Source organism: Gossypium raimondii, chromosome 12, assembly GCF_025698545.1.
Source record: "Gossypium raimondii isolate GPD5lz chromosome 12, ASM2569854v1, whole genome shotgun sequence".
Classification (NCBI taxonomy): Eukaryota; Viridiplantae; Streptophyta; class Magnoliopsida; order Malvales; family Malvaceae; genus Gossypium; species Gossypium raimondii.
Window position 1 is genome coordinate 2509838 of NC_068576.1, and position 72089 is coordinate 2581926.

General features: G+C 33.5%; 5 protein-coding genes across 8 annotated transcripts; all 5 read right to left on the reverse strand.

Annotated features, from left to right (window-relative positions):
• Positions 1 to 3753: 3753 nt before the first annotated feature.
• Positions 3754 to 6444, reverse strand: LOC105762789 (uncharacterized). 4 transcript variants are annotated; one of them, XR_001124030.2, is made up of 4 exons: positions 6088 to 6444; positions 5351 to 5511; positions 5051 to 5119; positions 3754 to 4055 (listed from the first exon to the last, which is right to left on the reverse strand). XR_001124030.2 is itself a non-coding variant. In XM_012580690.2 (4 exons), exons 1-3 carry the CDS (start codon positions 6240 to 6242, stop codon positions 5097 to 5099), a joined length of 297 nt encoding a protein of 98 aa, XP_012436144.1. In that variant the 5' UTR covers positions 6243 to 6439; the 3' UTR covers positions 3754 to 4055; positions 5051 to 5096. The 4 variants fall into 4 exon arrangements, 3 of the variants coding, with proteins under 3 accessions (XP_012436144.1, XP_012436143.1, XP_052481406.1); XM_012580690.2 differs by having other exon boundaries at positions 5393 to 5511; positions 6088 to 6439; XM_012580689.2 differs by lacking the exon at positions 5051 to 5119 and having other exon boundaries at positions 6088 to 6443.
• Positions 6445 to 6742: 298 nt separating this feature from the next.
• LOC105762788 (alpha-L-fucosidase 2) lies at positions 6743 to 11746 on the reverse strand. The gene is made up of 10 exons (XM_012580687.2): positions 11134 to 11746; positions 10803 to 10948; positions 9746 to 10602; positions 9470 to 9602; positions 8960 to 9118; positions 8435 to 8659; positions 8259 to 8360; positions 8011 to 8146; positions 7297 to 7492; positions 6743 to 7133 (listed from the first exon to the last, which is right to left on the reverse strand). The coding sequence occupies exons 1-10, from the start codon at positions 11336 to 11338 to the stop codon at positions 6821 to 6823; spliced, it is 2472 nt and encodes an 823-aa protein (XP_012436141.1). The 5' UTR covers positions 11339 to 11746; the 3' UTR covers positions 6743 to 6820.
• A 3079-nt stretch (positions 11747 to 14825) lies between these two features.
• LOC105762790 (alpha-L-fucosidase 2) lies at positions 14826 to 20596 on the reverse strand. The gene is made up of 10 exons (XM_012580692.2): positions 20233 to 20596; positions 19851 to 19996; positions 18621 to 19522; positions 18212 to 18344; positions 17703 to 17861; positions 17303 to 17527; positions 17107 to 17208; positions 16880 to 17015; positions 16282 to 16477; positions 14826 to 15590 (listed from the first exon to the last, which is right to left on the reverse strand). The coding sequence occupies exons 1-10, from the start codon at positions 20441 to 20443 to the stop codon at positions 15269 to 15271; spliced, it is 2532 nt and encodes an 843-aa protein (XP_012436146.1). The 5' UTR covers positions 20444 to 20596; the 3' UTR covers positions 14826 to 15268.
• A 27471-nt stretch (positions 20597 to 48067) lies between these two features.
• On the reverse strand, positions 48068 to 51925 carry LOC105762792 (methylthioribose kinase). Its single transcript, XM_052624955.1, is given in 7 exon segments — positions 48068 to 48489; positions 49012 to 49138; positions 49141 to 49225; positions 49796 to 49997; positions 50081 to 50255; positions 51037 to 51346; positions 51460 to 51925. Coding segments are annotated over 7 exon segments (1257 nt in total). The 5' UTR covers positions 51646 to 51925; the 3' UTR covers positions 48068 to 48317.
• A 15250-nt stretch (positions 51926 to 67175) lies between these two features.
• Positions 67176 to 71109, reverse strand: LOC105762791 (methylthioribose kinase). The gene is made up of 6 exons (XM_012580693.2): positions 70666 to 71109; positions 70250 to 70559; positions 69261 to 69435; positions 68976 to 69177; positions 68191 to 68405; positions 67176 to 67667 (listed from the first exon to the last, which is right to left on the reverse strand). Exons 1-6 carry the CDS (start codon positions 70849 to 70851, stop codon positions 67496 to 67498), a joined length of 1260 nt encoding a protein of 419 aa, XP_012436147.1. The 5' UTR covers positions 70852 to 71109; the 3' UTR covers positions 67176 to 67495.
• Between the last annotated feature and the right edge of the window lie 980 nt (positions 71110 to 72089).

Here is a 72089-nt window from a genome sequence, read left to right on the forward strand (position 1 = left end):
AGATAGGTACCATTCTCCTTTCAAATTGGTCATGTCTTCAAGTGGGGTACTTGATGTTCCTACTTTCATAAAAATAGAAGGTTTATTTTGCAAAGATGATTACTAATAATTCTCAAACCTATATTCTTTAACTTCCTTTTTAAGTGTAGCTAAGACTTCATCAAGTTTTTCACTTATTGTCAAAAGCTTCTTGAGATCTCTTTAGCAACATCAAGTTTAGTTTTGTTTTTGTTCAATTGAACTTCCTTTTCTTACACAAGCTAGGTAAGCTTACAATTTTTCTCCTTGAGACTTGAAACCTCACCACTGAGCTTCTCATTCACATTACACAACAAATCCCATTTGTCTGGTATGACTTTATAGGATTAATCTAATTGTGTATCTGCATCATTATCATCATTGTCACTATTATCAGTACCTTTGAACTTAAATGAAAATATAACATAATTACTTATATGATCATATTCACTTTTAAAGTCATCGCTCCATGTGATATTGAAATACTTTTTCTTTTCTTTTTTAGTGTGTTTGCACATTTTGCCTGGATATGACCATACCCCTCACATTCATGGCACTAGATGTCTTTTCCTTTCTTTGTGGATTTTTATTAGCAAAATAAAGTTTCTTCTTTCCCTTATTCTCACTAGACTTTTTCTTTTTAGAGTACCTTTTGAAGACCTTGTTTAAGTTCTTAGTCAACAAGGCTAATTCTTTTTTCAAATCTTCAACAACTACAGAAGTTTCATCAATTATGTTTGTAAATGTGTTCACTTTTTTTTATACAAAGAAAGCATAGTTTTTTTTTCTTTTATTCTTTTCATGTCTAGACTCTTCAAGATTCATTTCAAAAGTTTGTAAATACCTAATAAACTCACCTAGTCTCATTTTGTTGATATCTTTGGTTTCCTCAATGGTAACAACTTTTATGCCAAACTTTTCTGGTGGTGATATTCGCACTTCACAAACTTGTTTTTATTTAGAATATATCTCACCCAAAGCATAAGCCTTATTAACAATATCACATAGTCTAGAATAACAATAAAAGATAGATTTAGATTTAGACATGCGTAAAGTTTTAAAGCTAGTCGTGAGCATATGGAGTTTTGACATATTCACTCTTGAAATTCATTCATGTGCATCTCTAAGATATTTCATGCTTCTCTTGCTGATACACATCTTGAAATCCTTTAAAATTCTTATAGATCCACCCCGTTAAAGATAGTATACAAGGCTTTGGAACTGTAGTTTGTTGCCTTATTTTCTTTAGTAGTCCGAGTAACTTCAGGCTTAAGAATCTTCTCAACTGTTTGTGAAGGTTATCGCAACTTTCCATGCCTTTTCATCAATAGATTTGATAAAGACTTTCATTTTAGCTTTCCAACATGAGTAGTTTGATCTATCTAGGAGTGGCGGTCAAGTTATCGGTCATCATTTTTACATGGCTTCTATGTGAACCGGCCAAATGTAGGGTTTAGAGTCACCAAATGATTGTATACTTGGCTAGGTTGTGGTAAGAGTTGTGGTCCCAACTAGTAGAACAACTATAAGAAAATTAATCACACAAGAAATGTTTATGCAGTTCGAACTTAACCTAAATTTGTGGAGTGTTGCTTAGAGAATCAATCTACTAAAATTCATATAGTACAATTAACTTGATGATTTAAGCCTAACCCATTCACTCAAGTTGCAACCTCATCTTTGTACATCTTAGTTTGATTCTCACACTTACTATCTTAATTACCAAATGAATGTTTTCTAACTAATCATTCAAAATGATGAACTCTCTTCACACAATAGTTCCTCGATGAACATATTTTACACTCTAAAATTTCCTCTCAAAACTTTGTTTGGAAGTGGAGTTATTCTATGTTTAATATAGACTTTTTTTTAGATCAATGTTATCCCTTATCACCAATTCAAAGGTGTGGTTCATTTCTCATTCAAAACATTGTTCTATCTACCTTATCTTCATTTTGAGATATCAGTCGAGACTTCAAACATCATAAGACTTATTTTCTTTAGCCTTTATAGTCTTTGATCGAGACACAACTCTCTTGTATTGTACTTGAGGAATCTTCACACAATCCTATACCTAAATTTTGCTATGTTTTACAAGATAAAATAATTTGAAATATAATATCTAAAACTGCCAATTAAAAATTTCATATTATGCCAGACGATCATGGTTTTTATGTTGACACAAGTCTAGCCACATCAGCTTCACAACATGTATAGTAACAAATTGATTTTATATGAATGTAATTTACAATTGTGAACTAAAATATTGTTCATCATTCAATTAAAGGTACAAAAGAGAGATTGTAACATGGTCGCAAATTTTCATTAGAAAAGATATGGTATGAATGAATAGTAGGTTAAACTATTTTCGACAATTATATGAGAGAATAATTGTCAAAAAGTAGGGAAAAATAAACTTGATTATTTGCCACAAAATTTTCGTCAAAAGAATAATTCATATTACTTTGTTGAAAATAATTTCGCCGCAAAAAATGGGATTAGCTTTGCTATTGAGATTTGCAAAAGGTAAATGAAAAGGGGGTAAAGAATTTAAAGACTTGGTGTGGGTTAATTAACTGTCAACGTCCGCCATGCATTGCTTTTCAATGGATTCTCTAAACTAGAATACGACAGAATAAGAACAATGGTGCTGACGGAGTGGGATAAGAGATGATTGATTACTCATCCATAACCTTGATGATAATGACTCCTACTGAAATCGAAGGTGGTCTTCAGAATGATGTTCATAACTTTTTAACCACTTCTCTATAGTTCTAGAAAAAGCACTTTATTATTTTTGCTTTCTGCACCACCTCAGAATCTCCATTGCCAACCCAACTGGTTGGCTGCTTTTCTGATTGTGACGCCACAGAATTTGAACCCATCCACCCTTCTCATTTATTACTTTCATTTGATTAATTAATTACTAATTAACAAATCTTGACCTAATTTAACAGTATTTTGGAATTTACGACTTGTTTAAATTTGTATGAATTTTATTTTAGTGTCTATCAAAAAGGGAAGAGCAAGTCTTTATTGCACCAACGACTGTTGATTAACGAGTCAGTGGGGATATAGAAGGCAAGTACGCATGTTTCATTTTCTTTGGATCCAGGGATCAGTTATCCACAAAGAGTCGTCCCCCACAATGCGGGCACTCAACAGCTCGCATGTGGGCGCAGCAACCAACTCTCCTATATACACATAAACTCAAAACCACCTTTTTTAAATATAGATCAGCACATCCCACCCCGAATCTTGATGAATGTTTTGAGAACTCAATTTAGTTGAACAATCCATTCAATTTTATGTAGATGGAACAAGAAACTATGATTCATAACCAAAAACCTCAAAAACAGGAACATCAGACTTGGCTTAGTTATGCAGCCTGGTCTACATTTTGACTTTCAAATGTTGTTTTGACCAGAATAAAAAGGTTAAGGAGGAAGGTGAAGTTAGTGGAAATAGGAAAGCAAGGGATTGATGCACATGGACCATCACCCACTAGAACACCAACAGTTTTGGCCTTTGGACAATCCACCAAACCTCAAAGATGGAGCTATAATTGCTCCACAAACATGTCGCTCAAGTGGGTCATGCTGCATGAATTGACAGCAAGAGCTGCTTCTGCTCATTACAGGCACCCCATGTGCAAACATAAGTGCTGGCCAAAACTCAACAGGCACAATATACTCCATAACATGTCCGCTAATTCATGCAATCACAGTGGATCTCTTATGTGCAAAATCATATATTGAAAATTACTAAACAACAGTTTCGTTAAGCTACCAATACCATGCATCACAAAAATGAAGTTATTGATCAATAAGAGCAACTAAAGTACCTACAGGTCGATCATACAAGAAAATTAAAAATTACAGGTTTTTCCTGGCAGTAGCATAAAACATAAACTTTTTTTTTTTGGATAATTTATGGTAAGAGTACCTAGCCTCTGACCCCCACAGGACAAACTAATATTGGACTCCCTCAATTCGCTTGATACACTCAGCAGTGCTAATCCATGGCCTTTCAAGTACCTGCAATGGAGGCACAAATAATTATCACATAAGGTTCAACACTTCCGATAGCAGTTCACCTCAAGTCCTATCAAATTTATTTCTTGTCTACCAAATGTTGTTCAACCAACAAACTATTATCGATATCAATTTTTCTTCAAGCAACTAGTCAATGACAGAAGTCTTCAACAAGAACCAAAAGCACAAGATTCCCCAGTCACTGTGACAAGTTAGCAAAGTGATTTGAGTGATCACCAAAAGTAAACGTGAGGAACATTTTTCCACCCTAACTTGTCACTGTTTTAACTAGAGAACAATTTAGCTTGAAGTATAGCGAAATCTAGGAGTGCAAGCATTTCAATGCTCTTTGAATGTCTAATACTAGTGGTTGGCAGTTACTGTAAATACCAATGACAATTGTAAGATAAACATGAGATTCAGTAGAGAAACCTTCCTACCCTTCCAATAGGGTGCGAAGCACTAAATCAGCAAAACAATGTTCAACAAACTGCTAAGGATCACATATTTTAACAGCTAAAGTTAAACAGGTAAAGACATATCCTTCTTTTCTAATATTATTATGGTTTTAACACACCGAAAAAAAGAAGAGGTGCAACAGTTAAAAATCTAACACTCATAAGGACGAAAAAACATGAATCGAAGTATAGTCCTGCAAAAAAAGTATTAAAAGGGTAGAGACCATATCAAGATCATTGCTCCTATGTTGCTGCACCATAATTAGGTAATAGCATTTTGTACGGACTGAACAAGGAAACGTTAGGCCTTTTGACCCTTTCTTTTATCAAATTGCCTTTGATAGTGTCAACACCCAATGACCAACATTTAAAAGAGGTAGATCACTTAAAAGCATTTATTTAAAACAAGACGAGAGAAAAAAGGTTAAATTTTATCTGTTTACTTTAAAACTGTTGATTAAGGTACATTTCTTTATACTTTCACAGTAAGGGTAAAATAATAATGATAATAATAAAAGGTTTATAATAAAAGAAACCTACAAGGTGGAATCATTCTCTCCTTTAGCTGATCGAAAGTCCACGTGCATCACCCATCTTTTCCATTCCTCCCTATCAATCCCAATCCCAATTCCTTCTCATTAACCAAATTTATGAAATTTACCTAGTTTACGTCTTTTTCGTAAATATAGCACAATAATCATAAAGCAATTATAAAAAACCAAGTATCTACTTTGCATAGTTGAAAGTCATAAAAGACTCAAGAGAAGTGAATTAAAGAAATCAGAAAAACTCCGTTCCATCAATTCTTTTTCCATGTATCCTAGATATAGTAAGACTCACAAAGAGACTACTAGCGATCCTGACAAGAACGACAGAAGGTACCATGAGACAGCTCACAACAAGCCCGCACGCTAACAGTAAGATGCGAAGTAAGACAAGCCATGGGAACCAAGTTATGTAGAGGCAAGAACGACTGGACACATCCCAATTCTCCCAAATTCCTGAAACAAGCATAAGAAACCCCAAAATGTCTTTAGCCATTTCATTTTGTCAATAGAAAATGTCAGCAAATTGGATTTCATTTTCATAAAAAAAAAGGCCCTTATTAACTTGTATGAATCCCAATAAACTTACATGGCCTTAGAAATTTAACAACCCTACTTGAAACAGGAGAAACTAAAATCATTTAATTGATAGAAAACAACGAGACTTGGAATTTGGACTATAAACTAAACATTTAGGTTAAATTTTGAAAACTTGGATTCTTTTAAAAAAATGCAATTAAGGATTTATGGGAAACTCAAATTTTCAAATTCATGTTCAAACATACCATAATTTTACTGCTATATTTTCCAACCAATAAACGGGGCAATAGAAATTTAGCAAATAAACTCAAACCAATACGGTACTCGGATTTGAATTACTTTCGCAGGAAATAATTTTCCACCAAGAGTTATTTCTAGTAATTTTACAATAAAAATCAATGTTAACTGAAAATTAGCAACTTTTAAGCCGCTTTGCTTCTATTCCCGACTTCCATGTAATGCAGAGCCAAAAGAGGAGGTTAAAGAAAAGACCTGGAAGGGGCGAAGGAGAGACGGCGTGACTGAAGGCGGGGAGCTGAGGAAGTAGGGGGACGGACGCGAGGCATAGGCGGAGGGGTGCGGAGCGACGGAGCTCTGGCGGCAGACATGACGGAGCGAGAGAGGGATCCTGCACCACGCCAAGCCATTTTCCCACTGAAGCTTTTTGGACGGAACGGTAATTACGGAGAGTGATAAGACACGACAGAAGCCGGATGTAGTAATTCAGAAAGGTTTTGGTTAGGGTTTAAGGGGATGGGTGTGTTGTGTCTCCCTTTTGCCAATTCTAGTAGGCTGAACATTTGAAGCCTTTTTGGGCCTTTCGAATGCTTCTAGTTGATCCAGACTGCCTAGGCCTTTGAAACACATTTTTCTTCACTTATAAACCTTACCAAAAATAAAAACCATCAATGCAATGCAATGAAAGAACACAGCAAAAGGAAAACGCAGCATGTCCATAGCTATTCCATGCGCCTGTAATGGAGGAGGCCGATCCAATTGAGCTAAATATCTGGTGGTTTACAATCAATCTCTGTTTTGGTGCACCGTCTTTGATATTTTATGTAGTTAAACTCTAAACAACGAGATTGCTAGCATTTGGCCTAGAATATCAGATAACAGTCAAAGAAAGGAGACATAGGGCAACAACTGAAGCAGAAAGGAGGAGCCAAAGTTCCTCAATTTTATTGAACATAAACACCAAAAGGATCCATATTCCATCTTTTTATTACAGTAAAGAGTAAGTATTCACACAGTCTAACCGTCCATTGTATGTGTACATTGTTTCACATGATAGGTTTACAGATACCATAGTTTCTCTGTAGTGTAATCTGAATCTTCTCCAAGATTTCCGGTTTTTCAACCAAAGACCTAGTCGGTGGAGATTTCCTTCTTTCCAGCAAATGTTGACTGTCACTCCTCCACGTGCCACCAATCCTTCCACACACCCATTTCCCCATTTATCCCGGGGAAGAGCAGGAAGCAAGTATAGGTCTTCCAAGGTACTTTGAACTAGCATTTCTGCAACTGCTGCAGTAAAACTGACACCCAAATTCACAAAACATAACACCTTACTCAGTTTCATATGTTTTGAATGTTTGAAACCAGAAGTAGCTAAAACCAAATTGGTTCAAAAAGTCAACTGAATACTGTTTCTTTAGTGATCATATCTAATTGATGAAGAAAACAGACGGTGTAGCTTACCCAAAGTTGGCATCTATCTGGAAAGGAGGGTGTGCTGCAAATAAGTTACTGTATATTCCACCTTTGAAAGCTTTCTCATGTTCTGGATCCACAAAGTATATTAAATGTTTCACCATCCGATATGAGTGCTCACTGTCATGAAGACGTGCCCACAAAGCAGCTTTCCACATGGTGGACCATCCTGGTCCTTCCTCTCCTGGTAAAATGATGAAGATATAAGAGAAAAGCCTACCCGACTATTACAAAAGTAGTCAGCTTGAACTCTAAAATTTAATCTAATGGAATGCACGAAAACAGTTGATGCAATAAAAAAATTGAACTTATAAGCTATATTCTATACAAGATAGGATCCAAAGTTGTACAAACTAAGCCTTTAAGCAAAGAAATTAAGCCTTTAAGCAAAGAAGTTGATTCTGGGACATTCCTTCATGACATTGTACAAACAATCTTTCACATGCAATAAATTATATAATCTCATATTTTGACAAATAATATTGACATACATTCATTATTTTTATGTTTTACATTGTCTTAGGCAAGGTTGCCCTACTCTTGAGGATCAAGTATAAACTATCACCATAGAGAAGCAACATGTTGAAAACCAAAAAAGCAAAGGACACTAACTGCAGAGTGTAGACTGGATGCAATAGACCAATATTGTAGAGGAGGGCAGAAACACTAAATAAACAATCCAGATAGCAAACAAAGACGAACCTCGTTTATGAAGTGTATTCTCTGCAGCTTTGCAAAGGTCTGGCATGCTTTCAATTGTCATTGTGTGTCCAGGAAAAAGCCCAAACAAGTGTGAAAGATGTCGGTGATGCACATCAGGGTCCTGAAAATCTTGTGCCTGCCTATCAAACAGGTAAGTTCTTAACCGGAAAATATCAACAGTTTTGGTACACTGACTTATGACTCAAAATCAAGGTCTTGAAAAGTTGCTTGTGGAGTTACTGACATACCCATTCCATGATGGAACCATCTTTAGCAACTTTGGTTGGGTAAAGCCTCGATTGAGCCTTACGCACTCTTTTTACTAAATCATCCTCATTTTTATCCAAAACCTGTACCAACATAAAGAGTTTATTGAAATGGAGAACTCGGATTCTTCTTGTTAAGTTTAGAATAAGGGATTCACCTCAGCAGCTGAAACAATCACAGAGAAGACTTCTTTTATGATTGCCATGTCCATTGTTGATGAATAGCTCACACTAGCACGGTTACCATCTGGAGCGATAAAGTCATGTTCAGGAGATGTTGATGGGTTAGTTTCAAGATAACCTCCTTTCCCTTCGATCAACCAATCTAACAGAAATATCCCGCACCCTTTCAACAAAGGGTATGCCTTGTCTTTAAGAAAATCCTAAAAACATAGGACATATTTAATAGCTAAAAGTCATTTCATAATGTATTGTGTGTTAAGAACATGATAGTATCAGCATTATAATGCTGCAAGATAAAATTAGTAAATTCTTCTCATTTGATAAAAGAATCATAAACTTGTAGTTTTGGCTATGAAGGCACTTCATATTGTGCACTTAACAGCAGCAAGAAAAACAACTCTGAGATAACAGAAATAGCATTCCTCTAACGAGGAACTAGTTTTTATGGTGATGTTTTACCAGGAAAAGGGAAATATGTTACAAAAATATCAGGATCTCACAATGTCCATGGTGTATGTGTAGTGCTCCCACAGATGAACACAAAGCCAAGCTCCACCCATGGGCCATAATGCCCAATCAACATCACCAGCATCTGCTGATGATTTTGCCCATATGTCAGATTTATGATGTACAACCCAACCGCTTGTTTCATAGTTGACCTGTTAGATTGTGTTACAAAGAAATTTTCATATGAAAAAAATGTAAAATAGAAAAAGGAGGAACATATACCTCATAAGCCATAAGCTATTATTGTCAAGGTCTACTGTTATAAAACTATGGCTTCTAGGTTAGAGGAGGAAGGGCAGTATGTTCGTTTCCCAGTAAAGAAAAACCCTAATAAGAAGCCAGATATCTACATATCAAAATGCAGGACCTATGACTTTCAAGTCATTGCAGGGATCAGAACGCTCGACTCCAAGTTCCAACCATGTAATTTAGCAGGTATAAACAGGTTATATTTACAAGACTAAATCAGTGTAGCAGGTTTAGTTTAAAGGGAAGACTCTTACTTCTGCAGTTTTACGACCATTGACTGATAGGGAACTGAGGAAATCAAATAAGGGCTCCTGGCATTCACTAAGGTTGCATGGCAAGGAAGGCCAATAATTCATTTCAAGATTGATGTTCAAATGAGGAGCAGAGCTGAGGACAGAGGTAACAGAACCAGTCACAATCCAAGTAATACTTTGATGGATATAATGGCTGTAGATATAATGTTCCACAGGACATACATCACACAAGCAAGATTAAATGAGAAAAATAAGAGAAACGGAATGTAGACATACTCCCATTTTGGCTCAAGATCTTTGTTCCATATTCCTTGCAAGTTTGCCACCTGAGTTCCAGGCCGTGAAGAAGAAATAAGTAAATACCGGCCAAACTGGAACAGAAGCTCGACAAGATATGGATCCTCATCCATTTGAAAAGATTTTATTCTCTCAGCCGTTGTTGGAACTCTACCGTCTTGATTTTTCTTGAGGCACACAACAGATCTTGAACTTTTTGAAAACTGCAGTGAGACACGGCGGAACAGATTCTGGTAGTCATCCAAATGATGAGCATAAAGATCAACATATGACAGATTACTAATCGACTTCAGGACATTGAGAGAATCTGAAGTAGGATCCTTCTTAGAATCTGATGGCTTGGTGAATGGCCCATCAAACGAAGATGATGCCACCAGAAACAAAATAGCCCAATCAGAACCTTCAACCCTTAACTTGCTGTCATCTAGAATATGGACAATGCCATTCCCCTTGCTAATCTTTAAATCAAGAACAGCAGAAAACTGGATACCCTTTGGCTTGTCATCTGCATACACTTGTGGTGGGATTCGCTTTTCTGGGCAATGTCCTTCCAGTATAACCTGGCTTTCACCGTTCGTTTTACAATGGTGATCTAACTTGCTGTCCAGATATACAGTAAAGGATACAGACCCAGGCTTGGTCCCAGAAATCTTCGTTACCATTACTTGGTCGGGATTAGAGGCAAAATGCTCTCTGGAAAATTCTACCCCATCCACAGTATATTTTATTTGCACAGTTGCATTATCCAAGTCCAGCTCTCTTTGATACGTTTCTTTATCATAACTCAGATGAGAATCATCAAATTCCAGCTTGATATCACCAAGTAGTTGATAAACCTCCATCATTAAAAGGCAAAAATCACCCAGATAAGCTTCTTAGAACAATTTCAATATTTTCCAGTAGAACAAATTAAACTGAGATCTGTGATTCATGAATTTAACTCCTAAATCAAAGAAATAGTTTGGCAAATTCTATAATTTTACAATGCCTTCACACAAGTTTTTTATAATAATAATAAGGAAAATAAGTAACATACATCTGCAGGATTTCCAACCAACTTGGCTGCTGCTGCAGTAGCTTCAGCAAATTCACCACTATCAACAAGCTTTCTAATCTCTGAGAGAGCATATGGAGCATTGGGGTTTGTATAGTCTCCAGGAACCCCAGTCCAAAGTGTGTCCTCTACAAAATTATTTAACGATAGTCATTTTCTACTAGTTTCATTGATAATTTGTAGACACCACATGTAATGTATATTCATTTTAATGGTCTTATCATTCACTCATTCAGAAACGTAACACAAGTTATTAAAGAGAATTTGATAAGATTTGACAAGAAAGCGAAAGGAAAATGTAGTATTAGTTCACCGTTGAGCTGGATAAGTTCGGAAGCGACGCCACCCCAAATCATGGCACCAAGACGACCATTCCCAACGGGGAGGGCGTCGGTCCAGTACTTGGCGGGTTCGTTGAAGATGACTTTCAGTGGCCTTGAAGTTGAATCCGAGAAGCATGGGTTCCAGAGATCGGCCACTGTGGGTCTGCGCACCATAATCCACTCTTCATCTCTCATTACCGCAAAATCAGAAGCAGAGATTGTACGATATACCAACTAATGCTTCTTTTTTGACTTCTGGTTCGAGTTTCTTTCTTTTATCGTTATCGTGTATGTATATTTAAAGAGCCAGGAGCAGGAGTGGTGAAGAGTGTGGGCTGTCTTTCTGACACAAGGAAAAGAGAAACTTGTTTCTTTGGGTTACAATATGCCATGGTAATTTGAATCCTTTCACAGAATTCTGGTTTTTTTAAGCAGACTTTCTTCTTCTTCTTCAGCCAACCACGTGCCATCAATCCTTCCATACATCAATTTCGCTATTGCACAAAGGAATTGCCAAAACAATCTTATTTTCCTTTGAATTCAATTGGAGGTTTTACAAGTGATTTCATCATAGGATTTTAGTTTTTTCTCCAATACGATCTTTGATGACCATGGTAATAATTCTAATACAAAATCATTTACATATTCGATAAAGGAAGACATCACCTTTATAAATAGGAACGTAATTGTCTATGAACAAACACGACTTTCGTCAATTTAACTTTATTGATCATGTCTAATATTTTTTTTAGTTCATACCCTAAATCCCAACAAAATGAAAATTAATTTTGTTGACATAATATTTACTTATGCAAACTCCAAATTAATCTTTAAACACTGATGATATTATCATCATTGCGAATAAATAACAAAGCAATATAGCCCAAGTCCCATTCAAATATTCAATCCAAGTAATAAACCTATATGAAAATGGGATTTTATGAACAAGTCCATATAATTGGAGGAATTAATGTTCCACCAGAGATATCATCAGAACAATTACAATATTAGGTGGAGAAAAAAGCAAGGCTCAACCATCTCTTGAGGGCCGATTTTGCAATCAACAAATTGATTTTTTTTAGTTTTTTCTCGAAATTTACCATTACTTACCCTTATAGATTATATATTTTCTTTTTCATTAACCATTTTTTGCGCTCTATGTTTTCTTTTTCAATGATGAAATGTTGTAATTTATTTATCTTTCTTACTATTAACAAACAATTCATATGATAATATAAGTGCATGAGAAAATGAAACAAAAATGAGGAAATATTTGGTACAGAAAGACATAGTTTTGGTATCTATTCTTATTTTCTAATGGCTACCCCAACCATGGCGTAAAAAGCTTTTGGCAATTTACACCATGACCTCTCCCCAAATATCTTGTCCAAACAATCTTATTTTCCTTTTAATCAGAACCTTGAATTCGTGCTGAGGCCCTCCATTGCTGCCTTCTTGTAGAGATCTTGCGATAAGAGTGATTTCATCATTTGGTTTTAGTCCTTTCTCATTCGAAAATTGAGGCCAATCAATTGAAACATAATTTCCAATGACTTCATGAGTGTGGAATTTTGTCAAAACCGTCCACACTTTTCCCAAGCTATCAATAACATCCATGAAAAAAAAACGCCCTTCTTGAAACTCAAAAAACTCACTAACATACATGAAAGGGAAAAAAAATACACATCGGTCCACTTCACTTTGAATTAATCTCCTTGAGAATAATCTCCTACCTTGCATTTGGTTTTCCATGTCCACAAATTGAATTGAGAGCAATACAATAATGATTCTAATACGAGTTTGTATGATTCTTGATGATTGTGATAATGATTCTAATACGAAAATTCTTTATATATTTGATGAAGGAAGACATCGTTTTAACTAACACCTTTGTAAATAGGTATGTAATTGTTCGTGAGTGAATTGACTTAACTTTCCGCTTAGTTAATACACATTGCTTTTCATGCTCATTATTATGAAGAAGCCCCCACAAAGCAGTTATCCATCTTGTTGACCATCCTCGACTCTCCTCCCCTATTTCAAACTACATAAAGTGTAAGCATACTGCTTAAAATATATTACCCTATAGTTGAAAGCAATATAAATCTTTATTCGATCACTGGTTCTAACTTCAGCAATAGCCATCAAGGTTCTCATAATACGAATGTAACAATTTACATAAATTAGTGGTTCTAGAATCCATCAATCTATGGTTATTAAATTTCTGAAGAAAACGTGCTTAATACAAACGCAACGTAGGAAGCTAGATAACAAGCGCTTTTCATACCAATACATGAAGCAAATTTGTACCACTCATACGATCTAGGACATTACAACAGATAGGAAGAAATTGCAGCAAGTAGAAAAAACAAATTTAATGAAAGTACTATAAGGGAAAGAAGCAAGAAGTTATGTTTAAGTGAGGTGGTGAAAACATACTCTCATGCTGGCTCAATATACCCTACAGGATTGACACCTGACTTCCGGGTCATGAAGAAGAAATAAGCAAATACCCTGCAAGAAGGATCTTCATCTGTTCGAAAAGATTTCACCCGCTCAGCAGTTGAAACTGCACCATTGTTGCTTTTACTAAAATGTGATTTTCTTTTGTAGAAGATTTAACTTCATCTCCAAAGAGCCATCCCCTAAATTGCTCTTCGAACTTTTTGAAAGCTGCAGAGAGGCACGATAGAAAAGATTCTGATAGTCGTCCAAGTGGTGGGCCTAAAGATCAGCCCAATCCGAACCTTCAACTTCTTGTCTTCTATATTACGTATACCACCTCCTTGACTAACTTGTAAATCAAGAACTGCAGCAAACTGAATTCCCTTCGGATTCTCATTTAAACTCACTTTTGGTTGGATTCTTTTACCAGGACAACTTCCCTGCATTATAATCTGATTTTGCCCATTTGCCTGTGAATGGTGGTGTAACGTGCTATCTAAAGAAACTGTAAATGAAAGTGACCCTGGTTTGCTTCCAGACAGTGGCGAAGCCAAGGGGGGCTAATGGGCGCCCGGCCCCCTAAAATATAATTTTTTTATTTAGGGTCTTTATAATTTATAAAATTTTAAATTAGTAATGGTAAAATATACTTTGCCCCCCTAAAAATAATAAAAATTTGATTTAATCCTTTAAAAATTATAAAAGTATAAACTATTAAAATTGTGAAATTAATTTTTTATTATCGTACAAATATACAATTTAATTTTTACCCCTCCACCAAAATTTTCTGACTCCATCACTACCAGAAATCTTTGTTACTATAACCTAACCAGGATTAAAAAGCAAAATGTTCCCTCGTAAATTCAACATCACCAACGGAATATTTCACTCTTGCTGTTGCAGTTTCCAAGTCAAAATCTCATTGAACATTTTAATTATTCACTTGAATAGTAGCAAAGCGTAATTTCTTTGTGATTGCATATTTTAATTCTTCACTTGAATGGTAGCAAAGAAGCAAAGCATAAATTCTTTGTAATTTACAATGTATCCTTTAAAGCATTTGCTGTAACAACTAACTAATGCGTTCGCATTTATTCTTTCTGCCCTCACCATCTAATTTGAGTCATGGTCGATTGTTGGTTGTAAGGTTAGCATGGATGACATATTGCAAGCAAATGTCATCAACTGGGATAAATTTACTGGGAGAGAGAGTGGAAAAAGAGTAACAAAAAGAAAATTAAGTTCAATTATTTTTTTTGCCACGTGCTTTTTTTATTTCAACAGTGCTATAGCCAGAGGCCACAAGTGACGGCATAAAACATATGAACTATTCATGACAAAAAAAAATACATTGAGGACCAATTTGGTAATTAAGGTATAGTTCAAAGCCTATAGGAGAAAGCCAAATAAAGGAAAATCAATGGTGATCACTGATCTTTATAGCCTATAACTCCAACTTAGCAATGACAATTGAAAACCAAAAGCTACAATCCTATAGAGGAAATGTAATGTCTTCGAAGCTAACAACCATGACAAGAGAAGAAGCAAGAGAAAGAAAAGAAAAGATGGAATGAATGGAACAAAGTAAGCAAAAGAACCCCAAGTTCCTCTGCAAAATTTATTTGGAGTAACAAAAAAAAAATGCATTGCTCAACATGGAGATAGCATTGATCTCGATGTTCAAGAAAAAACCGCTTCCCACAAGGAGTATGTCTTGACGCATTTTAGTTGTCTATTGAAAGTGTAAACTTTTCCAGTTGATATCTTTGCTGTGATTGTAGTTCCTCTATAATGTAATCTTTTGACAGAGTTCTCTTCCATCGACCAAAGCCCAAATTCCTCGAGATCACCTTCTTGCCAGCATATGTTGACTGTCACCCCACCGCGTGCTTTCAATCCTTTCACACAGCCGTTGGCCCATTTATCCCGGGGAAGAGCGGGGAGTAAGTATAGATCTTTCATGGTGCTTTGAACCAGCATTTCTGCTACTGCTGCTGAAAAACTGGTGTAAAGCTGCATATTAGATGCTACTCCTGTACTAACACTAACTGAGTTCAATGAAGTTCTAATTTAAAGGATTTATAACTCAATTGGATCCCAAATTCTATGACTCTTTCGGAGGAAGAATTTTAAAATTTTAAAGATTTTTGAAATTCTAACATTTTAAAATGCATCATTTCAACATGCTAGGATTTGTAATTATTTGATTAGATAAATGTTCATTTTGGAAAATTTTAGATTACTAGGATTTCATAAATTAAAAAAATAATTATAAAAGAAGAAGAAGAAGAACATTAAAAGTATATGTTATAATATAATTTATAACAAGATCATACGTAACAAATGAAATAAGATTATTTAGTAATTTAATTCTTACAAATTTAGAAATTCTCTATTACCTTTACCTAAAAAAATTGAATATACCCATATTAATACTCTTACACCCTAGTCCTAGTAACATAGCTCCCAACAGTTTCATATAGCCAAATACCCAGTGTCCAAAAAGTGCATCTAGTCCCATTAACTTTACTCCCTCCCCTCTCTGTGCCAGTTAATTAGACATCACAACTATCAGGAAAGGAAACAAGACATTTCATTGCAAATCTTACATTTGAAGCATGAATTAATCCTAGGCAAGTTGAAATGATAATTATAAAAAAATCTCTGAAACATGACCAAACAATGCTGCTTACCCAAAATTGGCATCAATTTGGAAAGGAGGATGTGCAGTGAACAAGTTGCTGTAGAGTCCTCCCTCAAAGTCAGCTTCATGAGTTGGATCCACCAAACTTATTAAATGCTTGACCATACGATAAGCATGCTCACTATTATGAAGACGTGCCCACAAAGCAGTTTTCCATGTTGTTGACCATCCTGGACCCTCCTCCCCTGTTTCAGACTACATAAAGCGTAAGCATACTGCTTAAAACATATTAATGGTATAGTTGAAAGCAATATAAGTGTTTATTCGGTCTCTGGTTCTAACTTCTGCAACAGTCATCAAGGTTCTCATTATACGAATGTAACAGTTTGTATAAACTAGTGGTTCTAGAATCCATCAATCTATGATTATTAAATTTCTGAAAAGAACCTGCTTAACACAAACATAATGTAGGAAACTAGATAACAAGCGCTTTTCATATCAATTCAAGTACTGCCTAACATGTCTTTGCATTTCAAAATTTTAGTAAAATTCTAAAGTTATATTGCTGAAATGTCTAATTTATGTTACTTTATTTCTTCATTGTAAAGATTAGCATATTCACCATGAACTCATTGTCACACACATACCTCTTTTAAAGAGGGTAAAATCAACAGCTTTACAAAGGTCTGGAGTCTTTTCAACAGTAATCATGTGCCCTGGAAACAGGCCAAAAAGGTGTGATACATGCCGGTGATGCACCTCTGGATCCTGAAAATCTACTGCCTGCTCCAAAAGCAAGGAATATTTTCATCTACCTTGTTGAACACAAATAAAATAACTTTCAACAAAGATCAGGGTCCATATGTTGACATACCCATTCCATAATGGAACCATCTCTAGCAATTTTTGTTGGTGGTAACTTCGCCTGAGCTTCACGGACTTTTCCAATAAGAGCATCATCCTTTCTTCCCAGAACCTGCCTTTTAAGAAACTAATTAGCATATAAAGATATGAAGAATATGAAATAGAAAAGTTGGTCTGTTTTAGATAGCATGAAATAAAAACTTCACCTCAGCTGCGGAAACAATTTCAGAGAATACTTCTCTTATGATTGCAATGTCCATTGTTGACGAGTAGCTTACGCTAGCAGGCTTGCCATCAGGAGCAACAAACATATGCTCGGGAGAAGTTGATGGGTTGGTTTCCAGATAGCCTCCAGGGCCCTCAATCAACCAGTCCAGAAGAAATGATGTACATCCCTCTAACAAAGGATATGCCTTATTTTTTAGAAAATCCTAATTAATCAGAAAAATATTAGAAATCCTTCTAACAGACAAAAAATATGAAGTATCATCCTGATGAACCATTTTTGAATGGCCTCTTGAAGAGTTTGCAGTGAAGTTGATGACAAGAAACTTGAGAGCAAAACAAAGAATTAGAAGCCAAAATTTTAAAAAGACAGGAGCTTACTTTGTCCATTGTATAGGTGAAATGTTCCCATAAATGAGTGCAGAGCCATGCTCCCCCCATTGGCCATAAAGCCCATACAGCCTCACCTCGATCTGGTGATGTTTTTGCCCATATGTCAGTCACTTGATGTGCAACCCAACCACTTGTTTCATAATTCACCTGCAACATTCAGTGACCAAATAAGGAAGCTTACGATTAGAAGATGCTTTAAGACATAAGTGGCATAAATCCAGGAAGAAAAAGGAAAAAGAAATTTTGGGGCAATAAAACAGATACTTGAGATTGCAAGGTTAAAGAGTCATAGTGCTAGCTTTATTGAAGATGTCAAGGTGAGCAGACATGTAATTTTGATGTAAAACTAAGGTGATGAAATCACAAGCCAACATCTTCAGAGGTTACCACCAACAAAATTTAAAGAGAATCCCATGTCTAAGAAAGTATGCCAGAAAACTAAATTTTAGATGCACTAAGCAGACTTTCAGAAGAGAAAAATAACAGAGGGAACTTACTTTTGCTGTTTTACTCCCATTGATTGCTAGACTGGAAATAAAATCAAACAAAGGTTCCTGGCACTCTTTAAGGTTGCAAGGAAGGGATGGCCAATAGTTCATTTGAAGATTAATATTGAGATGAGGAGCACAACTGGCAAAGAGAAAAAAAAAGGGGAAATTATTATCAAATCCAGATATAGAATATGAGTGAAATTTAAATTTCTTTAGTTGGTAACTTTTGTTGAGATATTATATTCGCATAAGTAATACATGAAGCAGATTTGTACCACCCATATGTAAATATATGATCTAGCACATTACAACAGATAGGAAGAAATTGCAACAAGCAGAAAAAAACAAATTTAATGAAAGCACTATAAGGGAAAGAAGCAAGAAGTTATGTTTGAGAGAGGTGGTGAAAACATACTCCCATGCTGGCTCAATATCCTTGTTCCAAATACCCTGCAGGTTTGACACCTGAGTTCCAGGTCGTGAAGAAGAAATAAGCAAATACCGACCGTACTGAAACAAAAGCTCCACAAAGGAAGGATCTTCATCTGTTTGAAAAGATTTCACCCGCTCAGCAGTTGAAACTGCACCATCGTTGCTTTCACTGAAATGTGAATTTTTTGTAGAAGATTTAACTTCCTTCATCTCCAAAGAGCCATCTCCTAAATTGCTCTTCGAACTTTTAGAAAGCTGCAAAGATACACGATGGAAAAGATTCTGATAGTCATCCAAGTGGTGGGCATAAAGATCAGAATATGACAAGGTTTTTATAGATTTCAATGCATTGAGAGTCTCCGAAGTGGGATCCTTCTTAGAATCTGAAGGCATAGTGAATGGACCATCAAACGAAGATGAAGCTACCAGAAGCAAAACAGCCCAATCAGAACCTTCAACCTTCAACTTCTTGTCATCTATATTATGTATAACACCTCCTTGACTAACTTGTAAATCAAGAACTGCAGTAAACTGAATTCCCTTTGGAGTCTCATTTAAGCCCACTTTTGGTTGGATTCTTTTACCAGGACAACTTCCCTGCAATATAATCTGATTTTGCCCGTTTGCCTGTGAATGGTGGTGTAACTTGCTGTCTAAAGAAACTGTAAATGAAAGTGACCCAGGTTTGCTTGCAGAAATCTTTGTTACTAAAACCTGACCAGGATTCGAAGCAAAATGTTCCCTCGTAAATTCAACATCACCAACGGAATATTTCACTCTTGCTGTTGCAGTTTCCAAGTCAAGCTCTCTGCTATATGTGCCTTCCGTGTACTTCACATGTGATTCATCAAACTCTAGCTTGATATCCCCCAGAAGCTGGTAAACCTTCATAATTACAGAACATATCATTAGAAAGCGATGAATTCCATAAATTAAAAAATCGGTTGATGTTCAAAAGTTCCCTATAAATAGAATCTCTTTGGAAATAACACACAAGCACATATATAAATATAATGTTCAAGCCCCATGTTGTGGTGATAAAACAAACCCAACAATTCGAAAGAAGGGTTTTCTAGTATCTAAACTTCAAATGTCACCTGGATATATGGTTTCCAAATGGGAATAACATGTGAAAATCCAAACCCGTTGCAATTGCAATTTTGCATACGTGAATAAAAGAATAGATATGCAAGGGATGAAAGAGAAAACATACATCAGAGGGATGATCTGACAACTTGACCGCTGCTTTTGTAGCCTCAGCATAATCACCATTGTCAACAAGTTTCCTAACCTCCGCTAGGGCGGCTGGAGCCTCCGGATTCGTGTAATCTCCTGGAACCCCAGTCCACAATGTGTCCTCTACACAGCAATTCAAACAACAATGGCTGATTCAATTTGCTTTTATATACATTACAAGACAGCAACTGATTCACAGTACAGCATATCAAATCTTCAATCGTTCCTTATAGTCGCCAAAGACAAAGATAATAATATAAAGAAGAAAGGATAGAAAATAATATCTTTAAAAGAAGCCTCTCTCTTTTTTTCTAAACAGAGCATGTAAGGGCTAAGGGGGGGTTTTGGAATCTAATTACCATTGAGCTGAAGAGTTTCCGATGCAATGCCGCCCCACACCATGGCGCCAAGGCGACCATTTCCGATGGGAATTGCGTCGGTCCAGTGCTTGGCAGGCCCACTGAAAGTAACTTTCAACGGCTTGGAAGTGTCGGCAAGGTCCATGGAGGTGGGGTTCCAAAAGTCCTTCTCTGCGGGCTTCCGCACCAAAACCCACTCTCCATCTTCCATTAGAATAAAAAACCCAGCGAAGGCAAAGAAACGAAAGCAAGAAAACTGTAATGGGTTGAAGAAAGAAAATGAGAAGTTTAAGCAGCTTAGAGGAGACGGGGAAACAGAGAGGTTGGAGTGTGGGACTGTGGGGTAGAGATATTAAGCACAGCAACACGGCATTGTAAGGATGGTAAAATGCAGTAGCGGAGAAGGGGGGACCCACGTTTTTAAGACAAGAGATTATGAGCATTTCGCATGTAGCACGCGGCGCTATGTTTGTTTACGTGACACTCTGACATTTTATCACGAGAAAAACAAGAAAGATTGTATTTTTTTTTACTGCAGCTCATACTCTCCTACTGTTTTCATTTTTTTAATAATATTTTCCAACATCTGTGAAACTCACCTGCTCATACATATATGTGTACATTGAAAACAGCCATTTTTATTTTTATATCATTCATCAATTATTTTATTTTTCTTTATTCATGTCTCTTAAAATATATCTATTTCCTTGTTGTTTTTTTAGTACCTACATTTGGGCCGTTAAAGTATTCAATAGAAGTTTTATGTGTCATGGTCATACTCTAACTTGGACCATTTAGATCCTATGATCTCAACATTATCAAGTATCATTAGGTGAACTATTTTATTTTTGGGTAAATCAATTTTAGTCCTTAAACTTTTTATCCACATTAGTCCTTAACATAGTTTTTGTTTAAGGACATTAAATGGTGATAACGTAACACTTTCATTACTTGAATCTTTTATTAAAAATATATAAAATATAAAGTTGATCTTATTCTTAATCCTTTTGCACTTGTTTGTCTGTGATTAACTACACAATTCATAGAATCCCACTCAAAGAATGATTTTACTGAATAATTAACCCGATACGACTATTAATTTAAATCTAATCTGTCCTCATACAATCTAAACTCAAACCTAAATTATTACAACCACTTTCCCAAATAACTTACAATTTTCAAAACTTAACACATGAATTTTCCAAAAAGTTATACAAATACAATCCAAGGCACACTTTAATTATCCTAAACTACAATGTTATTTGATGTTTGACTAAAAGGTTCCACGTCTTTGAGAATCCTCCAATTTCTTTTGGATAATTAAATATCCCAATCAACTCGGTTTCGAATTAAATTATAAAGAATTTTTATCATAATATTAGTATAAAGAATTAATGTTTCTTCAAAGTTATATTAGTGTAATATAATACTTATAACGAATTGTTTTGCTAATAATTTAATCATATTCGGTATATATGTATATTAACTGTATGGCTGAAATAAAATTATATAACAAATATATTTAAAGGTGAGCTTTCGATCAAATTAAGTGAAAAAATTTGAGTTAATTGAGTTGACAAGTCTTATTTTATCATTCTAACTCGATTTGAATTTTTTTCAAATCAAGTGAAATTGTTCGAGTTAAAAATAAAAATTAAAATATTGTTACAATATAACTAATTCCATGTTAAAGCACATAAATTTGAAACCTTATATATTTGGAATTTTTTAAAACAAAATAATAATAATAAATAAGATATTTTAGATAAACTTGAATCATTAATTAACTTATTTATATCCCAAAATTATTATTTTAAAAAATTAATTTTTAACATTTTTATATATTGTTTAGATTTTTTAAAATACAAATTTTGGCATTTTATAAATATTTTGAATTTTAAAATTATTTTGAAATTTTGAAATTTTTTGTAAAATTTATTGAGAGAGAGACTAATTTGCTCATTTTCAAATTTGGCGTTGACCAAAAGTGTATTTACACTAATCTATTATTCGAATTATTCGAATGTAAATATTACTCGACTTGAACTCGATATTCGAATTACTTATTCGATTTGGCTCGAATAACTCGATTCCATTAACTACAAATTCGATTTTTTCAAATCGAATCGAGTTTTGCTCACCCCTGAATATACTTATTGTGCATGAATTTTTATTAATTTATAAAAAGATAAAAACAATTTCATAATAATGTAAAGACATAAACCTCAAAACTACACATAAACTTTGGTTCAATGTGCAATACTATAAATAAACTTTGATTTTGTGCAATTTTATACATGAAATATTAATTTAATTTTCACAAATTACTAACACAATTATCGATATAATACCATTTTAAGTATACATATTGCAATACAAATAAATTTATATATCTAATATAAAAATAATTGATGTATTTATTCCTTTAAATGTCACAATTGAATCAAAATTAAAGTTTCATGTATACATTTGAACCACAATCAAAGTTTCATGTGTATAATTACACCAAACCAAAGTTTATGTATCAAATTAAACATCGGATCAAAGTTCATGTGTAGTTTTAAAATTTATCCCCAATATAAACTAAATTGTAAATGAGTGAGCTTTTGGTACGTTAGAAGCTAATTGATGAGTGACATCAACTCAATTAAGGTTTTTATTATAACTGGATTATGACATACTACTCACTCAATGGATGAAAAAATTATCTAATAAATTTATTAAAATATATATTAGAATTTATGATGTTTTGGGTAAAATATGTATGTATTATTTAGATTTTATATAAAAACATAAAAAGATAAAAATAGCCTAAAATAATATTTACATTTTTATAAAAATAAAAGGATTTTAATAAATTTACATAGAGCCAATAAAGATTGACACCAACTCACCAAAACTTTAAATTTAATAGAGATAGATAAATATTTACTCTTTTATAAAAATAACAAGTTTTCGAGAAATTCGTAGTTGGATTATAAGACGAGAATAATATCAACTCAATCAAAACTTTAAATATTAGTATTTTAATAATTTTATTTTAAAATTTTAAAATTTTAAAACAATTCTAATTATTTATGTGGTGGCAGAGGAGGCAAAGGATCAGTGATTCGGATTCTTCATGTCTACAATGCCAAAACTGGCAACCATCAATTAATTAATGTACTATCAAACTAATACAATTGATGGACAAGTTTGGAAATTCCCAAAGCCCTTGTCCATCGATTGTAAAAAAAAAAAAAAAATCAAAACCGGCTTGGTAAGAAAGATTTTGGTACTTTAGGTGAGTTTAGATAGACAATGCGTTTATGTGTTGTTAGTGTTAAAACAACGATGACGGTTAGATTATGTGTTGTAGTAATATTATAACATGAGATAAAAAAGTAATCTAAACACATCGTATCGCAAAGTACCCCACCCTCCATCCAAATGGAAAAGAGTGATGGCTGTGATTATTTTTTTTTAAAAAAGCTTTGATGTTTTTTAATGAAATTTCTATTTGTATGCTATTTTACTAAGAAGTTCTCATTGGAATTTAATAAAATTTAAGAGATTATAAGTTAGTTTGCAGATTTTATTTTTTTTAAATCAACTTTAATTAGAATTTAATAAGTTTTATTTTTCTATTTTTAGTTTTAGGATAAATATCAAAATTATACATGAACTTTAATATAATTTGCAATGTTGAACGTCAACTTTAATTTGATGCATTTGTATATATCAAACTTTAATTTTGATTCAAATTTCACATTTCGCAAACTTGTTATCTACGTGACAAAATTTTCTATTAAGACATAAATTACTAACATGACATTTTATTAGGTTAAAACAAATAAATAGATTTAAATTATTTCCACCTAGATTTTTTTAAAAAAATACACTTGGGAAAAGTATTTCTTATTTCCTCGTAAATCTTTTTTTTAATTTAGATAATTTAAATTTATTTTTAAAACGAATAAAATATCATGTCGATAATTTATACATGATTTAACAGAAAATTGTACCACATAAGTAATGGGGTTGTTGTGGGTCGAGTACTCCTTTCCCTTCCCCTTCCCCTTCTTCAAACTCAGATTTCTCTAAATAACGATAGATTAAGATCCATTTTGCATCATTTATTCAATTCAAGTCAGAATCTATGGATTGTGCTGAAGGTTCAAAATTTATTGGATTAAAAATTTCGATAATTCAATTTTGGCTCAATTTTAACATTTCGAAATTGAAGTTTAATGTATACAAACGCACCAAATTAAAGTTAATGTATAATATTACAAGTTGTATCAAAACTCAAGTATAATTTTGATATTTATTCCTTACTTTTATCATCCTTTTATTTCTATAACTTTTAATTTTCTTTTTTACATTAATGATGTTAAAATTTATTCTCTATTTAACTTATTTTATTTAAGACTTTAAGTTACTATTTCTCTTATTTATTAGTTACAATTTTGTGTTATACAAATGACCACTTATAATATTTCTCCAGTTTATTTTATTAGATATTTTATTCTGAAGCTTTGTACATTTTATTTAAGATAGTTATTAAATTTTATACTAATTTATTTTAAAATGAATAAATGACAGTTAATCTCAAACTAAAAAGCATTAAACCTGGGGTGATTTTTAAATCAAATTTATTCCAATTTAACATAAATTTAACATAGTTAAATATTTCTGTGTTGATAAGAAAATTTCTTAAACTAGTATTTTCGATACATTATGTTGGTGGTATATGGTTTTGTTTTTATTTTAAATGAGAAATTGGTATAAAATCCTATTAAATCTGGGTGATTTTTTTTAAAAAAGAAACCCATAGTGTGTGCAAACGGTACATTATAAAATATATATATATCTGGTTATATCTAGATCTGGCATTAAAATTTAGTATATTGATTATGAAGTTCCATTAAAATTTAAGCACAAAGATACAATAAGAATGCATTGCATTAAAGTAGGATTAATTTTACAAATTCAAATTTTAAAACGATATCATTCAAATTTTAAAGATAACATCCGACTTTGCAATCAACAAATTTTATTAGTTATCTATACCTTTTATTTTTCAAATAAATTTCTTCTAATTTTTTCTCCAAATTTATCACTACTTACCCTAATAGATTCTATATTTTCTTTTCGATAAACCATTCTTTATGCCCTACGTTCTCTTTTTCAATGATCAGATGTTGTACACAATTATTTTCTTATGATATTAATTTACACTATGATTGCATTTCATTTTATAATAGTAATTTATCTTACTTTCTTACTATTGACAAACAATTCGTATCAAATTAGGGTGAGAAAATGGAACAAAAACTATTTAAACAATATTTGTAATGAATATGGAGAAGGTAATTGACATATATTTGTGATAAAGATTTTAATACGAAAGTTTTTTATATATTTGATGAAAGGTAAATAGGCATGTAATTGTTGGTGAGTGAATTGACTTACTATTATGAAGACCATCCTCGATCGATTCTCCTCCCTTGCTTAAAATATATTAACCGTATCGTTGAAAGCAATATAAATCTTTATCCGATCACTGGTTCTAACATCAGCAATAGCCATTAAGGTTCTCATTATACGAATGTAACAGTTTGCATAAATTAGTGGTTTTAGAATTCATCAGTCCATGGTTATTAAATTTCTGAAGAGAACGTGCTTAACACAAAGGTAATGTAGGAAACTAGATAACAAGCGCTTTTCATACCAATACATGAAGCAATTTGTACCACTCATACGATCTAGCACATTACAACATATAGGAAGAAATTGCAACAAGCAGAAAAAACAAATTTAATGAAAGTACTATAAGGGAAAGAAGCAAGAAGTTACGTTTAAGAGAGATGGTGAAAACAGACTCCCATGGTGGCTCAATATACCCTGCAGGATTGACACCTGACTTTTGAGTCGTGAAGAATAAAGAAGCAAATACCCTGCAGGAAGGATCTTCGTCTGTTTGAAAAGATTTCACCCGCTCAGCAGTTGAAACTGCACCAACGTTGCTTTTACTGAAATGTGAAATTTTTTGTAGAAGATTTAGCTTCCTTCATCTCCAAAGAGCCATCTTTTCGGATTATAATGTGAATTTTCCATCCTGTCTCTCTGCATTATAATCTGATTTTGCCTGTGAATGGCGGCATGTAACTTCTTGTCTAAACTTCAAATGTTTCAAAATTGCAAAATAATCAAACTTACAATACAAAAAAATTAGGTCAAATTATGCTATTAGACCCTGCACTTTATCTAAGTTATGGGTTTAGAATCTGTACTCTAATTTGGTCATTTTCAGTTCTTGTATTTTTAGAATTTGAAAACATTGGTCCTAACCAAATGATAACTATTAAATTTATTAAGCTATGTTATTTTCAAAATTTGATGTGTCAAACATATTATCGCATGTGTAACGCGATGTTTGTTTGTTATTTTCATATATTACTCAAAAAAATTTATAGATTTAACAACTATCGTTTGCATTAAGGCTGCTACCATTAGGTTAGGACTAAAATTTCAAAATTCAAAAGTATAAGATTAAAATCGATCAAATTAAAGTACAAGCACTAAATTCACAATTTGCATAAATTACAAGGTCTAATAACAAAATTTAACAAAAAAATAATATTACAAAATGTACTAGTTTGGTCCTAAACCCTAAACTATGTATGAGATTGAGAATATTTTAATATACAATCCTTTTGTTAAGAGTCCGTTTGTAACCAATATAGGTCTAACATGGAGTTGGAGTTTTATTGTGTTATTTGTTGATTTGACATTATTGCGGATCATCGAATTTACACTATCTTTTCGGAGACTATTTTGGTGTGTTGAAAAATTTCACACCTATGTGCGAAATAGTTTGATGCTCTCTTGAGTCTTTATGTCTAAGTCTATTTTACCAAGGTTGCGCTATACGAAAGGCTTCAAATGGGTATGAATAGGTTGAAAACATTTGCATTGCTATGATAAACACCAAGTAATGTGATTATGACATTTGACATTAATTATATTAAAATTTATTCTCTATTTAACTTCTTTTATTTAAGAACGTTTAATGGTCTTAATTGCTTTAAGTTCTTGTTAAGTTACACAAATGACCACTTATAATATTTCTTTTATATCAATTGAATTGTTTGTATTTATATCAAATTAATTGTTTTTAATTTTTTCGTTACATTTTGATGCTTTAAATTTGTTGGAAGGTTGCCATATATATATATATATATATACACACACACTTCTTATCCAACAGAAGAAACTTCTTCATGAGCAAATTCCCAATTAAAACAAATATGATTTTTCCCAAAAACCTAACATTTTGTAGAAAAATAAAATATTATAGAATGGAGATGGAGAAAGGCGTTGTATCGTCTCCAGGTATTTATCTTTTCTATTTTAATTATAATGTCAAATAATTTTTATGAGTCAACAATTCTATTTTTTTATTTCTTTTTAAATCATGATAAATTGTTTTCTCTTTAAATTCTTTTTAGCAAACATCTCCAATTCAAAGCGAAGTTTTATTTATAGATTATATATACATTTTCATTTAATTCTTCCTATAAGTTAAGCCTAAATTTCACACCCAATTATTTTCTTATAATCTTAATTTACATGTTGATTACATTTATTTTTATAACAATGATATAAGATACAAAATAATTTATCTTTTAACTTTTACTAATTACTAACATTTATATAAAATCAGGACACGTTCATAATATGAGTGCATGAGAAAATGAAAAATATATATTTAAAAGTATCGATAGTCAATATTTGTAATGAATAAAAGGGAGAAGATAATTAATATCTATTTGGAACCATAGGTTTTATTCAATATGAAGAAATATTCGGTACATGAAAGACATAGCTTTAGTACCTACTCTTATTTTCTAATGGCTCCCCTCAACAATGGCGTAAAAAACTTTTGACAATTTACATCATGAGCTCTCTCCAGATGTCTTGTCCGAATAATCTTATTTTCCTTTTAATTAGAACCTTGAATTCATTCTGAGCCTCTCCATTGTCACCTTCTTGTTAAGGTCTTGCCATGAAAGTAATTTCATCATATGGTTTTAGTCCTTTGTCATTTGAAAATTGCAGCCAATCAATTGAAATATAATTTCCAAAGACTTTGTTGGTGTGAAATTCACCCTAAACCATCCGCACTTTCCCCAAATTATCAATAACATCCATAAAAAAACAAAGGCCCTTCTTGACACTCGAAAAATGTAGCAACATACATGAAAGGGAAAAATAGTATGTATCCTTCCACTTCACTTTGAATTAATCTCCTTGAGAATAATTTGCTTCCTCACATTTGGTTTTCCATGTTTGCAAATTGAATTATTGCATTTGTATTGCCATTAATTCAATTTGCAGACATGAAAAACCAAGTGCAAGGTAGGAAATTATTCTCAAGGCGATTGATTCAAAGCAAAGTGGAAGGATGCATACTATTTTTCCCCTTCATGTCTGTTGATGCATTTTTCGAGTGCCAAGAAGGGCATTTGTTTTTCATCGATGTTATTGATGGCTTGGGGAAAGTGTAGACGATTTTGGGAAAATTTCGCACAAATGAAGCGTTTGAAAATTATGTTTCAATTGATAGGCTTCAATTTTCAAATGAGAAAGGACTGAACCCATATGATGAAATCACTTTCATGGCAAGACCTTAATAGGAATGCGACAATGGAAAAGCTCATAATGAATTCAAGGTTCTGATTAAAAGGAAAATAAGATTATTCGGACAGAACATTTGGGGAGAGGTCATGATGTAAATTGTCAAAAGGTTTTTATGCCATTGTTGGGGGGAGCCATTAGAAAATAAGAGTAGGTACTAAAGCTATGTCTTTCATGTACTGAATATTTCTTCATATTGAATAAAACCCGTGGTTCCAAATAAATATTAATTATCTTCTCCCTTTTATTCATTACAAATATAATGAAATCACTCTCATGGCAAGACCTCAACACGAAGGCGACAATGGAGGGCCTCAGAATGAATTCAAGATTCTCATTAAAAGGAAAATAAGATTGTTTGGGCAAGACATTGTGGGGAGAGGTCATGGTGTAAATTACCAAAAGCTTTTTACGCCATTGTTGGGGGGAGCCATTAGAAAATAAGAACAGGTACTAAAGTTATGTATTTCATATACCAAATGTTTTCTCATATTGAATAAAACTCGTGGTTCCAAATATATATTAATTATCTTCTCCCTTTTATTCATTACAAATATTGGCTACCAAATGACGAAATCACTCTCATGGCAAGACCTCAACAAGAAGGCGGCAATGGAAGGCCTCAGAATGATTTTTAAGGTTTTGATTAAAAGGAAAATAAGATTATTTAGGCAAGACATTTGGGGAGAGGTCATCGTGTAAATTATCAAAAAGCTTTTTACGCCATTGTTGGTGGGAGCCGGTAGAAAATAAGAACAAATACTAAAGTTATGTCTTTTATGTACCAAATATTTCCTTATATTGAATAAAATTCGTGGTTCCAAATATATATTAATTATCTTATCCCTTTTTAATTCATTACAAATATTGGCTACCATATGATGAAATCACTCTCATGGCAAGACCTCAACAAGAAGGTGACCTTGGAGGGCCTTAGAATGAATCCAAGGTTCTGATTAAAAGGAAAATAAGATTGTTTGGGCAAAAAATTTGGGGAGAGGTCATGGTATAAATTACCAAAAGCTTTTTACGCTGTTGTTGGTGGGAGCTGCTAGAAAATAAGAACAAATACTAAAGCTATGTCTTTCATGTACCAAATGTTTTCTCGTATTGAACAAAACTTTGGTTCCAAATAGATATTAATTATCTTCTCCCTTTTAATCATCGAGTGAATTAAGATTATAAGAAAATAGCTAGAAATTTTTTTCGCAGGGAGGAATTTTATCATTTTGGGGGGGGGCAGACCCTGCCAGCCCCTTAACTCTGCCACTGGTAAGTAGTGTTAAGTTCCAAGAAAAAACTAAAGGAAAATTATGTGAAATTTAAAAGGTATACATGACTGATAAAATTTGTTGATTGGGAAGTTGACCCTCAAGAGATCGTTGAGCCTTACTCTTTACTCCACATTCTCATTTCTCGCTCAGTTCAATTTTATTTCAAATAATCAAACAATTAAGCATATTATTAACTTCAAATTTGAACTGAGTGGAGCCCTTTACAATTAACTTCAAAACATATTATTATTTCATAGCGAATTTGAGCCAACTATATGATAGTCATCATCACTGATCATCTATTGCTAAATGGAGCATGGAAATTTCCAAGCATTATTATCAATTACATTAATGTAAAAGCAATGCCCTTCCATGCTATTCTCGACGTCGCTTTTTGTTAGCATCTTTCACAGTATTTTCATGTTGTTGACCATTCTGGACCTCCTCTCTTGTTTCAGACAACATAAAGCATAAGCATACTACTTAAAATATGTTTTCTATGTTGTTGACCATCCTGGACCCTCCTCCCCTGTCTCAGACTACATTAAGCATAAACATACTACTTAAAATATGTTTTCCATGTTGTTGACTATCCTGGATCTTCCCCCTGTTTCAAACTACATAAAGTGTAAGCATACTACTTCAAATATATTAATGATATAGTTGAAAGCAATGTAAGTCTTTATTCGATCATTGGTTCTAACTTCTGCAACAGTCATCAAGGTTCTCATTATACGAATGTAACAATTTGCATAAACTAGTGGTTCTAGAATCCATCAATCCATGGTTATTAAATTTCTAAAGATAACTTGCTTAATACAAATGTAACGTAGGAAACTAGATAACAAGTGCTTTTCATACCAATTCAAGTACCGCCTAATGTCACGGGCCGCAGTTCAAAACCCGTGACCATCGCACCAAATGCATCCAATAGAGGTCTATTGCTTAGATGGGGATCATTTGGCCTACGAGAACTGACCCGATTCAAAGAGCTATTGGACAAGCCTGTCAGATTGAAGCCTAGTTGGTCCGATAATGAAGAGATGGCAACTTAGGCTAATATGGTATTTAATCTTAGAAGATAGAGGGAATCATATCTTGTAAAGATTAGATTAGATTTGATAAGGCTTATCTTATAAATCCCTAAAATTAAGGGATATGGTTAAATCTCATCCGTCGATGTAAATGTATCTTAACCGTCGATTTTGGGGGAGCTCAACTATAAATAGAGAGCCTCCCCCTCAGTTGTACTCACTCCATTCATTGTTTCATTATTCTTTGTGAATAAGAGAAATAGAGAGCATTTACTCAAACATTTTGCGAGCGTTCTTTCTATTGTTCTTTGTTGTTCTTCTTTTGACATAAATCGCTTCCGCTCTTCAATTGGTGCCTTGGAGGAGTTCTAAAAGAATCCTCACTTGAGTTAAGGCTGACTTGGGCGAGTTTGGATGAACGGATCGCCTAAGGCCGCACGGATTGCGAGACGAAAGGTCTAACCCTGTGACACTAACATGTCTTTCCATCTCAAAATTTTAGTAAAATTCTAAAGTTAAATTGCTGAAATGTCTAATTTATGTTACTTTATTTCTTCGTTGTAAAGATTAGCATATTCACCATGAACTCATTGTCACACACATACCTCTTTTAAAGAGGCTAAAATCAACAGCTTTACAAGGTCTAGAGTCTCTATTTAACTTCTTTTATTTAAGACCGTTTAATGGTCTTAATTGCTTTAAATTCTTTTTAATGTTACTATTTCTCTTAATTAGTCACTTATATTTCACCATTTTATTTTATTATGAAGCTTTGTGCATTTTATTTAAGATATTTATTAAATTTTATACTAATTTATTTTAAAATGAATAAATAAGATTTAATCTCAAGCATTAAAGTTTTGTTGTTACTTTACATTTATATATTAATTATATTATTATATTTCTAATTTTTAATTATATTATTAATTTTAATTAATCATGCTTTAATTATCAATTGAATTGTTAGTATTTATATCAAATTAAATGTTTTTAATTTTTTCGTTACATTTTGCTGCTTTAAATTTGTTGGAAGGTTGCCATATATATATATACACACATGCACACACTTCTTATCTAACAAAAGAAACTTTTTTCCCAATTAAAAACAAATATGATTTTTTCCCAAGAAACATAACATTTTGTAGAAAAAATAAAATTGAGCCCAATCAATTTCATAATTTCCAAACACTTCTTGTTTGTGGAATTTTTCCAAAACCATCCACACTTTTCTCAAGCTATCAATAACATCCATAAAAAACAAACACCATTCTTGAAACTCGAAAAATGAAGCAACAGACATGAAAGGAAAAAATAGTATGCATCATTCTACTTCCATGAAAAACAAACACTATTCTTGAAACTCGAAAAATGCAGCAACAGACATGAAAGGGAAAAACGGTATGCATCGTTTTACTTCGCTTTGAATCAATCTTCTTGAGAATAATTTCTTACCTTGCACTTCATTTTCCATGTTTGAAAATTGAATCGAGAGTACGTGAATTTCAGTATGATCTTTTTTATATATTCGATGAAGGTTCACTAACACATTAGTAAATAGATATGTAATTGTTGATGAGTGAATTCCCTTAACTTTGCACTCAATTACTTAACGCACAGCTTAAAATATATTAATGGTATATTTGACTATTGTGAAGACATGCCCACAAAGCAATTTTCCATGTTGTTGACCATCTTGGACCCTCTCTCATGTTTCAGGCTATATACTGGTTCTAACTTCTGCAACAGTCATCAAGGTTCTTAATATCATCGATTTCGGAGAAAATTCTTGGGTCGATTTCGAAGTTCCAGTCAATATCATCGATATACAAATTTGGTGCATTACTTGGCAACTTGTTCTCGCAAGAAAAACCACGATAAATTTCTTAGAATCTTTGTTTGGCTTCTTAAAAAGCTGTTAAACCACTACTCAAACACTTTGTCATGTTCATACAAATTCTTCTTTGCTTCAACAAATCTTTCCCAGGGCATTGCACCCACTTCGATGCAGAATTTTTTCTCCCATGCAAGCAATGGTTCAAATTTGGGATGAGTGATCCTTTGCTTATAGTAACTTGGTTGGCGATTATTCCCTCATTGATAATATGACATTTTTCTGTTAAAAGAAAAAGAAAATTAAAATAAGACAAATGAAAATAATATTAGTAAAATATGATTGCCTTTGAAACGTGTATAATACTTTCCTTAAAGTATAATACATCGCCTTCAAGATGCAACAAATTTTAAGTAGATATTGAAAATGATGAATGAACTATTCATCATTTTCAATTCTTTTCTTTAACAGAAAATGTCATATCGTCAAAGTGGAATGTCATATTTTCACAATTCTACTTGGAATTTGTTGCATCTTTCAGTAAAATATAATGTATCTTTTAATGAGATACTCTCTCATAAGTTTGTGTTGTTTTATAAATTAAATTTATTTAAGATTATGTCTTTGTATGATAATCTTACCTAAAGTTACGTCTATACAATATTATTATTTATTAATTAATAATTATAATATATTTTATTTTTCTAGATAATAAAAACATTTCAAATTATTTCACATTATAAATTTTTGGATTTTTCGTTTCTTTTCATCATATTTGCATTTTCAGATGTCATATTATATAATCATTTTGGTCCTCACATAGGTAAATAAATAAAACATTATATTCAAATTTGAAGTTTAATTTTTATACACATTAAAATTTAAGCACAAAGATATGATAATAATGCAATAGTTATAGATGCAGACAAAATATGTTTAACATGCATTAAAATAGGATTAGTTTTCCGAATTCAAAATTTGAAAGATGACATCATATTCTATTCGACTTTGCAATCAACAAATTTTATTAGTCATATATACCTTTTATTTTTCAAATAATTTTCCTCTAATTTTTCTCGAAATTTATCACTACTTACCCTAATAGATTCTATATTTTCTTTTCGATAAACCATTCTTTATGCTCTACGTTCTCTTTTCAATGATCAAATGTTGTACACAATTATTTTCTTATAATCTTAATTTACACGATCATTGCATTTCATTTTATAATAGTAATTTAAGATACAAAGTAATTTATCTTGCCTTCTTACTGTTCATATCAAACTAGGGTACATTTGTAATATGCATGAGAAAATGGAACAAACAACTATTTAAAAGAATTGATAGCCAATATTTGTAATGAATAAGGAGAAGATAACTGAAATATGTTTGGAAAGTTTTGGTACTTAATCTTATTTTCTGGCTACCCCAAGAATGGTGTAAAAAGCTTTTGGCAATTTACACCATGACCTCTCCCCAAATATCTTGCCCAAACAATCTTATTTTTCTTTTAATTAGAGCCTGGAATTCATTGCCGCCTTCCTATTGAGGTCTTGTCATGAAAGTAATTTCATCATACGGTTTTAGTCTTTTCTCATTCGAAAATTGAGGCTAGTCAATCGAAACATAATTTCCAATCGCTCATAAGTATAGGATTTTTTCAAAACTGTCCACACTTTTCCCAAGCCATCAATAAGATCCATGAAAAAAAAAACACCCTTCTTGAAACTCAAAAAATTCACTAACATACATGAAAGGGAAAAAAATATGCATTGTTCCACTTCACTTTGAATTAATTTTATTGAGAATAATCTCCTACCTTGCATTTGGTTTTCCATGTCTGCAAATTGAATTGAAAGCAATACAACAATGATTCTATTACGAGTTTGTATGATTTTTGATGATTGTAATAATGATTCTAGTACGAAAATTCTTTATATATATTTGATGAAGGAAGACATTGTTTTAACTAACACCTTTATAAATAGGTATGTAATTGTTGGCGAGTGAATTAACTTTCCACTTAGTTAGCGAACGCACATTGCTTTTCATGCGATAAGCATGCTCATTATTATGAAGACTCCCCCACAGAGCAGTTTTCCATGTTGTTGACCATCCTGGACTCTCCTCCCCTGTTTCAGACTACATAAAGCATAAGCATACTACTTAAGATATATTAACAGTATAGTTGAAAGCAATATAAATCTTTATTCGATCAGTGGTTCTAACTTCAGCAACAACCATCAAGGTTCTCATTATAGGAATGTAACATTTTGCATAAACCAGTGGTTCTAGAATCCATCAATCCATGGTTGTTGAATTTCTGAAGAGAACATGCTTAACACAAACGTAATGTAGGAAACTAGATAACAAGCGCTTTTCATACCAATACATGAAGCAGATTTGTACCACTCATACGATCTAACACATTACAACAGATAGGAAGAAATTGCAACAAGTAGAAAAAACAAATTTAATGAAAGTACTATAAGGGAAAGAAGTATGAAGTTATGTTTAAGAGAGGTGGTGAAAACATACTCCCATGCTGGCTCAATATACCCTGCAAGTTTGACACCTGACCTCCGGGTCGTGAAGAAGAAATAAGCAAATACCCTGCAGGAAGGATCTTCGTCTTTTTGAAAAGATTTCACCCGCTCAGCAGTTGAAACTGCACCATCGTTGCTTTTACTGAAATGTGAATGTTTTTGTAGAAGATTTAACTTCCTTCATCTCCAAAGAGCCATCTTCTAAATTGCTCTTCGAACTTTTTGAAAGCTGCAGAGAGACCCGATGGAAAAGATTCTGATAGTCATCCAAGTGGTGGGCATAAAGATCAGCCCAATCCGAACCTCAACCTCCAACTTCTTGTCATCTATATTATGTATAACATCTCCTTAACTAATTCGTAAATCAAGATCTGCAGGAAACTGAATTCCTTCGGATTCTCATTTAAACTCACTTGTGTTGGACTCTTTTACCAGGACAACTTCCCTGCATTATAATCTGATTTTGCCTGTGAATGGTGGTGTAATTTGTTGTCTAAACTTCAAATGTCATCTGGATATATAGTTTCCAAATGGGAATAACATGTAAAAATCCAAACCCGTTTGTATTTGCAATTTTGCATACATGATTAAAAGAATAGCTATGCAAGGGATGAAAGAGAAAACATACATCAGAGGGATGATCTGACAACTTGACCACTGCTTTTGTAGCCTCAGCATAATCACCATTGTCAACAAGTTTCCTAACCTCCGCTAGGGCGGCTGGAGCCTCTAGATTCGTGTAATCCCCTGGAACCCCAATCCACAATGTGTCCTCTACACAGCAATTCAAACAACATTGGCTCATTCAATTTGCTTTTATATACATTACGAGACAGCATATGAAAAGTCATTTTTACTACATGCATTTGGATTGCCATGATAGACGCCATGTAATGTGATTTAAATGATGGTAAATATGGATTATGACATTTGACTTCTCTATTTAACTTATTTTATTTAAGAAGTATAATAAATTCTTTTTAAGTTGCCATTTCTCTTATTTATTAGTTACGATTTTGTGTTATACAAATTAATTGTTTTTAATTTTTTTCGTTACATTTTGGTGCTTTAAATTTGTTGGAAGGTTGCGATATATATATACACACACACTTCTTATCTAACAAAAGAAATTTTTAAAACTTCTTCATGAGCAAGTTCCCAATTAAAAACAAATAAGAAACCTAACATTTTGTAGAAAAATAAAATATTATAGGATGGAGATGGAGAAAGGTGTTGTATCGTCTCCAGGTATTTATTTTTTCTATTTTAATTATAATGTCAAATAATTTTTGTGATTCAACAATTCTATTTTTTAGTTCTTTTTAAATCAAGATAAATTGTTTTCTCTTTCATTTTTTTTACCAAACATCACCAATTCAAAGCGAAGCTAATAGAGTAAAATAAATATTTTAACTTTGATATATACATTTTCATTTTCCCATTAAGTTTTATTTAACATTAAAATGTGCATTTAATTTTTCCTGTAAGTTAAACCTAAATTTCATACCCAATTATTTTCTTATAATCTTAATTTACATGTTGATTACATTTATTTTTATAACAATGATCTAAGATACAAAATAATTTATCTTAACTTTTTACTAATTACGTTCATAATATGAGTTTAAAAGTATTGACAGCCGCTATTTGTAATGAATAAAAGAGAGAAGATAATTAATATATATTTAGAACCACGGGTTTTATTCAATATGAAAAAATTTTCGGTACATGAAAGATATAGTTTTAGTACCTACTTTTATTTTCTAATGGTTACCCCCAACCATGGCATAAAAAACTTTTGACAAATTACATCATGACCTCTCCCCAAATGTTCTGTCCGAATAATCTTATTTTTCTTTTAATTAGAACCTTGAATTCATTCTGAGCCTCTCTATTGTCGCCTTCCTGTTAAGGTGTTGCCCTGAAAGTGATTTCATCGTTTGCTTTTAGTCCTTTTTCATTTGAAAATTGCAGCCAATCAATTGAAATATAATTTTCAAACGCTTTGTTGGTGTGAAATTTACCTTAAACCGTCCACAGTTTCCCCAAGTTATCTGTAACATCCATAAAAAAAACAAATACCCTTCTTGGCACTCGAAAAATGTAGCAACATACATGAAAGGGAAAAATTGTATGCATCCTTCCACTTCATTTTGAATCAATTTCTTTGAGAATAATTTTCTTCCGTGCATTTAGTTTTCCATGTCTGCAAATTGAATTATTACATTAGTATTACTGTTAATTCAATTTGCAGACATGGAAAACCAAGTGCTAGGTATAAAATTATTCTCAAGCAGATTGATTTAAAGTGAAGTGGAAGGATGCATACTATTTTTCCCTTTCATGTCTGTTGATGCATTTTTCGAGTGCCAAGAAGGGCGTTAGTTTTTCATCGATGTTATTGATGGCTTGACAAAAGTGTGGACAATTTTGGGAAATTTTCACACAAATGAAGTGTTTGAAAATTATGTTTCAATTGACAGGCCTCAGTCTTTCAAATGAGAAATGACTAAAATCATATGATGAAACCAGTTTCATGGCAAGATCTTAACAAGAATGCGACAATAGAGAGGCTCAGAATGAATTCAAAGTTCTAATTAAAAGGAAAATAAGATTGTTCGTACAGAATATTTGGGAAGAGGTCATGGTGTAAATTGTCAAAAGTTGTTCATGCCATTGTTGGGGGGAGCCATTAGAAAATAAGAGTAGGTACTAAAGTTATGACTTTCATGTACCGAATATTTCTTCATATTGAATAAAACTCGTTGTTCCAAATATATATTAATTATCTTCTCCCTTTTATTCATTACAAATATTGGCTACAATATGATGAAATCACTCCCATGGTAAGACCTCAACACGAAGGTGGCAATGGAGGGCCTCAGAATGAACTCAAGGTTTTCATTAAAAGGAAAATAAGATTGTTTGGGCAAGACATTATGAGGAGAGGTCATGGTGTAAATTACCAAAATCTTTTTACATCATTGTTGGGGGGAGCCACTAGAAAGTAAGAACAGGTACTAAAGCTATGTCTTTCATATACCAAATGTTTTATCATATTGAATAAAACTTGTGGTTCCAAATATATATTAATTATCTTCTCCCTTTTATTCATTACAAATATTGGCTACCATATGATGAAATCACTCTCATGACAAGACCTCAACAAAAAGGCGGCAATGGAGGGCCTCAGAAAGAAGTCAAGGTTCTAATTAAAAAGAAAATAAGATTGTTTGGGCAAGACATTTTGGGAGAGATCATGGTGTAAAATACCAAAAAGCTTTTTAAGCCATTGTGGTGGTAGGTGCTAGAAAATAAGAACAAATATTAAAGCTGTCTTTCATGTACCAAATGTGAAATATAAATGGCCTAAATGAAAAATTTTCTATTTTAAGGGGTGTGCGGGAACCTGTCAGCCCCCTAGCACCCCACTAGTAAGTAGTGTTATAAGTTCCAAGAAAAAACTAGAGGAAAATTATGTGAAATATAAAAGGCATACATGACTGATAAAATTTGTTGGTTGGGAAGCCAACCCTCAAGAGATCGTTGAGCCTTGCTCTTTTCTCCATATTCTCATTTCTCCCTCAATTCAATTTTATTTCAAATAATCAACAAATGCCTAGATATCTTAACCAAACAATTTGGTTTTTCCTTTGTACCTCAAATCTGTACTGGGTGAGGCCCTTTAGAATTAACATCAAGACATATTATTATTTCATAGCGAATTTGAGCCAACCATATGATATTCATCATCACTGATCATTAGTTGCTAAATGGAGCATGGGAATTTCCATGCATTATTATCAATTACATTCATGTAAAAGCAATGTATTTCCATGCTATTCTGGACGTCGCTTTTTGTTAGCATCTTTCACATCATTTTCGTGTTGCAACCCTATTGTAGGGTTAACTAGAGTCAAAGATACAATTGTTTTCTTATAATATTAATTTACTCAATGATTACATTTCTATAACAGTTTTTAGGATCCAAAGTAATTTATCTTTAACTTCTTACTATTGGCAAACAATTCTTATCAAACAAGGCATGTTCATAGTATGAGTGAATGAAAGAATGGAACAAAAAACTATTTAAAAGAATTGATAGTAATGAATAAAAGAGAGGAGATAATTAATATATATTTGGAACTACGTGTTTTATTCAATATGAGGAAATATTTAGTACATGAACTTGTTCTTATTTTTTAGTCGCTCCGCCACTCCCCTCAACAATAGAGCCAAAAGTTATTGTCATTTGACACCATGGCCTCTCCCCAAATGTTTTGCCCACAAAATTTTATTTTGCTTTTAATCAGAACCTTGAATTCATTTGAGACCCTCCATTACTGCATTCCTTTTGAGGTATTGCCATGAAAGAGATTTTATCATATGGTTTTAGGCTTTTCTTATTCGAAAATTGAGGCCAGTTTATTTAAACATAATTTCCAAACACTTTATGTGTGTGAAATTTTCCCAAAACCGTCCACACTTTTTCCAAGCCATCAATAACAATCCATAAAAAACAAACTCCATTCTTGTGTGTCGTGTCGAGAGAGCCGTGAATTAAGCGAGATTTATCAAATTCAACATTGAATGATGGTGCTGGAAGTGGAGCCGAAGGAACAGGCTGTGGATCATGAGGAGCAGTGGCAGATTCTTCAGAATTGGCCATAGAATGCAGCGGAGAATGGTGCCCAGGACTCAGGCGAATGATACCATGAAAAGATTAGAGGTAAGGAAACAAAAGATAAAGAAGATATTTAGCAAACTGAAATTCATTCTTGATTTGATCTCTGTGGATGGACTTACATTTATACACTTGATTTCTTGACAGCTTAACTGCAAAGTTGTTAGTAACAGAATTGCTAGAGTACCTATACTGTAACAGCTTAACTATTTGTAAACTCTAGTACCCTGGAACCCCATGTGTGTCCTCTACACAGCAATTCAAACAACATTGGCTGATTAAATTTTGTTTTATATGCATTACGAGATAGCAACTGATTCACAGTACAGCATATCAAATCTTCAATCATTCCGTATGGTCGCCAAAGACAGATAATAATATAAAGAAGAAACTAAGCCTCTCTCTTTTTTCTGAATAAAGCATGTAAGGGCTAAGGGGTGGTTTTGGAATCTAATTACCATTGCCGATGCAATGCCGCCCCACACCATGGCGCCAAGGTGACCATGTTCCATGGGAATTGCTGTTCTCGACGTCATGTTTTGTTAGCAGCTTTCATAGCATTTTCTTGCTGCAATCTAAAAAAGGTTTCAATATGGGGATTTGACACACGAGAACGTACAAAAATCGACGTGCCTTGGTAAACTAAATTGTGCATATGCTCCCTAGAGTTTCATTTTTCTAATTTTTACTTCACGTCCCTAAGATTTTTTATTTTTTTGGAATTTAACACATTGTGCGCTACATCAGGTTATGGGTTTTACTTTTTTTTTCTTTCTTTTTGTTACTATATCATTTATTAATTTAAGTTTCCATAATCTTTTATAATAAACCAACAAACTGTAGATTGTTTTAACTTTAACTCTCTTATAGATTAGTTTCAAGTCCCTTGTGACTTTACACACAAAAATAAAATCTATAATAAATATAAACTAAACCTGAAATTCTAAAATGAAATTATAGATTTTCAAAAGGATCCACGCAATCTGGAAAAATCCAAGATTTTTTTTATTTTAATAAATTCGTCTATATGTATATATAAAGAAAATAAAAATAGGGAGAAATTGGAATGTGGAGAAAAGAGCAAGGCCCAACAATCTTTGTGGTCGACTTCGTAATCAACAACAAATTTTATTAGTCATGTATACCTTTTATTTTTCAAATAATTTTCCTCTAATTTTTTCTCGAAACTTAACACTACTTACACTAATAGATTTCACATTTTCTTTTTATTAAACCATTTTTACGCTCTACGGTTTCTTTTTCAATGATCAAATGCTATACACAATTATTTTGTTATAATCTTAATTTACATGATGATTACATTTCTTTTTTAACAGTAATTTAAGATACAAAGTAATGTATTTTACCTTATATCAAACTGATATGAGTGCATGATAAAATGTAACAAAAGACTGTTTAAAAGAATTGATAGACAATATTTGTAATGAATAAAAGGAGAGATAGTTGATATATATTTGGAACCACAAGTTTATTCCATGAGGAAATATTTGGTACATGGAGGACATAGCTTTAATACATGTTCTTATAATTTATAGTGGCTCCCCCCAACAAAGACGTAAAAAGTAACATATTTTAGCCTCATTGTTAGCATATTTTTGGGTGATTATGTGGTATTTATTGTGAATTATATACACCTGATCATTTATATTCATGTTTTGATGTTTAATAGGGTGCTTGGGAGCAATAGGAGTAAAAAACAATGGAAATTAGAACACGGGAGTATTCTGAAAGCCCTAAACCCTAAACATTGTGCGCTAACAATTGAAAGTTATGATTTTTAGGGGTTTTACCCAAAGTTCATGAGAATTTTCATAGCCACCAAAAAGGAAAAGTAAATTAGAGATCCTAGAGAGTTAGATTATCATCTTGGAAGGAAGAAATTGGATGTAGAAGTGGACAAAGTTGAGAAGAAAGTAAAGATATTAAAGAGACAAGGTAAGAACTCAAGTATTTTTATAGAATTCATGTTTAATTAAAGTAGAGACATAAGAAAATGATTTGTAGTATGAGTTTTGATCATGTATTGATGTATTCATGAAGTAGAAAAGAGAAGAAATGATGAAAGTGTAGGAAACAAAGTGAAGGTGGTGAGAAATGTGAGGAAAGAAGAGACTTAAAGCAAAATTAGTTAAATTCTACAATAGAGAGATAAGTACATCAAGAAACCTGACCTTACTCAATTAAATGTATGTGTGATTTTTATTTAAATTGTTATATTAAAGTTTTAAGATTTAATTATATATAGGAAAATGTTAATATTCATTGTGAAAATAATTAGAAAGAAGTGAACATATGAATTTAACCTTAGCAACAAAGTGAATAGATTAAATGAAGTGAAATTAAAGTAAAAAGACTAAATTGAAAAGTGTACAAAAGTTTGTGTGAAATGAAGTAATATGATAAAGAGTTTAAATGAAGTGCTAAGTGTTAGTAAGTTAAATACAAAGTAATATTGAAGAGATATTATAGTGATTATTGAATCATATATTGCTAAGGACTAAATTGTAAAATATTCAAAAGTGATTAAGTGTACTAAAATTTTGAAATAACATATCTAAATGTAATGATATATGAAAGTAAAGTGGATTTTAAAGTGAGAATATAGTGACTAATGAAAAGGACTAAATTGCAAAATATGCAAAATAGAAGTAAGATAAATTCTTGTTTTGATGTTGGAAATCAAACATTATGAGAAAGTGTGTTATATTTCACATGTCGGTAAATATTATTGTAGTGCTTATTGAATTTTTATAATAAGGATTCAAAAGTATGTAAGTTCTATTCTAAAATGTAAAAGTGAAGTTGATCCTGTTATATTTTCCCATGTAGACAAGATAAGAACTAGTAGGATATAGATGGCATATCGCTAGGAAACATTTAGCGTGCTCTCTATTCTATTAATGCACTTCAATGCCACTCTGTTTTTATAAAGCACATTGATTGAATTATGTTATGTTATTGCACTTCGGTGCTAGTCTATTTTGTTTATGCACTTCAGTGCATCTCTGCATTAATTTTCATATACCCTGCATGTTCTACTAAGTCGACATTGGGCATCTGTTGAATATTAAAGGATAAAATAAAGTAATGACCAATATGACAAGGTTATGTGTAATTGAAAAGAAATGATTGTGAATTTAATTATATTAAATAAGATATAATAAGCAGTTCTAATGTTATCAAGCCCCAAACTTATGTAATATAATATTATTATACATTGTTTATATTTATTCAATATAAAGGTAAGGTTAATTCTTGTACTTACTAAAAGATTGATTTGAAATGTTACATCAAGGATTCGGCTCCAACACATCTCATCGCATATAAATATTAGTAGTATATATATTATGGTATTAGCTATGGCATGTACATAAGTATTTTAAGATCTATCTATAAGGACTTTAGAGAAAAATGTTTATAGAAGATGAAAAAAAATAATGGCATAATGAATTTCGTCGAGACATATCTTGCACGTAAGATGAATAATACGATAATTATAAGGTATTATATGGTTTATGAGTTTTAGTTAATGTTTGAATTGATTGTGGGCTATTGAGTATGGTTTAGAAGTGTTTAAAAGCATAGTTTCCAGGTCTCTTGTCTCAGGTATCAAGATATGCAAAATGTGTCTCGAGACATAAAAACTTCAAAGCTAAAAATCTACAATAACTGAAACATGTCTCGATACCTATACTCATATGTCTCAAGACAGGGTAACTTTGAAGCCAAATTTCTATAGTGTCAAAACAATGTCTTTAGACATTGAAGTCTTGGTCTCAAGACATACAAGCCTACAATTGAAAATTTTTTTAGTTGGGCTAAAAGGGACCTGAAACGAATATAAAATTAAACTCTAATATTAGTCTAGTTATGTCCTTAAACGTGTAAATTAGAATTATTTTATATTGTAAAAGAATGTTCAATATTAAATGTAACACTCGTTGCTCGAATTTTCTCAAGCAAGGGGTGGTGCAGAAAATCATTAGTTGGAAGGCAATTATTGCAAATTTCCAAAGGAAAATGATAATTTTGTAAGGAAGTTTTGAGTTTCCAAAGATTGGTCCACGCTTAGTGCAGAGCTGATGCCACAGGGGTAATAATGCTAGACTGATACAGTAGGGTATAAGCATTCTTCATAAAGACAGGACCATTAAAATTAAATTTCCATACAATTCTGTCTTCAACCCCTTGGATTAAGAGGGTCCTGCTGAGGAGGACAGAGGCTCAACCATGATTGAGTAGATAATTGATTTTTTTTTGTCCCAATTGTTGATGTGTGGGAAGACGCATGATTCAACTTCATTGGCAGAGGCAAGTAATTTGATAGTGTCTACGAGAGGGAAGTTTAAATTTGAACTTATCCAGCAGTTTTTACCTTCCCAAAGTTGAACATCCTTTCCCTGCACGTAGATGTCTCTACCTTTGAGAATGCCTTTCCAGGCCCAATAGTCAGTTGGCTTAGGTTTGACAGATTCAATCGGGTAATGATTGCAATACTTAGCTCTTAAAACCATTGTGGGAAGATAGTTCTGACTTGTCATTATGCCTCACGCGATTTTTTACTGTTAGCTCTTAAAATCTAAGAGACAGAGAGTTTTGACTTGTTATTATGTGTCATACGATTTTTGAGAGAAAAGCGTCATTGAAAATGTTAATCTTCCGAATTCTCAATCCTCCTCCTAACAAAGGAGAGTCCCAATGACAAGAGTGAAGCTTTTATCATCGGAGTTGTGTCCCCACCAAAAAGAACCTGTTAGGGATCGACCCGATTAAGCAACAAGTAACAAAAAATAGCAGAATAAATTGAGAAATTGAACACACAAATTTAACGTGGAAAAACCCCTCCAAAGAGGATAAAAAACCACGGGTAAAGATAATTTTACTATAATGGCAAAAGAACGAAGAGTACAAAAGATGGAGATAAAACTAAACCCTAAAAACCCAAAAACAAAGAACCCTCAAAACGTAAACACAAAATTCTCTAAATGTGTTATGAGTTCTAATCTAATGGGTGTTATTACTAAGGTTATAAAAGAACCTATTTATAGGCTAAGTTCATATGTCAAATAATAATAAAATAATCTAAACTAATCAGTGTTTGACTGAAACAAATAAACAGAGTTTAACTAAAAGATTATTTCTCTAATTTAACTAAAAATAGGAGTTATACTTAACAAATCTCCACCTTGACTCATATTTCCAGAACGCCATCTTTGCCAAAGCCCGCCACGAGCCTATCTTGAACTATGCAAGGAATTAATTGAGTCGAATCTGTGCTTAGAAACTGGAAGACTTCTAGCCTTCGACTTGTACATTGCCAAATCAAAACTAACCCGGGTCTGATTTTCATGAACACAGTGTCCTAACTTTTCAAAACCTGCATTCAAAAGAGAACTTCTCTTCAACGAAACGGTCATACATTTTTCCCTCCTATGACCAAGTTGCCTCCGCTCCAAACGAGTTGACTTTGACTCTGTAACGGACGAGGGACGTCCGATTTCACCGGTCACTGTAGAACCTTCCAAAATATAAAGACTGCCAGTTCTTTTACCTTTTAACAAAACGAGAACTCCACAAAATACTTTAATGCTGCTCGACTCGATGTTTATTTTGTATCATTTCAAGTCTAAAATACTCAAGGAGATGAGATTCTTTCGTAAATCAGGTACATACCTGACATCTAAGAGTGTCATAATCGTCTCATCGTGTGTTCTAATTTTAACAGTACCAAGACCAATTACCTTACTAGATGAATCGTTTCCCATGAGCACAACTCCACCTTCAACCGAACTGTATGTAGAGAACCATTCTCTATTGGGACACATTTGGAAAGAACATCCCGAATCTAGGATCCACTCGGACGTGAGCTTGGAGTTATCACTCGTTGACACTAACAAGAAATCATAACCACTTTCATCAATCAAATTAGCACCAGCTACATCTTCCTCGTTACTCTCAGCAGCTCTTTTATTTCGCAGTTTATAACAATCTGCTTTGACGTGACCTAACTTTTTATAATAGCGACACCTTTTCTCTTTTCTTTGATGACATCAAAACGGAAGCTTGCCTATCTGCCTTGCTATCCAAATGAAACTCATTGTTGAGTTTGTCTCTACTCAACGAATGACCCTTCACATCTTCGAACGAGAGTTTGTCCCTGTCATAAATTAGGGTCACCCTGAAAGACTTGTATGAAGGGGGTAAAGAGCACAATAATAGCATAGCTTGATCTTCATCATCAATATGAACCTCAATGTTCTTTAAATCATTTAAAAGAGTAATGAATTGACTGATGTGATCTCTAAGAAGCTCACCTTCGTTCATGCGAAACGTAAATAGACGTTGTTTCAACACTAAACGATTAGCTAGAGACTTAGTCGCATAAAGAGTTTCTAACCTTTTCCACAAGGAGAATGAGGTCTTCTCCATCAATACCTCCTGCAATACCGTATTCGCGAGGCACAACTGGATTGCAGAAAAGGCCTTTTCATCAAGCTCTTCCCATTCTGTTTTATTTAGATTCTCAGGCTTTTTCCTGGTAACAACCTTTTTCAAACCGGATTGAACTAGAATTGCAATCATCCGAACTTACCACAGATTGAAATTTGTCTCACCATCGAACTTCTCAATTTCAAACTTTGTTGTTGCCATATCTGAATGGGCTGATCTTTGAACTAGCTCTGATACCACTTGTTAGGGATCGACCCGATTAAGCAACAAGTAACAAAAAATAGCGGAATAAATTAAGAAATTGAACACACAAATTTAACGTGGAAAAATCGCTCCAAAGAGGATAAAAAACCACGGGGAAATATAATTTTCCTATAATAGAAAAAGAACGAAGAGTACAAAAGATGGAGATAAAACTAAACCCTAAAAACCCGAAAACAAATAACCCTCAAAACGTAAACACAAAATTCTCTAAATGTGTTATGAGTTCTAATCTAATGGGTGTTATTACTAAGGTTATAAAAGAACCTATTTATAGGCTAAATTCATATGTCAAATAATAATAAAATAATTTAAACTAATCAGTGTTTGACTGAAACAAATAAACAGAGTTTAACTAAAAGATTATTTCTCAAATTTGACTAAAAATAGGAGTACAACAGAAGTGATGTCAAGGTAGATTTGATAAGGGTGAGTCTTCCACCCGATGATAGACACTTTGATTTCCATGAGGCTAGTTTATTTTACCTTGTAAATTAAGGTTTGGAAAATTTCTTTTTTCCTGTGAAGTCTCCCCAATTCCAAACCTAAATATTTCCACAGTTGGCCAACTCTTTTTGCATTAAGAATACAGCTATACCATCTTTTGGCCAGTAACTTGGTAAAAGGATCAAGAAAGAGTTCAGATTTATCAAAATTGATTTGGAGCCCCGACAGGTAAAAAAAATTTTAAAAACAGTTTTGAAGGATCTGCGAATCTAAATAGAAGAGTTAAAAAGATAAAAGAGCGGAGGATATTCATGCACAGAACAAAAGGTTAGGATGAAAAGGGATCAACTTAACTCAGGCCTCCATTCGGAGTAAAGCTTTTAAAAAGTGAGCCATTGCCTAAAACATGACAAGGACAAAAAAAACCCATTCTTTATAGGATGGTCAAAACCCATTCTTTATAGGACAAGGACAAAAATTCATTTGACTTAAACTATAGGACTCGGTAGAATATATTTTACCCAAATATTCAATATTTAAACCTTTTTTTTTTTCTGAAAATTCATTTGAAAGCTTCATTGATTTAACTTACGATGCAATCTGCATTGCCCAAAGTCAAGTGCAACATTCAGAATAATCAAGACAATCAAAACATAATCGTGTTTTGCAACAGCACAAGCCCGGTCCAGCACTAATGTTAGATAGACAGCAACCTTTGCTCATTAACACACAATCAAAGGCCTATGCCTCAAGGACCATGAAAACTTTATTAAATTATGGATCCTGTAAAACCTTCCATCTATTTAAGCGCAAAAGCTTTTATGGATACGTGCACAGCAGTTTCCAGCATTTCCATCATGATTGGACGTGCTTCATGGCTGAAATAACTTCACTAATCGACACAAACTCTCGCCTCCTCTTCAGAAGTGTCTTGCCTAATTCAAGAGCCCGTTGCTCGCAATCTGCTCTTATGTTAGCTTCTTTAATTGATTCAAAATCCTCGACATGAGCAACACCTACAATTCTCCTGCAAGTTATTAGAAGATAGAAACAACATTAGAACTTACAAAATTCTTCGAGTTCATTAGATAAATTTAACAAAATAGGATCCTGCATGTCATTGTAGGTAGAAGAGACTGGTCCTATGATTGCTATTCAACCTGTAGAGGAAGACTCCTCTATCTGATTGCCAGAATTTTCTGACGACAAAGCCATTCTACAAAATTTTCAAGCTCAGGGTTCTGATCATAGAGGTTTCAAAAGTTACATCTCGTCAATATTTCCTAGTCAACTCAAGAATCTATTTCCTTTTACTATCAACAAAAAATTTACATGTCAAGGTTAACTGTTTAAGAGTCAATTAAGATAAAGTACAAGGTTGAGAATATAGGGTAAAAAGTCTAGAAGGCGGTGTTAATTCAAAGACATAAATATAACAGCAATGGACTGAAATGCAAGATTACAGACTACCATAAGACAGGTAAACACGGAATTATGAAGGCCAGGAACATAGAAAAGTAGAGAACCTGGTAGAAAATCATTTCCTCACCTTATCATCTTAGCAGCACCAAACCCAAGAGTATCGTGGAACAATTCCTTCATATACTTTTCCTGTATAAGTTTCTGAAGCTCAGGATTGTTATAAATTGCAGGAAGATAAGCCTCCCCAGAGCCATTTTGTGTTCATCCCATAGTGCAGTAAACTTTTGGTGGAAAAGATTCCAAGTATCCTCAATTGTCTTCAATATCCACTCTTTGTATGACTATGACAATATGAAATTCAGCAATGTCTATATAATACTTCGATATTTTTATAAAACAAAATAAACATTGCAAGTCTTCCAAAAAAAAACCTATATAAATGATGCTTCCTTAGCTTGTAAAGCAATATGTATGATGTATGAATGTGTACATACATGCTAACAAATATCTGGCAACTCCACCAAGAGTAGCTTGAGGTAAAATAATAGTGGTGATAGAACTTTATCTTGACCTACAACTTATGATACCATAGAGACCATATTTAACCATAAAATCGCAAGATATATGACAAGAATTTTCCATAATAAATTGAATGGCTAAACAAGATTTGAAAGCAGAAGCAACTCAGCTTCTAGCACCTATTAAAACAGTATAGATTAGGACGGAACTATAACTAAAGATGACATAAATTGAATGGCTAAACAAGATTCAAAAGCAGAAGCAACTTATCTTCTAGCACATACTAAAACAGGATAGACTAAGATGGAATTATAACTAAAGATGACAAAATAAAAAGACAAGTATACTGGAAAGTTCTCATTAAGCAATAAGAGAGGCAATGAAAGGAATACTTTTCTGTCATTCCCTTGACCAGCATGTCCATCTTGTGCAAAGAAAGCCAGAATCAAGTTTCCAATAAAAGCACCAATATCAAATCCCATTGGTCCATAAAATGCAAACTCTGGATCTATGACCTGAGTTGAATCAGGGGTAACCATTACAGAACCAGTATGGAGATCTCCATGTATAAGAGCCTGAGCTCTTTCACAGAACCTACATAAAGGGATGTTTAATAACTTGATAAAGCATAAAATGGCAGTTACAGAAGGTAGCATTAAAAGGAAAAGCAACCATACTTAGATTTCAATTCAGCTACTTCAATCTTCAATAGATTATCCTCCCGGACAGTCTCCGCATCACGGTCAAGATAAGGTGAAGTCCAACGGTTATATTCAGATACTTTATAGGGGTCAGAAAAAACAACCTGCTCAGTGAGCCTGCATAGTTCCACATTCCCACAAAATTCGGCCACTGCACAAAACATTGAATGTAAATGAATCAGCATCATATCGCCAAGCTTCTAAAAGCCATCAATACTAGAAAATAGCATTTCTTTAATCTAAAACAACACATATATACTTGCTCCAAACAGACTAGTAGAGTTCTTCATATCCACAGGCATATAAAGAAGCATTTTTTTTCTTAATTCCATGAGTTCCCATGACTACTGGTATTAAAATCATATTCATGGCACTGCTAAAATTGCACTAAGAATTGACAAGATCCGTGGTCAAGAAGATCTAAACATTGAATGGCTACTGAAGGAACAAGCTATATTGAGATAATTAGAAATAGATTAATATAATACCAGGCTTAAACATACACTTGCCATTTACTCAATGAATAAGAAAATATACTTTTCCCCTTGTAATCTTTGGTATATAGACATTATGGACCAATCATTTATCAGATATAACAGATAATAATAGCACCAGCAGCAAGCTTTCTAAAGCTCTAATACATTTCAAATATTGGATAGTAGATTATACAACACTCCCTAAACTACCGATAGTTTGATATGTTTCATCAAACTTGATGCATTCGGGCCCAAAATATAACAAGAACTTTGTTATGAATCAATGTTGCAACCAAGAATTCCATAATATGTAGTTTTATTAGTGCACGATCTATATCTATATAAATCCTAACTTATGATCCCCAAATGTACTTGCAGTGACAGCATTCAAACTACACCAAAACCAAACTCAAAACATAAAAACACTGAGAAAGAAAATGCATATGAGTCCGTTACCTGCACGTTTGTGCTCTGTGGTTGACCGATATAGGAGAGATGTGCAGAAAAGAGTCTTGGCCATGTATTCTGACATATGTTCCGCCAACAAAGGATATTCAATCCCAGCAATTAACCCTTTTCTCAGGATTATATGGGGCGGCTCTAAATACCGCATTCCAATCAAGGACATGGTACGGTCAAAGTGATAAACTTCAGGAACATGTTCTGGGCATAACGCACCATGTTGTTTTAACGCTAACACTTCGAAATATGCTCTTTCCTTAGTCATGGGCCAAGATTCCCCAATACATCGTATGTAGGGAAGTGCCTGTATTCAACATTTTACGCATAAACTGGAAAATCCCATTTCATAATTTCGAGTATTTAAAGATTAAAAGGGAAAAAAAGAAGAAGAAGAAGAAGAAGAAGAAGAAGCGAAACCTGCTTGATTACAAAAGAACCAGAAGGGGCAACGATGATGTAGACGAAATTAAGATTGCCATCTCCAACTTCCTTAATCTTTAAACCATCATAGTTGTCGACGATCTTCGATGACAAAGACGGCGTGGCTTTAATGTATTCGATGAGCGACTTCTCGTCTAGTGGCCTGAACTCAGAAAACGCCATTGACTTCCTTGTTTGAGGCAGTCCTTTTGAGGGGTTTTAAGAAGAAGTGAAGAAGCGATGTACAGAGATTTAAGGAAGAGAGATGCGTGACTTAACTTCAAACGTTGGGACTGTAGACTGTAGAGTAAAAAGAATAAAAAGATTCGATAATAGCGTCGAAGATTTTTACAATGGGTAAGCCGATAGGGGATCAGTGAAGTAGGGCCGGGCAAGCTGGTCGTGAAATGAAAATGATTTGAATGAGACGCTTGCTTATCGGGAAACTACAGAGAAAATAGAAACTAACCCATCTAGGTGTGTAATGAAGAAAACAATAACATGTTAATTGTGAAATGAACTTGGACACGTTTACAGTGACGTTCACTTCCACTTAGAATATTAGTACTTTTCTTTTTTGAGGGTAGGTTTGGTGAGCGGTAGGACGCAATGCGATGCGTTTAGTTTATTTTTTGTCTTGAGTTATTGTGTCTAGCCTCACTATCACCGTTATTTTTGCACTAACAATAGATAAGCACACCGCCCATCTAAATTCACCCTTAGATGTGGATGTTAAAACTTGATTATTACTGAATTTCGTATTTTTGACTTTGTTGAGGTTTTTTTTTCTCCCCTCACTTGGGAGCAGTTTTTCCTTATCTATAAGTTACGATTTCTTTGATGTGACATGCTAGGGGATAGCTAGGTGTCATGTATATAATTGAGAACGACATATCTCCCCTTTAAGTTTGACACATATCCTAGACATGTCTTTAAGAAAAGATTCTCACCCAAGAGTAATCATACATGTTCACGTGTCCTGCCTCTCAAGGTTGCGAGGCGTATCCGCATGCCTCCCTCGCGAGGTGCTAGTGTTTTACCTCACATGGTTGCGAGGCATTCCATCGTGTTGACCTCTCAAGATCGTGAAGGTGTCAGTTACAGATCAAATTTCGTGTCACGGGTTATGAGGTATTCTATAACAACTTGTCCGTCACTTTGTTGAAGAAGAGTTATAAATTGACTTTTCTAATACGCAATCGCATGCATGATTCATTTAATTAAACGCTTACTATGTAAGTTTTAAGCTTTAATTGCTATTTTCGTTGTTTTAACTGTTCGTTTCCTTAAAAAAATTTATAAATTCAAATTTTAAAAAATTTGTCTAATCCCTAGATTGTAGTTTATCATTATCTTCCTAACAATTTACTTCCATGTCTCGTCTTCTTAGTTTGACTTTATTTTCTTACAAACTTGCTTATTCATTTTGGTTTCCTTGGGTTTCTTTTGCAGTTTCAAGCAGATCTGGTAAAAGAATAGCAATTTACAAAAGGAAAGGATAACTTATGAATATATAAATCACTCAATTTCTCTTTTATTTTTATCTTGGTTTGTTTATCTAATATGGCTAGCATTAGGATGGGTTGGGGTGGTAGAGATGGTGGCCATAGTGGGCGTGGTAATCAAGGCAGTGGGTTTGGTTTAGAAAATGAAGGCGGTGGTCGCAAGAAGTGTCGCGAAGCACGTGTACCTGTAGAGAGTAACATATACAATTGCACAAAAATAGAGGCAGAAATGGTTCGACATCTTTCCGTTCCGCGAATCAAATTGCCAAGCTTTGCTTTAAACTTTGAGATTGTTAAAGGGGGAAAGAGGTTGAACGATACCAAAGAAGGTTTATTATTGCCTTTACATCTGTTAGATGCGGGTTTCCATCTTCCTCTTTATCCTTTCTTCTGCACAGTTTTTTAGGAGTATGGAATTTTACCAGGACAACTTGTTGGCTTCTCTTGATGGATATTGGTTGCGTATTTCACTGATTGGTGTCTATGGGATGAACCTCCCCTACAATTCATTGGAAATGTTTTTTTTTTGCTCTCAAGAGGGATGAAAATCGATTATTAGGAATTGATCATCAAACCTTCAGATTAACCGGTGCAAATACACAAGAGTAAAGAAAAAATTTGGAGAGAATTTTGATTACCCCATAAAAATGGTCTCTTCCAAGTACTAATGTTTGTGTCCAACGCCAACCCTTTGACTTGAGCTCACAGTTGTTCAATACACAAGGTTGTGTAAGGGTCGACTGAAGTCAAACATCATACTTCACGCTCAGATCAATACGCCCCTTTGATGTTACACAAGGTTGTGTAACACCGATTTTTTGTGATACTAGAATCGACAATTTTAGGACCCCATTTTCTGATAACTGAGTCTGTAAATACTTATGAGTCTATTATAGCATTATATTAGATTTCAGTATAAGAAAGAATTTTACTGATTGGATAGTTAATTAAGGTACAATGACTAAATTGTAAAAGTAGTAAAAGTTAATCGCTATAGAATTTCAATTGCTAAAGGATTAAAATAATAATTCAACCAAGGCCTAAAATTGAAAATAAGCCATTTTAGACAATGGTGGACGATTTGGTATGATTATGTTAAAAAATATAATTTTATTATTATATGTATATTAGATAAAATTAAAGAAAACAAAAACATTTCTTTCATTTGCTTCCATCTTTATCACGAAATCAAGAGGAGAAATAGGGGTTTTTATGTTTCAATTTCATCCATAAATTGGTAAGTAATTCTTAGCCTGTTTCTTGCAATTTTTATGTTTTTGAGATCTCGGGAGGTTGATTTAGCTAGCCCAGGGATTAAATTGTGAAGCTGTTAAAGTTTTTGAAAGTTTCCATTGTTAAATCTTGAAGCTCTTGGTACTAAATTGTTAGATTTGAAGCTTAGACATGAAAAAGGAGTAGTTTGTAAAGTGAAATTTGTTACTTTTGAACATAGGGACTAAAGTGCAATAATTTTGATTTTGGCATGAATTTTCTATAATAGGTTTTGGTGGTCTATAAAAGGATGAAATTGAGATCAATTTCGAAATCGAAGCTCAAATTTGAAAGTTATGGAAAATTTGATTTTAAGGGCTAAATTGAATAAAATGCAAAAGTTAAAGGAATATTTGATAAATGAAATTGAACTGATATATGATTATAATATGTTGTTGTGGAATGTTTGGAATTGATAGTTTGAAATTAATTGCTATATAGATTAGGATTTGACTCAAGTCGATGATAATTGGGGAAAAGAAAAAATTATTGATTAGTCCCTACGGTACATCTAATCTGTTGATTTTGTCAGGTAAGTTCATATGGTATAATTATGCTTTGATCCTTATGCATGTTATAATGTAACTACCTATAATTTTAAATAACTTTGATTTAATTGCAATTTAGTATAAAATGAGTAACTACTTATAATTTTAAATAACTTTGATTTAATTGCAATTTAGTACAAAATAAGTGTGATTTGGATTAAATTGAAAACAGATAACTATGAACTTGTACGATGGAAATTGCCCTGATGAAATTTCATAAATGTATCTTATACAAGGTTACAAGTTAATTTCCGATTATACCAATCTCCAGCATTTTTTGCAAACTCGAAGATATATGTGACACAAATTTAGCCAAGACAGGTAATTTGTTGTCACTTTATAGGTTTAGCCTGGACTGCTAACCTTACATGTATTTATAACTCTAGCTAATTTATTTGACGTGTTAATATAAAGGTTAGCTCAGACGGGTAACCTAACACGATCTTATGCTCAGCTAGGATGAGCCTTTGTTAATACCTGTGCAATTGAGTTGTTTATTGAATTTCATCAGGTAATTCAATTAATACGAAAGGTGAAATGGAAATGAGATGTGTTGTGCATAATTTTCAAAGATATCATAGTGAAAGATCTAATGTCAAGTTTGAATATTTATTTATCTATGAATGAGTTGTGGTTAGATTGAATATGAGTACAACTTTCCTTGTTGTAATTGTGCTTTATTATACTAGGTAAACTTGGTTAGACATGTTAGTTTTACATATGTACTTGTTATTTGAGGTAAGTTAATTGTTATATACATATGAGCTTACTAAGTGTCACACCCCAAAAATTGAGCTAGTAGAATCGGGTCAGAAAATCGGGGATTAGTGAACAAGGAACTATAGTTAGGTTAGATAATTAAATAATTAGGAATAATTAAATAAAATAATTAGAATAATTAGAATTAAAATTTTGGGTTAAGAAATTGAAATTGAGTTTTTGGGAATTAATTTGGTTAGAACGAATTTTAAAAACGAGATCGAATTTGAAAATAATTTAGAAAATATGTTTTAATTGAACAAAGGTCCTATTTGAGAAAGGGAAGAAACTAGAGGTGGTTAAATGGTCAATAACCCAATTCTTAAAAATTGGTTGCCTATTTAACCGCCCTTACTATCCCTTCCCTCTCATCTTTTCCAATCATTCAAAATTTTCTTGAACACCAAACTAGATCTTTTCTCCCAAAATTGATTCATCCTTTTTGAATCTTAAGCTTCCTGAACACAAATTCCTCTTTCAATTTCAAAGAATAATCACGTTTCATCCTCAATTTCTCAAGAGATCTCTACATGTTTTAGCTCAAGTTCATTTCATAGCTCGTCGATTTTGCAAAATTCAGGTGAGATACTAACTTTTTATGATTAAAATAAGTAATTTGTTATTTCAATTCGAGATTTAAATGATTTAATCAAGATTTCAATAGATCAAGTGATTTTAAGTTGATTTTTGGCTTGAAAATGTTAGATCTCGTATTACTTGGTTGAGCTTCAGTTTTGAACTGTTTTCTAACTCATTTTGATCTAATTAGAAGGTTTTTAACCTTGATTTAACAAATCCTTTGGTAATTTAAACAAATTGAGTGTTTCCCTCTTCTTGATGTTCATATAAGCTTAATTTTTTTGAAAAAAATAGATCCGTGCAATTAAATAAATAGATGGTTTAGATCTATAATTAGGTGATATTTAGGAGGTATGAAGTTGAAATCTAAGCTTGGAAATTAGATTTGAGTGGTTAAATATCTATTTTGGCAAAACTACCTAAGTTTTCAATATTGAAGTTAGTACATTGTGATCTATGATTTTTGAGGGATTTAATAGTGTTTTATGTTATTTATAATGTCTTCGTATTATGTTTAATGTGTATGTGAAATGTCAGCTCAATTGGAAGCCTCCACAAGCAAAGACAAAGGCAAGCAAAAGCTTTGTTGTACAAGCAAGTTGCTAAGGTGAGTAGTCTTGTGTGCTATAATTGATGTGAAAATCAATTAGTTAAAGGGGACTTAGGTGGTCTAATCATCTAATCTAAGTCCTTAATTAAACAAAAATTTCAACATCACTTTTGTTTCACCATCTTCCATCGAAAGTACAAAAGAAAACAACCAAAACACCTTTTTTGAAGCTCCAGGCATTCAACCTTTGCATTGTAAGTGTATCAGAGTTCATAAATTTTATATCTTTGAGATTGTGGTAACTTGATTTAGCTAATTTGGGTTCTATTTCACAAAATTGTTAAAGTTTTTAAAAGTTTCCATTGTTGTTTTCTTAAAGCTTTTGATGTTAAATGGTTAGATGTTAAGCTTAGATGTTAAAAATGACTAATTTGTAAAGTAAAATTATTGTTTTCTGTAAAAGAGGACTAAAGCGTAAACAGTGTAAACAGTGGCATGAAATTTCTATGATAATGGATGGTATTAGAGAGTCATAGAAGGATTTTTTTGTAAATGGATTATAAAACAGTGCTCTAATGTAAAAGTTATGATTGTTTCAGTTTTAGGGCCTAAATTGAATAAAATGTGAAACTTTAGATAACTTTTGAAAATAAAAATTTACATGTCATAAGCATGAAATAGGGTGTTAAAAGGTATTTGAAACTAATAAGTTGAAATGAATTACTGTATAAATCAAAATTTAACTGAAATTTTAAAATGAAATTATAGATTTTTAAAAGGATCTACGCAATCTGGAAAACTCCAACATTTTTTTTTATTTAACAATTTCGTCTATATGTATATACAAAGAAAATAAAAATGAGGGAGAAATGGGAATGTGGAGAAAAGAGCAAGGCTCAACCATCTTTGTGGGATGACTTCGTAATCAACAAATTTTATTAGTCATGTATACCTTTTATTTTTCAAATAATTTTTCTCTAATTTTTTTCTCGAAACTTAACACTACTTACACTAATAGATTCCACATTTTCTTTTTTATTAAATAATTTTTTATGCTCTACGGTTTCTTTTTCAATGATCAAATGCTATACACAATTATTTTGTTATAATCTTAATTTACATGATTATTACATTTCTTTTCTAAGAGTAATTTAAGATACAAAGAAATGTATTTTACCATCTTACTATTGACAAACAAGTTATATCAAACTGAGGTGCGTTCATAATATGAGTGCATGATAAAATGTAACATTGATAGACAATATTTGTAATCAATAAAAGGAGAGATTATTGATATATATTTGGAACCACGAGTTTATTCAATAAGGAAATATTTGGTACATGGAAGACATAGCTTTAATACATGTTCTTATTTTATAATGGCTCCCCCAACAAAGGCGTAAAAAGTAACATATTTTAGTCTCATTCTTAGTGTATTTTTGAGTGATTATGTGGTATTAATTGTGAATTATATACTCCTGATCATTTATATTCATATTTTGATGTTTAATAGGGTGCTTAGGAGCAATAGGAGTGAAAAACAATAAAAATTAAAACATTGGAATATTTGAAAGCCCTAAACCTTAAACATTGTGCGCTAACAACTGAAAGTTATGATTTTTAGGGGTTTTACCCGAAGTTCATGAGAATTTTCATAGCCACCAAAAAGGAAAAGTAAATTAGAGATCCTAGAGAGTTAGACTATCATCTTAGAAGGAAGAAATTAGATGTAGAAATGGAGAAAGTTAAGAAGAAAGTAAAGATATTAAAGAGACAAGGTAAGAACTCAAGTATGTTTATAGAATTCATGTTTAATTGAAGTAGAGACATAAGAAAATGATTTGTAGTATGAGTTTTGATCATGTATTGGTGTATTCATGAAGTAGAAAAAGAGAAGAAATGATGAAAGTGTAGGAAACAAAGTGAAGGTGGTGAGAAATGTGAGTAAAGAAGAGAATTAAAGCAAAATTAGTTAAATTCTACAATAGAGAGATAAGTACATCAAGAAACTTGTCTTACTTGTAACAGTCCGATTTTGGGTCTAGTCGGAACAGTGGTTTCGGGACCACAAATTCGACGAGGAAAAATTTATTTATATTATATTTTTATGGCCTACAATTTCACGAAATGATTTCATGAAAATTTCGTTCAAAAATTTCGACGTTTGGCACTCAATTTAGTCAAAAGGACTAAATTGTAAAAAGTGCAAAAGTTGAGTTCTACATGTTAAAGGTATTTAATTATTATGAAATTATAAATTGGGGATCCTTATATGGTAATTAGACCATTGGTTAAGTTGGTGGACAAAAATGGACATGAGATAAGTGAAATAGGGAAATTTTAAGTTAAGGGCATTTTGGTAATTTGGTAATTAAAATGTATTAAAAAGACAAAATAGGCCAAAATTCATCATCTTCAACCCCATGGCCGAATTTTACAAGGTGAGAAGCCATAGTTAGGGTTTTCAAGCTTCCAAGCTCCATAGTAAGTGATTCTAAGCCCGTTTTTAATGTTCTTTACGTTTTTGGAGTTCCGGTAAGTTGTTTTAGCTATTTCTAGCAATAATTTAACATAGGTTTTATATTTCGAAAAATAACCATAGGTGAAATATGTTTATTTTGATGTTTTATGATAAAATATGAAGCTAGAAATTATGTTAAACAACTTTTGCTAAGCGATTTTAAGTGAAAACGAGTAAAATGACATAATCGGTAAAAATACCTAATGTTCATAAGTAAGTGTTAGAGTGAGAATTTGATGTTGCCAAAGAAGGGAAAAATGTTCAGTATGTCATTAAACATAAGAATAATAGATGAAATTTAATTTTCGAGCTTTGGGGCAAAAGTGTAAATATGTAAAAATTTAGGGGCAAAATTGTAATTTTTCCAAAGTATGATTTTTGGAGCAGGTTAATTAATGTGAGTGCTAAATAATTTAAACATGTTGTTATAAGCTGTGAAAGGTAAGAAATTGACTTTAATCAGTGAAAAAGTAAATGAGAAAAAGTGAGTAAAGTTCCCGATTGAACACTCGGATTAGACCGGGATTCTTTGAATGTAAGGGGTTGATAAGTGTAGGTTCCCCGAATCATTGATCAAAAAAGAGTTGCTAAGTGCCGATTCCCTAAATCATAGATCAAAAAATGGTTGCTAAGTGCAAATTCCCCGAATCATTGATCAAAAAGGGGTTGCTAAGTGCAGATTCCCCAAATTATTGATCAAAAAGGGGTTGCTATGTGTTGATTTCCCATATCGGTAACTACAAGGTGGTTGCTAAGTGCTGATTCCACCGTATCCTTGATGGTGAAAGGGGTTGCTATGTGCTGATTCCCCGTATCACTGAATATAAGGTGGTTGCTAAGTGCTGATTCCACCGTATCATTGATGGTGAAAGGGGTTTCTATGTGTTGATTCCCCGTATCATTGATTATAAGGTGGTTGCTAAGTACTGATTCCACCGTGTAATGGTTAATACTCTGAGGTGTTCATCGGGGAAATTGACTAAGTGAAATACATGAGATAATGTACCGATTAAGTGCAATTGACTAATGAATATATGTGTGGAATTGAATTGAATATTCACTAGAATTTGCAAAAGTGAAGTTTAAATTGAATAGTGATTACAAGTGAAAAAGTGAAATTATGAAAAAGTAGAATTAGCAACAAAACAGTTTTGGACAGTAATAGTAGTGTGACTTTGAAAAATTACAAAAATGGTAGAAATTGAATTAGAGAGTGAATAAGATATGAAATGAAAGCTTAATGAGTCTATTTTTACATAAAAGAAACATAGCAAGCAAAAGAGTTATATACTTTGAGATATTTGAATTTTAGTGAAGCAGGGTGGGATTGATTTCAGAATCCTCTATTCTGAATTTGAAAAATAATTATAAATTGTAAAAAAATAATTATGAGTTATAATTTATATACTTAGAATCCTTAATGAGTCTATTTTCAAAGGAATCAAACAGAAACATCATCTGAATTTCGTACAATGAGATAATTCATTTTTAGTGAAGAGTGGTCGGAACTATTAGACAGCAAAATAAGGGACATTTGAAGAATAAACTGTACTATTTGGATGAACCAAAAATTCTAAAACTTTTATTTTAATAAGATATATGAGTCTAGTTTCAGGAAAAATTAACGGATATTAATTTGGAGCTCTGTAGCTCCAGATAAAAATAATTTAGTGACTCTGACTCAAACAGGCAGCTTTGAATATATATGTGAGTGAATAGTGAAACTATAGAAAATATTATTTATAAGAGTGTTATGTACATTAAGGATGTGGAATGGAGAGGAGGAGGAGGAAAATAAAATATATGAATGGTTTGTGTATAATTGGTCATATACTCATTCATAATCGATAGACGTCGAATTGAATGGTAAATTCGTATTGGTATTGAATTTATTAATAACAGTTGTTGAATTTTGAATAAGATGATTAGTATATAAAAATAAGGTTAACATCGAAATTGAATTGTTTGTGAGTTGAATGGAAATTATTATTGATATGATTTGAATTAAAAGTATTATTGTGGTATTGAAATGCAAATTGGGTTGAGAAATTAATCTGAATTGTGAACATGAAGAATTGTGAATTGAATGGAATTGAAATAAAGCATTGAATTGTTAAGAATAGTGAATTGCATGATTGTGTATTGAACCTTGTAAGCCCTATTTTGGCTTAATTAGTTATTATAAAAATTAGCCATGTAAGTAGGCTTATAAATGATGTATAGGCTAGTTTTATTATGAATAGTTTTAAATTATATAAGTAGCCATGCGAAATGACTTGAGAGTGAAATTAATGATGATTTATATTCGGCCACGTAGTTAGCTCCATTTGGGAAGTAGACTATGATATATTTTGTGTGATGACAATGTAGTTAATGGAAGAGTTTTTGTTTTGTGGTATATGCTCCTATAAGATATGAGGTGATTAGGTTATTACTTGTGAATTAGTCATTATGGTACATAGACAATGCTGAATGATGATCATGCTTTATGAAATATCTATGGTCATAAGGATGATTATAAAATATCTTGTTATTAGAATTATTTGGTTATGAGATATTATAAAATTGTGAGATTTAATGGTTATATTGATATAAATTTTAAGGTTAATTTGCTAGTCGAATAAAGGAGAAATGAGTTTGTTGACGGTTGCGTGTATACGAAATTTTGGCATATGTTCGATAAGTGTAATGTAGTAATATGTGAAATTAATATGAAAAGATTTATAATTGTTATTAGTGTTGATTTTGGCATAATGTGGATTATTCAATGTTAAATTAATTTAATGAATAAATTGAGTATATGAATGAGTTTATATCGAGTCTCGTAGGCTCTATTTATTATGAATATATTATTTCGAGGACATATTGTAAAGAGCTATAAAAGCATGTTAAAAATTTGAAAAGTTTTAAATTGGATGAAAGTATACAACTCGATTTAATACGTTTAGAAGTGTATGTGTTCTGGTAATGTCTCGTACCCTATTTCGGCGTCGAATACGGGTAAGGGGTGTTACATTACTCAATTAAATGTATGTGTGATTTTTATTTAAATTTTTGTATTAAAGTTTTTAAGATTTAATTATATATAGGAAAATATTAATATTTATTAAGAAAATAATTACAAAGAAGTGAACATATGAATTTAACCTTAGCAACAAAGTGAATAGATAAAAGCAGTGAAATTAAAGTAAAATGACTAAATTGAAAAGTGTACAAAAGTTTGTGTGAAATGAAGTAATATGATAAAGAGTTTAAATGAAGTGCTAAGTGTTAGTAAGTTAAATACAAAGTAATATTGAAGAGATATTATAGTGATTATTGAATCATATATTGCTAAGGACTAAATTGTAAAATATTCAAAAGTGATTAAGTGTACTAAAATTTTGAAATAACATATCTAAATGTAATGATATATGAAAGTGACTAATGAAAAGGAACTAAATTGCAAAATATGCTAAATAGAGAAGTAAGATAAATTACTGTTTTGATGTATGAGAAAGTGTGTTATATTTCATGTATCAGGTAAATATTATTGTAGTGTTTATTGAATTTTTATAACAAGGATTCAAAAGTATGTAAGTTCTATTCTAAAATGTAAAAGTGAAGTTGATTCTAATATATTTTCCCATGTAGACAAGATAAGAACTATTAGTGTCACGGGGCTAGACCTTTCGTCTCGCAATCCGTGCAGCCTTAGGTGATCCGTTCGTCCAAACTCGCCGAAGTCAGCCTTAACTCAAGTGAGGATTCTTTTAGAACTCCTCCAAGGCACCAAATTGAAGAGCGGAAGCGATTTATGCCAAAAGAAGAACAACAAAGAACAACAAAAAGAACGCTCACAAAGTGTTTGAGTAAATGCTCTCTATTTCTCTTATTCCCAAAGAATAATGAAACAATGAATGGAGTGAGTACAAATGAGGGGGAGGCTCTCTATTTATAGTTGAGCTCCCCCAAAACCGACGGTCAAGATACAATTACATCGACGGATGAGATTAACCATATCCCTTAATTTTAGGGATTTACAAGATAAGCCTTATCAAATCTAATCTAATCTTTACAGGATAAGATTCCCTCTATCTCCTAAGATTAGTTACCATATTAGCCTAAGTTGCCATCTCTTCGTTATCGGGCCAATTAGGCTTCAATCTGACAGGCTTTTCCAATATTTCTTTGAATCGGGCCAATTCTTGTAGGCTAAATGATCTCCATCTGAGTAATAGACCCCCATTGGATGCATTTGGTGTGATGGTCACGGGCTTTAAACTGCGGCCCGTGACATTCTCCCCCACTCATTCTCGTAACGTCCTCGTTGCGACTTCCGAATGGCACTAGCTGGTTTTGCCTCGATCTCGTCTCAACGCTTTAGCCTTTCCCTTCCTTCGGGACTTTTGCTTCGGCTTACGTCGCTTCTTAACTCGAGCCGACCTACTCATTGCATTTACTCTAGTCAACTATCCCACATGCATCACTTCCTTTTCCTTGAAGTCTGATGCACCACCCACCTCTCCCATAGGTGGAAGCCTTGTCGATGACTCGGCCAACTCCGACGCTTTACTCAACTTGAGCCTCATTGGTCCCAGCTTCACTGTTTTCATCGCAACTCTTTCCTCTAAGTCTGATGACAAACTCACCTCTTCCTTAGGTGGAAGCCCCTCTGATGACTTACCAAGCTCAGACGTTGCCTTTCTTTTGACTCCAGCTTGCTTTGGACAGTTCCGCAACTCATGCGGACCACGGTACAAGAAGCACTTTACTCGTTTCTTTTCGCTCCTCTTTGCCCTCTTGGCTTCGACATTTCCTTTGCTCAAACCAAGCTTCTTGGGCTCCTTGTCTGCTCCACCGTTCCCCTCGATGACAGACTTTCTCGGACACTTCCGCAACCTATGCGGACCATGACACAAGAAGCACTCCATTGGTTTCTTCTCGCTTTTGGCCTCCTTGGCTTCGACACCCCTTGCGCTTGAACCAAGTACTAAGGCCTTACCTACCGGCTTCTCCTTAAGCGCGAATTTCCTCGGACATTTCTTCAACATGTGTGGACCGTCGCACAGAAAGCATTTCAGCTTGTCTCTTTTCCTCTTGGGTTTCTTCTTCCCAACTCGTGGTTTCCCATTACCACCATTGTTGCCGTTGCCATTGCCATCAACAATATCTTCCTTATGATCCATTTCACATACGCCCCTTTCCTCGGACTTGGAAGACCCAAGCTTGTCTTTCCCTAGACCAAGCTTGACCACGGACTCAACTATCGTCATGGCTTCCGACAGCTTTTGGACACCTCTTTGTTCCACCTCTTGTCTGACCCACGACTTCAATCCCTTCTGAAAACCAAGCAATGCTTCTTCCTCGGTCACATCTGAAACTTGGAGCATGAGTTCCTTGAACTCTTGAACATACTCCCCTACTGTGCCTCGTTGCGTTATCCCTTGTAACTTTGCCCGAGCTTCTTCCTTAGCAAATTCTGGGTAAAACTATCCCTTCAACTCGCATTGGAACTCTTACCACGTCCCAATCTTACCCTGCCTTTTATCTGTGGTCCTACCTCGCCACCATAAAAGCGCAATGTCAGTAAGAAACATTGAAGCAGTGTTTACCTTAACCGCATCATCCATGATGCCTTTAGCACGGAAGTAGTTTTCCATCCTCTACAAGAAATTGTCCACATCGCATGCAGATATTGTCCCCACAAACTCTTTCGGCTTTGGGACATCCTCATTACTGAGTGCTGCATTTGCCACTCATTTCCCCACGGCTGCTCGACACAAGGCCAGGTCTCCCTCGAGCTCCTCTATTCTTGTGCTCAAAGCCCTCGTCGTGGCCATTGTTTCCTCCTTCAAAGCCATCATCATGGCCTCGAGAGCATCATTCCTTTCCGACAGCTTATCCCTATGTGAATTAAACAACTCGTTTACCTTATCCATGTTGGAACCAAGAGACATCTTTACATAGTCTCTGGACTGCTCCTTCCAATTTGCTATGCAATCCTCGACCCCATCGAGTGCCTCTTTTACATCCTCCATGGATCCCTCGAGTTTACCCACATGTTCCTCTACTACCGATAATGTCTCCCTCAAAGACCTCCTCGCCCACCTTTGTTTGAACTCTTCTCTCGACATCCCAACGGTGCCTTCGAACCAATAACTCAGATATCACTTGGTTCAAACCAACAGCTCGGATACCACTTGTCACAGGGCTAGACCTTTCGTCTCGCAATCCGTCGAGACATATCTTGCACGTAAGATGAATAATACGATAATTATAAGGTATTATATGGTTTATGAGTTTTAGTTAATGTTTGAATTGATTGTGGGCTATTGAGTATGGTTTAGAAGTGTTTAAAAGCATAGTTTTCAGGTCTCTTGTCTCAGGTATCAAGATATGCAAAATGTGTCTCGAGACACAAAAACTTCAATGCTAAAAATCAACAATAACTGAAGCATGTCTCGATACCTATACTCATATGTCCCAAGACAAGGTAATTTCAAAGCCAAATTTCTACAATGTCAAAACAATGTCTCTAGACATTGAAGTCTTGGTCTCAAGACATACAAGCCTACAATTGAAATTTTTTTTAGTTGGGCTAAAAAGGACCTGAAATGAATATGCAATTAAACTCTAATATTAGTCTAGTTATGTCATTAAACATGTAAATTAGAAGTATTTTATGTTGTAAAAGAATGTTCAACATTAAATGTAACATTCGTTGCTCGAGTTTTCTCAAGTAAGGGGTGGTGCAGAAAATCATTGGTTGGAAGGCAATTATTGCAAATTTCCAAAGGAAAATGATAATTTTGTAAGGAAGTTTGGAGTTTCCAAAGATTGGTCCACGCTTAGTGCAGAGCTGATCCCACAGGGGTAATAGTGCTAGACTGATACAGTAGGGTATAAGCATTCTTCATAAAGACAGAACCATTAAAATTAAATTTCCATACAATTCTGTCTTCAAGCCCTTGGATTAAGAGGGTCCTGCTGAGGAGGACAGAGGCTCAACCATGATCGAGTAGATAATTGATTTCTTTTGGTCCCAATTGTTGATGTGTGTGAAGAGGCATGATTCAACTTCAATGGCAGAGGCAAGTAATTTGACATTGTCTACGAGAGGGAAATTTAAATTTGCACTTATCCAACAGTTTTTACCTTCCAAAGTTGAACATCCTTTCCTTGCACATAGATGTCTCTACCTTTGAGAATGCCTTTCCAGGCCCAATAGTCAATTGGCTTAGGTTTGACAGATTCAAACAGGTAATGATTGCAATACTTAGCTCTTAAAACCATTGTGGGAAGATAGTTTTGACCTGTCATTATGTCTCACGTGATTTTTTAGTGTTAGCTCTTAAAATCTTAGTAGAAAAATAGTTTTGACTTGTTATCATGCGCCATACGATTTTTGAAAGAAAAATTTCATTGAAAATTTTAATCTTCCGAATTCTCAATCCTCCTAACAAAGGAGAGTCTCAATGACAAGAGTGAAGCTTTTATCATAACAAAGGAGAGTCTCAATGACAAGAGTGAAGCTTTTATCATCGGAGTTGTGTCCCTACCAAAAAGAACCAATGTTCTTATCAGTTTAATTGCAAATGTAATTTGGGGCCTTGAAGATAGAAAGGGAGTACAACAGAAGTGATGTCAAGGTAGATTTGATAAGGGTGAGTCTTCCACCCGATGATAGACACTTTGATTTCCATGAGGCTTGTTTATTTTACCTTGTAAATTAAGGTTTGGAAATTTTCCTTTTTCCTGTGAAGTCTCCCCAGTTCCAAACCTAAATATTTCCACGGTTGGTCAACTCTTTTTGCATTCAGAATACAGCTATACCATCTTTTGGCCATCAAGAAAGAGTTCAGATTTATCAAAATTGATTTGGAGCCCCGACAGGTAAAAAAAAAAAAATTTAAAAACAGTTTTGAAGGATCTGCGGATCTAATTAGAAGAGTTAAAAAGATAAAAGAGAGGATATTCATGCAGAGAACAAAAGGGGATCAACTTAACTCAGGCCTCTAACCGTAGTAAAGCTTTTAAAAAGTGAGCCATCCATTCTTTATAGGACAAGGACAAAAAAATTCATTTGACTTAAACTATAGGACTCGGCAGAATATATTTTGGGTGTTTTGCAACAGCACCAGTTCGGTCCAGCACTAATGCTAGATAGACAGCAACCTTTGCTCATTAACACACAATCAAAGGCCTATGCCTCAAGGACCATGAAAACTTTATTAAATTATGGATCCTGTAAAACCTTCCATCTATTTAAGCGCAAAAGCTTTTATGGATACGTGCACAGCAGTTTCCAGCATTTCCATCATGATTGGACGTGCTTCATGGCTGAAATAACTTCACTAATCGACACAAACTCTCGCCTCCTCTTCAGAAGTGTCTTGCCTAATTCAAGAGCCCGTTGCTCGCAATCTGCTCTTATGTTAGCTTCTTTAATTGATTCAAAATCCTCGACATGAGCAACACCTACAATTCTCCTGCAAGTTATTAGAAGATAGAAACAACATTAGAACTTACAAAATTCTTCGAGTTCATTAGATAAATTTAACAAAATAGGATCCTGCATGTCATTGTAGGTAGAAGAGACTGGTCCTATGATTGCTATTCAACCTGTAGAGGAAGACTCCTCTATCTGATTGCCAGAATTTTCTGACGACAAAGCCATTCTACAAAATTTTCAAGCTCAGGGTTCTGATCATAGAGGTTTCAAAAGTTACATCTCGTCAATATTTCCTAGTCAACTCAAGAATCTATTTCCTTTTACTATCAACAAAAAATTTACATGTCAAGGTTAACTGTTTAAGAGTCAATTAAGATAAAGTACAAGGTTGAGAATATAGGGTAAAAAGTCTAGAAGGCGGTGTTAATTCAAAGACATAAATATAACAGCAATGGACTGAAATGCAAGATTACAGACTACCATAAGACAGGTAAACACGGAATTATGAAGGCCAGGAACATAGAAAAAGTAGAGAACCTGGTAGAAAATCATTTCCTCACCTTATCATCTTAGCAGCACCAAACCCAAGAGTATCGTGGAACAATTCCTTCATATACTTTTCCTGTATAAGTTTCTGAAGCTCAGGATTGTTATAAATTGCAGGAAGATAAGCCTCCCCAGAGCCATTTTTGTGTTCATCCCATAGTGCGGTAAACTTTTGGTGGAAAAGATTCCAAGTATCCTCAATTGTCTTCAATATCCACTCTTTGTATGACTATGACAATATGAAATTCAGCAATGTCTATATAATACTTCGATATTTTTATAAAACAAAATAAACATTGCAAGTCTTCCAAAAAAAAACCTATATAAATGATGCTTCCTTAGCTTGTAAAGCAATATGTATGATGTATGAATGTGTACATACATGCTAACAAATATCTGGCAACTCCACCAAGAGTAGCTTGAGGTAAAATAATAGTGGTGATAGAACTTTATCTTGACCTACAACTTATGATACCACAGAGACCATATTTAACCATAAAATCGCAAGATATATGACAAGAATTTTCCATAATAAATTGAATGGCTAAACAAGATTCGAAAGCAGAAGCAACTCAGCTTCTAGCACCTATTAAAACAGTATAGATTAGGACGGAACTATAACTAAAGATGACATAAATTGAATGGCTAAACAAGATTCAAAAGCAGAAGCAACTTATCTTCTAGCACATACTAAAACAGGATAGACTAAGATGGAATTATAACTAAAGATGACAAACTAAAAAGACGAGTATACTGGAAAGTTCTCATTAAGCAATAAGAGAGGCAATCAAAGGCATACTTTTCTGTCATTCCCTTGACCAGCATGCCCATCTTGTGCAAAGAAAGCCAGAATCAAGTTTCCAATAAAAGCACCAATATCAAATCCCATTGGTCCATAAAATGCAAACTCTGGATCTATGACCTGAGTTGAATCAGGGGTAACCATTACAGAACTAGTATGGAGATCTCCATGTATAAGAGCCTGAGCTCTTTCACAGAACCTACATAAAGGGATGTTTAATAACTTGATAAAGCATAAAATGGCAGTTACAGAAGGTAGCATTAAAAGGAAAAGCAACCATACTTAGATTTCAATTCAGCTACTTCAATCTTCAATAGATTATCCTCCCGGACAGTCTCCGCATCACGGTCAAGATAAGGTGAAGTCCAACGGTTATATTCAGATACTTTATAGGGGTCAGAAAAAACAACCTGCTCAGTGAGCCTGCATAGTTCCACATTCCCACAAAATTCGGCCACTGCACAAAACATTGAATGTAAATGAATCAGCATCATATCTCGAAGCTTCTAAAAGCCATCAATACTAGAAAATAGCATTTCTTTAATCTAAAACAACACATATATACTTGCTCCAAACAGACTAGTAGAGGAAAAATGACAAAGCTTATCAGCAGAAATGCTCATTCTTCATATCCACAGGCATATAAAGAAGCATTTTTTTTCTTAATTCCATGAGTTCCCATGACTACTGGTATTAAAATCATATTCATGTCACTGCTAAAATTGCACTAAGAATTGACAAGATCCGTGGTCATGAAGATCTAAACATTGAATGGCTACTGAAGGAAGAAGCTATATGGTGATAGTTAGAAATAGATTAATATAATACCAGGCTTAAACATACACTTGCCATTTACTCAATGAATAAGAAAATATACTTTTCCCCTAGTAATCTTTGGTATATAGACATTATGGAGCAATCATTTGTCTGATATAACAGATAATAATAGCATCAGCAGCAAACTTTCTAAAGCTCTAATACAATTTCAAATATTGGATAGTAGATTATACAACACTCCCTAAACTACCAATAGTTTGATATGTTTCATCAAACTTGATGCATTCGGGCCCAAAATATAACAAGAAGTTTGTTATGAATCAATGTTGCAACCAAGAATTCCATAATATGTAGTTTTATTAGTGCACGATCTATATCTATATAAATCCTAACTTATGATCCCCAAATGTACTTGCAGTGACAGCATTCAAACTACACCAAAACCAAACTCAAAACATAAAAACACTGAGAAAGAAAATGCATGAGTCCGTTACCTGCACGTTTGTGCTCTGTGGTTGACCGATAGAGGAGAGATGTGCAGAAAAGAGTCTTGGCCATGTATTCTGACATATGTTCCGCCAACAAAGGATATTCAATCCCAGCAATTAACCCGTTTCTAAGGATTATATGGGGCGGCTCTAAATACCGCATTCCAATCAAGGACATGGTACGGTCAAAGTGATAAACTTCAGGAACATGTTCAGGGCATAACGCACCATGTTGTTTTAACGCCAACGCTTCGAAATATGCTCGTTCCTTAGTCATGGGCCAAGATTCCCCAATAAGTCGTACGTAGGGAAGTGCCTGTATTCGACATTTTACGCAAAAAATGGAATATCCCATTTCATAATTTCGAGTATTTAATGATTAAAAGGAAAAAGAAAAAAAAAAGAAGAAGAAGAAGCGAAACCTGCTTGATTACAAAAGAACCAGAAGGGGCAACGATGATGTAGACGAAATTAAGATTGCCATCTCCAACTTCCTTAATCTTTAAACCATCATAGTTGTCGACGATCTTCGATGACAAAGACGGCGTGGCTTTAATGTATTCGATGAGCGAGTTCTCGTCTAGTGGCCTGAACTCAGAAAACGCCATTGTTTTCCTTGTTTGAGGCAGTCCTTTTGAGGGGTTTTAAGAAGAAGTGAAGAAGCGATGTACAGAGATTTAAGAGAGAGGCGTGACTTAACTTCAAACGTTGGGACTGTAGACTGTAGAGTAAAAAGAATAAAAAGATTCGATAATAGCGTCGAAGATTTTTACAATGGGTAAGCCGATAGGGGATCAGTGAAGTAGGGCCGGGCAAGCTGGTCGTGAAATGAAAATGATTTGAATGAGACGCTTGCTTATCGGGAAACTACAGAGAAAATAGAAACTAACCCATCTAGGTGTGTAATGAAGAAAACAATAACATGTTAATTGTGAAATGAACTTGGACACGTTCACGGTCACGTTCATTTCCACTTAGGAAATTAAAACTTTTATTTTTTAAAGGTAGGTTTGCTGAGCGGTGGGACATGATGCGATGTGTTTAGTTTACTTTTTATCTCAAATTATCGTATTTAACCTCATTAACACCGTTGTTTTTGTACTAACCATAAATAAACACACCGTCCATCCAAACTCACCCTTAGATGTGGATGTTAAAACTTGATTATTACTGAATTTCGCATTTCTGACTTTGTTGAGGTTTATTTTTTTCTTTTTTCACTTGGGAGCAGTTTTTCCTTATTTATAAGTTACGATTCCTTTGATGTGACATGCTAGGAGTAGCTGGGTGTCATGTATATAATTGAGGACGACACATCGCCCCTTTAAGTTTGACACATATCCTAGACATGTCTTTAAGAAAAGATTCGCACCGAAGAGTAATCATATGTGTTCACGTGTCCTTCCTCTCAAGGTTGCGAGGCGTATCCGCATGCCTCCCTCGCGAGGTGCTAGTGTTTCACCTTACGAGGTTGCGAGGCATTCCATCATGTTGACCTCTCGAGATTGTGAATGTGTCAGTTACGGATCAAATTTCGGGTCACGGGTTATGAGGTAATCTATAACAACTTGTCTGTCACTTTGTTGAAGAAGAGTTATAAATTGACTTTTCTAATACACAATTGCAAGCATGATTCATGTAATTAAAGGCTTACTATGTAAGTTTTAAGCTTTAATTGTTATTTTCGTTGTTTTAACTGTTCGTTTCCTTAAAAAGTTTTATAAATTCAAATTTTAAAAAAAATTTCTAATCCCTGGATTGTATTTTATCATTGTCTTCCTAACAATTTACTTCCATGTCTCATCTTCTTAGTTTGACTTTATTTTCTTACAAACTTGCTTATTCA

Bases quoted from the DNA above. Each gene is read 5' to 3' on its own strand.
- LOC105762791 (XM_012580693.2), bottom strand. From the start codon at position 70,851: ATGGCGTTTTCTGAGTTCAGGCCACTAGACGAGAACTCGCTCATCGAA. The intron at 69,436-70,249 runs GTAACGGACTCA...TGTTTTGTGCAG, and splicing joins CACAGAGCACAAACGTGCAG to TGGCCGAATTTTGTGGGAAT. The intron at 67,668-68,190 runs GTGAGGAAATGA...AATAACTTGCAG, and splicing joins GGTGCTGCTAAGATGATAAG to GAGAATTGTAGGTGTTGCTC.
- LOC105762788 (XM_012580687.2), bottom strand. From the start codon at position 11,338: ATGAGAGATGAAGAGTGGATTATGGTGCGCAGACCCACAGTGGCCGAT. The intron at 9,603-9,745 runs GTATGTCTACAT...CTCTGTCCTCAG, and splicing joins GATCTTGAGCCAAAATGGGA to CTCTGCTCCTCATTTGAACA. The intron at 8,147-8,258 runs GTATGTCAGTAA...TTTGATAGGCAG, and splicing joins ATGGTTCCATCATGGAATGG to GCACAAGATTTTCAGGACCC.
- LOC105762790 (XM_012580692.2), bottom strand. From the start codon at position 20,443: ATGGAAGATGGAGAGTGGGTTTTGGTGCGGAAGCCCGCAGAGAAGGAC. The intron at 18,345-18,620 runs GTATGTTTTCAC...TCTCTTTGCCAG, and splicing joins GATATTGAGCCAGCATGGGA to TTGTGCTCCTCATCTCAATA. The intron at 17,209-17,302 runs GTGAAGTTTTTA...CTTAAAAGGCAG, and splicing joins AAATTGTTTCCGCAGCTGAG to GTTCTGGGAAGAAAGGATGA.
- LOC105762789 (XM_012580689.2), bottom strand. From the start codon at position 6,242: ATGGCTTGGCGTGGTGCAGGATCCCTCTCTCGCTCCGTCATGTCTGCC. The intron at 5,512-6,087 runs GTCTTTTCTTTA...TGCTTGTTTCAG, and splicing joins CTCTCCTTCGCCCCTTCCAG to GAATTTGGGAGAATTGGGAT.